The sequence below is a fragment of the Phyllostomus discolor genome, chromosome 1, assembly GCF_004126475.2.
Source record: "Phyllostomus discolor isolate MPI-MPIP mPhyDis1 chromosome 1, mPhyDis1.pri.v3, whole genome shotgun sequence".
In the NCBI taxonomy this organism is placed as follows: domain Eukaryota; kingdom Metazoa; phylum Chordata; class Mammalia; order Chiroptera; family Phyllostomidae; genus Phyllostomus; species Phyllostomus discolor.
This window is the reverse complement of record NC_040903.2, coordinates 115,300,620-115,361,567: the sequence shown is the minus strand read 5'-3', so window position 1 is coordinate 115,361,567 and position 60,948 is coordinate 115,300,620. Positions and strand designations below refer to the sequence as shown.

The 60,948-nt window shown below is 49.9% G+C and overlaps 1 protein-coding gene across 2 annotated transcripts; it reads left to right on the top strand.

The window, feature by feature from the left end:
* The first annotated feature begins 5,014 nt into the window (after nucleotides 1-5,014).
* CD276 (CD276 molecule) lies at nucleotides 5,015-36,534 on the top strand. 2 transcript variants are annotated; one of them, XM_036028160.1, is made up of 8 exons: nucleotides 5,015-5,158; nucleotides 20,028-20,148; nucleotides 26,545-26,886; nucleotides 27,064-27,360; nucleotides 30,959-31,093; nucleotides 32,141-32,182; nucleotides 33,649-33,684; nucleotides 35,160-36,534. In XM_036028160.1, the coding sequence occupies exons 2-8, from the start codon at nucleotides 20,082-20,084 to the stop codon at nucleotides 35,180-35,182; spliced, it is 942 nt and encodes a 313-aa protein (XP_035884053.1). In that variant the 5' UTR covers nucleotides 5,015-5,158; nucleotides 20,028-20,081; the 3' UTR covers nucleotides 35,183-36,534. The 2 variants fall into 2 exon arrangements, with proteins under 2 accessions (XP_035884053.1, XP_035884049.1); XM_036028156.1 differs by lacking the exon at nucleotides 5,015-5,158 and adding an exon at nucleotides 18,883-19,026.
* Nucleotides 36,535-60,948: the final 24,414 nt, after the last annotated feature.

Below are 60,948 nucleotides of genomic sequence, written 5' to 3'. Positions count from 1 at the left end.
GAGGAAACGCAGTGGCCTTACACAGTATGGGGAAGATGGATGGCTCCAATGGCAGCCTGGTGAGCCTGAAATAAGTGAGCAGGGTGGGGGTGGCCTTTGCCAAGGTATCAAGGACTTGAGGCCTGAAAACACAAACACCTCACCAAATAATATGCAGCCACCAGCCTGAGCAGAGTGAGGCCAATGCTGGGATATTGGTATCATAGGAATCCTTGAAAAGATGCCCAAATAGGGCCTTAAACCCCAGCACTGACAAAAGTCAATTTTTTTTCTTATGGAAATGAATAGATTTTGAGTATCATTCCCAGGCCAGGCACGTCAATGTCCGTGAGCTGCTTTCTGAAAGATGGGCTCCTTAGCTGCTCTAGACACTGCTCTGGGCTCTGGAGCTGTTTTCTTGATTCAGGTGTATTCAGTCACTTTCCTGGGGGATCCTTGTCCTTTGATATGTCAGAGGAGGCAAAAGAAAGTTGAATCTCACAGTGAACTCATACTGTCTTTCCTCAGGAGAGTAATGAGGCTCAGACTACCCCACACCTGCTATTCCTTTGCCAGAATAATGGTCTGATGTTCCTTACAGATAGCCTGGGAAGGACAAGACTATCAAAGATAATCGTTTTTTCCTCATTAGTCTTGAGTGAGCAATGGTAGCTTGGGGGCCAGACCAAGAGCTGAAAGCAGTTCAGAGCTGGCATGGCAGCTCTGCAATGCCTCCAGGTACCAGGCTCCTTCTGACTTTCTCCTGGCCACCCTTAGCTTTTGTCCTCTTTGTTACACGATGGCTGCTTTACTTTTGTTTGGTGTCTCCACTCTGGGCACTGAGAAAAGGGAGAGTGAAAAGCAAAAGGCAAAGACACATGCCAGTAAGCCCCTTCCTTTAAAAAATTTTTTGTGTGTTGAAATACACATAAAAATTTACCATCTTAATTTTTTCCAAGTTTTTACTTATTTAAAATATATTTTATTGATTATGCTATTACAGTTGTCCCATTCCCCCCCCCCCTCCACCCAGCTCACCCCCTCCCACCCTCATTCCCCCCTTTCAGTTCAGGTCCATGGGTCATACATGTAAGTTCTTTGGCTTCTGCGTTTCATACACTATACTTAACTTCCCCCTGTCTATTTTCTACCTACCATTTAGACTACTTATTCTCTGTACCTTTTTCCCCTCTCTCCCCCTCCCACTCCTCCACTGATAATCCTCTATGTGATCTCCATTTCTGTGGTTCTGTTACTATTCTAGTTGTTTGCTTAGTTTGTTTTTGTTTTTAGCTTCAGTTGTTAATAACTATGAGTTTGTTGTCATTTTGCTGTTCATAGTTTTGATCTTCTTTTTCTTAATAAGTCCCTTTAACATTTCATATAATAAGGGCTTGGTGACAATGAACTCCTTTAACTTGACCTTATCTGAGAAGCACTTTATCTGCCCTTCCATTCTAAATGAAAGCTTTGCTGGATAGAGCAATCTTGGATGTAGGTCCTCGCCTTTCATGACCTTGAATACTTCTAACCAGCCCCTTCTTGCCTGCAAGCTCTCTTTTAAGAAATCAGCTGACATTCTGATGGGAACTCCTTTGTAGGTAACTCTCTCCTTTTCTCTTGCTGCTCTTAAGATTCTCTCCTTATCTTTAATCTTGGGTAATGTAACGATGATGTGCCTTGGTGTGTTCCTCCTTGGGTCCAACTTCTTTGGGACTCTCTGAGCTTCCTGGACTTCCTGGAAGTCTATTTTCCTTTGCCAGATTGGGGGAGTTCTCCTTTATTATTTGTTCAAATAAGTTTTCTACTTGTTGCTCTTCCTCTTCTCCTTCTGGAACCCCTATAATTCGGATGTTGGAATGTTTAAAGATGTCCTGGAAGTTCCTAAGCCTCTCCTCATTTTTTTTTGAATTCTTGTTTTTTCATTCCATTCTGGTTGAATGTTTCTTTCTTCCTTCTGCTCCAAAACATTGATTTGAGTCCTGGTTTCCTTATCATCACTGTTGGTTTCCTGTATATTTTGCTTTATTTCACTTTGGGTAGCCTTCATTTGTTCCTTCATTTTGCAACTGAGCTCAATCAGTTTTGTGAGCTTCCTGATTACCAGTGTTTTGAACTGTGCATTTGATAGGTTGGCTATCTCTCCATTACTTAGTTGTATTTTTTCCAGAGCTTTGATCTGTTCTTTTATTTGGGCCATTTTTTTTTCTATCAGTGCCTATTGATTTATTTTTAGAGAAAGGGAAAGGGAAAGAGTGAGAGAGGGAGACAAGCATTGATGTGAGAGAGAAACATCAAAGGGTTGCCCCTCATTCACGCCATGACCATGACACTACCAGGGACCAGGCATTGAGCTGGCAACCTTTCATTTTGTGGGATGCCCAACTAACAGTCATCCCAGTCAGGTCCCATCTTAACCATTTTTAAGTGCACAGTTCAGTAGTATTAAGTGAATTCACATTGTTTTGCAATCAATTTTCAGAAGTCTTTTCATCTTGCAAAACCAACCCGCTATACCCATTAAATGACAACTCTGCATTCTGTCCTCCCCACAAACCCTCGCAGCCACCATTCTACCTTCTGTCTCAACAAAGTGACTGCTCTAGATAGCTCACTGTCTAGAGTCACAAAGTATTTTGTTTTTTTTGTGACTGGCTTATTTCACTGAGCATAATGTCCTCAAAGTTCATCCATGTTGTAGCATGTGTCAGAAATTCCTTCCTTTTTAAGGTTGAGTAATGTTCTGTTGTACGAATATATTATATTTTGTTTATCCACTTGATGTCCATCGATGGACACTTGGGTCGCGTCCACCTTTTGGCTATTGTGAATAATGCTGATATGGACATGAGTGCACAATATTTGTTTAAGACCCTGCTTTCCATTCTTTTGGGTACATACCCAGAAGTGGAATTTTTGGATCCTATGATAATTTTATTTTTAATTTTTTGAGGAAATACCCTGCTGTTTTCCATAGTGTAAGTCTTCTCCTTCAACAAGCTTTCCCCCAAACTCCAGAGAGCTTCACTTCTGTCTCATGGGCCACATTGGGTCACATGACCACTTCTGCTGCAAGCAGTCTGAGAAAGGATGCACTTTCAACTAAACATGTGACAAACATTATCTGAATTGAAGAGAGTGCTCCATGCTGAAATGGTCACTCTAGCTGTTTGTGCTTGGGGCCAGGTATCTGAGTCTCAGTAGAGCCTGTCCTGCAGACATGCTGTGTATCCCCTGCCCCGGCTGTCTGCCCTTTCTGGGGAATCAGTGCCCTCTCAGGTCACTGCTTCCAGGAATGAGAGCCAATACTCCCTTCCTTCCTGACCTGTCCTCTAAGAAACTGTATCATAGTGTCTTTTGGCTTTATCATAAGTCTCCCCCCCCAGGCCTGCTATCCGTCACGGCTGAGTCATGCCTTCCCTGCCAGGCTATAGTCCTCTGGGACAGGACTCTGTGTTACCACACAGGGCATGGAGCACAGAACCGACTTGTGGACAAAGGGAGGAAAGTAAATTCCTCTAGATTTGTTCAGGGGTTCCACTGCAGGATTCCTGGCTGTCAGCCCAGGGATGCCTCTCTCCCTGTACACTTTGCCCCAGGTTGTGTGGGGCCCAGTGGGGCTACTCTTCCTGAGACCTGCCAGGCCAGGCCCAGGCAGCACAGGGCCTGACAGGGCAGGGGGAGCTGTGTGGATTGGTGGGGAAGCTAATGACTTCCAGGGACCCTGGACTGGATGGCCTGGCCTTGATGCCCCACACCCTGCTCCCATCCTTAGGAGCAGCCAGACAGACCCAGCCACCATCAAACTTATAATCAGGAACGCCTGTGCACAGAGACTCAAACACAGAGTTTCTCTGCGTTCACAAAGACACATACCCACGCACCATGAACACACACACACATACACACCCCACAGTTAGATATGAATTCAGCACTAAGTTCAATGGAGCAAATCCTGGTTCTTCTACTTAATAGTTGGTTGTTCTGAAGCAAGTCACTTAGTCCTTGTGTCTTAATTTCCTTATTTGCAAAGATGAGGATAGTAATAGCATTTACCTCACTGAGTTGTGAACAGGAAATGAGGTACAGTGGTGAAGAGCTTTAAGTGGCTGACATGCAGACACACGTGCTCCTGCATGTTTCTCAAGCCCTCCGCCAGAGTATACCGCCACTTGCTGGTAGGCTTGGCAAAAGCAAAACAGGGATAATATTATCTACTTGATGGGCTATTGTGAGGATCCAAGAGGCCCAGCGTGGAAAGAGCCTGTCCCACAGAAGCCCGTTCCACTGGAGCTTTTGCTGTCTGTAGCTGATGAAGAACAAGTCACACAACAGGTGCAGGGAGGGATGGGCCGAGGCAGAGTCTGGCTCCATGTCTTCCCAGACTGGAGATGGGTCTTACAAGGACAGAGCCTGCGCCGAGGTGGTCAGAGTTGCAACCTCTTTGGGAGCCGAGCTGGTCTGGCCAGCGCCGGGTGTTTGGCTACAGCTGCCGATGGGGCTGGCCGCTGGGGGTGGGGGGATGGGGTTGCCGTGGGCGGAAGGAAAAGAGGAAAACCAGCTGGGTGGAAATTACCCTGTGGTTGGCTCAGGCGCCCATTACGCCGTATTTATAGAGCAGCTCTTAATTCCTCGCAGGCGCATTAACCCTTTCCAGACCACGGTACCAGCCAGGTGTCGATGGAAGCGAGCCTGCGGTCGGACAGTGGGGTGTGAGCTACCGCGCTGCCGCCAGCAGCCTGTTGAGGAGGGGGTGGGAAGTCAGGGACTGGTCCACTGTGCCCCTCGCGGAAAATAAAATAAACTTTGGATCCTGGGAGTGTGGGAATGGGGAGGAGGAGGGGCAGCGGTTAGGCCAGCACCTCCTTCCCATGCCGCTGCTTCTCCCCGCGTGGTCAGGACTGGTTCGGGGCGGGGTCCAGACCCCTCGCCCTGCCCAGCGGGCGGACTCAGGCCTTGGCCCCAAAACGCCGCCGCCCGGCCAATCCGGTCTCTGGGCTCACCCGCCGCCGCCTTTCCAGGCCCGCGGCTTCCTCCAGCCCGCCCCGCCCCTCGGACTCCCGGCCGCCCCCGACCCGCACTGGGGTCCGGCCTCACGGCAGCGGCAGCAGCGGCGGCGGCGGCGGCTCCGCAGCTCCGCCGAGTCCGGATCCCGGATCCCGGGAGCGGGCGCGGCGTGGTGAGTGCTTGCGTGGCGTGGGCGCGGGCGGCCTTTGTCTGTGGCCGGTCCCAGCTGCAAGGCCGCTAGAGCGGGCAGTGCAGCGTCCCCTCCCTCGTGGGGCACAGCCACCGGGCCTTCTCCCTGTCCGGAGCTGGCCCTTGCGCGGTGAGCAGGGAGAACCCGAGCGGCATCCCTAGCTTCGGGGCCCAGAGGCAGCTGGGGGTGGCTGGAATCCAACCCCGCCTCCGATCTGGCCACCCCCTCCCTCCAGCCCAGGGGGCTGGGGCGCGGTGCGACCTACCCTCACTGGTACGCTGCTGGAGGAGGCTGGGTGGGTGGTCGTGATTACGGAGGCCCCGGGTGTGCAGGGGGCATGTAGGCAGATCTGTCACTGTGTTGGTGATTCTGAAAAGCTTAACCGGCTGTGTGGAGCTGGGAGGGAAGCGGTCTCCCGCGCACTGTGGAGGAAAACAGCTTGAGCACGAGTTCTGAGGAGGGGGAGCTGCCCGGGAGGGGAAGGCGAGTGCTTAGGGTCCACTCTGCTTGGGTTTAAAGGATGAAGGAGTGGATGACCGGAGGAGGAGTTCTACAGGCGACAGTGGGCGTGAGTGGGGCATATTCTGAGAACAGGTAGGGGCAGCTGGCCTGGGTGAAAGGGTGACTAGGTGTTGGGGGAGGGGAAGAGACAGTAGAATGCCAAAGAACAGGAAAGCACAGGCAGGGATGGGGTGGTTTGGGCTTGGGAAGTCCCAGGGAGATAGTGGGTGAGGTGGGGTGGACATAGAAGGGAACCGGTGGAGGGAAAGTAGGGACCAGAGTGGGGGAACACGAAAGGGGAGGGGATTGAATCCCAGGTTTCAAGGCCCTCACTTACTGTTCAGCCATCAAATTGACAGCTTTGGGGGCCTAAGGCAGTGAACTACAAGAAAAAGGGTTTTATTTCCAAAGGGCGGCATGCCCTAATGAGAAATGTGTGATGAGTGACTCAGATATGGGATATGTCATTGAGAGAAAATGCCAGCAAGTAGTTAAAAAAAAAAAAAAAAAAAAAGACGGGTGGAGAGGGTTTTTTTGATTTGAGAAAAAGTTGCTTCAAATGGGATGAGACAATTGTAAATGAGTCTGATTTCATCATTCAATTAGGACTCCGGGTCCTTTTCTTACAGGCATCTTTAGCATTTAGCTTCTGTTTTAGCAAGTAATGAAGTGGTCAGTCTTTAAGAGAGTTCTTTATTTAGTTCTGCCTCCTGGCTAATTCCCTCTGGCCTCCCAGAAATTCCTAGGAAATCCGATGCTGTGCAGCCCTCCTTGTAGTTTGGGGGCCTGCACCATAGGTGGGGCCCTTCTAGAGGCTGAGGGTAATTGAAGTCTAAACTGGAAACTGAAGTTTAAAGTTGTGGGATGGGCAGGCAGGTCTCAGTGTCGGGGAAGGGCCAAGGGCTGCGGGGCTCCAAGGCTGCAGAGTCTGGGTGGTGGCTCATGTTTGGCTTATTTGGGAATGGACTGTTTTGACTGAGTGCATTTCCCTGACATCTGAAGTTTCCCAGCTTAAGCACCAACACTTCTGTTAACTGTTGAGCATGGAAGCCTTTCTCCTGTATTACGTACAGCACAGTCTGACATCAGAACACTCATTTTTCTGCATGATTTCAGGTCTGCATTGTGAGCATCAGTTTTTGCACTGAGGGGCCATAAGGCAAGGGGACTATTGGAGTGAGCTTTGCACTTAGTGGCTTCAGCGATGCTTTTATTGGTCCCATGAATGGTCTTCGGATTTCTTTTCTCTCTTCAAAGGTAGTTTGTGCTGCCTACCTGCTCTGAGCTTTCCAGTCAGACCATGCAGCTTGTTAGAGGTGAGCAGCCTGTGCTGATGCCAGCCTGAGGATGAGAAGGGTGCCCGACTTGAAGACCGCTTTCCTTCCATACCCTGGTCCTCTCCAGCTCTGCCAGGCACCTGATTGGAGCAGGCTGGCTGGATGTCTGGCATCTGGGTGCTTGAAAGTTTGTGGAGAGGACAGTAAGAGAAGTGTTGTCCTTTCTGAGGAGGCTGTGCCCTTATTCTGGTGAGGTTGATGTCTGAGTCTTCCTTGTGGGAATTCCCCCATCCTTAAACTGCACCCTTCTCCAGAGTCATATATCTTCATTCTTTGGAGCAGAATTTGGGTTTCACACTGACCTGGACAATACTGTTTGGAGTATTGTCATAGACCCAGAGGGGTCATAGAACCATCTGAGCTGGGACTCCACAGCATCTGGAGAGACTCCTAGAAAGTGTTGTAGGACAGCCATCTGACCTTTTGCTGGCTGCTTCTCAGCTAGACTTGCAGGATTTGGGCTGGGTGAAGAAAATAACCCAAATCCAAGCAGCCTCTGAGATTAGGACTCCATAGGCCATGAGCCTCTGGCCCTGAGTCATGGGGTCAGGCGAGGGAGAAGAAAGGCAGGCAGGATGATATCACTGTTCATGACCTTGGCCTCTGAGTGGGTGGCAACTTCTCATTGCTATCCCTTTCCCACACCCCCAGGACGGGGGTGACAGGTTTGTCCTCTAGCAAAAGAGGGAGAGTGTAGCCTGGACCTAGGGGAGAGGGAAGAGGGTGGACATATGTGATCCTTGAATAATTTCCTTTGGTTTTATTGGCTCAGAATGGAACAAACATCTGGAAGAGGGCCACGTGTGCTGTTATGCAACTCTCCCTCCCTTGCCACCCCCACTTCTGCCTCGCCTGCATCATGAGTTTCCAGATAAGGGCGCTGTGTTTTCAAGTTTTGGGGCTAGAGCTGTCCTGGATGCTCAATAAAATGTCATCTTATTTAATCATTATAGCAGTTCAGTGAGGTAGGGTATCATTAGCTCTATTGTATAGGTGGGGATACTGAAGCTCAGAAGGAGGAAGCCCCGCCAAAAGACGCAGGTGGCTGATGCTGGAGCTGGGATTCGGTCTGTCTCCAGGACTGGCTCTTGGGAGGCAGGCATTGGCTTCTTGTGTAGGCTGGCAAGATGTGCCGAGGGTCCCCACAGTGAGGCAGCAAGGACTCATCTGGGGTGGGCATAGCTGGGGAGTGGGCAGGCCTGATTTGGGTGTCTCCAACCAATAGTCTTGGCATCCCAGCCCGGCCCCTTGCTGAGAGTGCTTGCTCTTCTGGAGGCTGGTCCTCAGCACACCCGGGCCTCCAGGGGCCACTCCCACACCCTCTGGTTCTGACAGTGCTCTGCCTCCTCCACACCCCTCATGACTTCAGACACTTGGCCTTCTTGAGGCTTAGGGAGAGAATGTTGGAGGGAAACCTGCTGGGAGTGCAGATGAGAAGCATTTTTTGTTGGGAGCCTTGGAGCCTTGGATTCTTGGAGCCCTGGAGCAGAACAGTACCACCTCTGGAACGCAGGGCTCCCAGATCACCTTAAAGTCAGCATAGGCTCTGAGGAACTGGGACTCCACAAGGGAGACACTGGACTGTGTCCATGGGGGAGAGGCCCTATACTGGGAGATGTGGCTGCAGCAGGGGCTGGCGCCCACAATGTGTAGTGCTGTGATGTGGCTTCTGGAAGGAGGAAGGGGGAGAGGACTAACAGGGGTGAGCCAGACACAGACTGTATCAAGTAGAAAATGGAAGTAGGCTTCTACCCCCATTCCCACACCCCAGGGTTATGTTCCTTATCAGGTTTCCAGACCCTTTTCCCATGTACAAACATCCATCCGTCCATCTCTCTGTCCACCCAAACGTGTATGAGCTCATTCATTCATTAATGCATTCACTAAATGTGTGCTGAGGACTTAGCTAGAATTAAGGATACAATAGTAAACAAAGCATACACATTTCCTGCTCAGGGGAGTTCAGTGTGACAGAGAGAAAACAAAGTGGGCAATGAATAGCAGGGCCTACCTTAGAGTGGTGGACCTCTGACCCAGCTTTTCTGCCAAGGTGAATCTCAGAAAGAGTAGTGTTACCCAGCCATCCAAGAAGGAACTGTGTTTGCGAGGGAACTAGAAGGCTCACTGTTGGGGGTGGCAAGTCCAGGGAGGTGGGTGGGGCCAAACCAGGTAGGGCCATGGAGAAGTTGGGATCTTATCCCAAGTAAGAAGACAATCCCAAGATAAAATACTGAAATATTAAAAGTGATGACATGATGCAATTTGTGTTCCATAGTGGTTATTCCGGCTGCTGTATGGAGTATAGGTTATAGGCTGGTGTAACGCACTGGTTGGAGAGGAAGTTGGGAGACTGATGAACAGGCTTTTGTGGTTTACCAAGCAAGAGATCATGGTGACTTGGAAGGCCAGGAGAGAAGCAGAGGTGGAAAGAGAGAGAGTAAATATATTTCACGGGTCAGCAAACTTTTTCTGGGAAGGGCCAGAAAGTAAATCTTTGAGGCCTTGCTGCCACTCCTTCTGCTGTGGGAGTGCACACTCGGCCACAGACGGCACGCAGGTGAAGGGCGTACAGCTGTGTGCCCATGAAACTTCATTTACAGACACTGACATTTGAATTTCATGTCATTTCATTGTGTTGCAAAACGATCTTTTGATTTCCCCGAACCACGTGAACATAAAATGTAAAGCCTTTCTTAACTGGTGAGCTGAACAAACACGGGTGGCGGGGTGGATGTGGCCCTCGGGCTGCTATAGTTTGCAGACCCCTGAGATATATTTTGGGGTGGCTGGTGTTCTTGGGGTGTTCTTGGTGATGGACTGTAGAGATGAGAGAAACCCCGGTTCCTGGCTTGAGCAGAGGGTGAAGAGTGGCGCCTTTACCATGCAGTAAGCGCTGGGAGGAACAGGTTTGGGGGAGAAATTGAGAGTGAAGAGGAAGATGCCGGGAGTCACTGGAACGGAGACATTTAGGAAACAGTTGGGTTTAAGGTTGGAGCTCAGATGAAAGTTGTGGACTGGAGAAATAAATTCAGGAGTTTCCAGAATATAAATGATACTTATAGCCGTGGGAGTGGATAAAATCATCTAGGAAAAAAAGTAACAGAGTTGGAGAGCCTAGAGGACCAAGGAAGTGCTGGGGAAGGAAGGGCCTGCAGTGAAACACAGGTGATGGACAGATGAAGAGAGAGACATGGGTGACTCGACCTCAGACCATAGGGCATTTTGTTACCACAGAAATGAGGTCGTACAAACGTATCATTCACTCAACAATATGTCACAGAGATATGTCATGGAAATATGTTATTTCCATATTAGTATGCCTTCTTTTGAAAAGCTGTATGCTACCCATTATCTAGGTTGGCCATAGTTAATGCACCAGTTCCCCACTGTCTCCCGCTTTTGCTACCACCCGGGTATCTTTGAGCAGTGATGCTAGTGTTTCCCTAACCCGGATTCTGAAACAATGGCCTATGAGCCAAATATTTGCTGCTTGTTTTTAAAAAGCCCACAAGCTAAGAATGGTTTTCACATTTTGAATTATTGGAAAAAATCATGTGATTCATGAAAATGATATGCAGTTCAAATCTGAGTGTTGGAGCAGAACCCTCTCTCTGTCACACACTCTCTACAACTGCTCTCCCGTGACATCGGGTAGCTGCGGCAGATACTGGATGGCCCACAGAGCCTGAAATATTTTCTCTCTTGACCTTTGCTGACCCCTGCTTGACTCAGTCCTACATCCATGACCAGCAGTGGGTCCACACACAGGTGGAGTGAGTTGTTTTGAGCATCTCCAGGAGGGTACAGTCTCAAAAAATTCTTTAATGCCTCAAACTCCACCATCACCCCTTTCTTATTTTGAGTACACCATTGCTCTTTTACGTATCTTCCTTGAAAATTTAAATCTCCTCAGCTAAGTTAACATTACATTATTAATCAGTCGATCATTCAAGGTTCAGCCTACCTATAACAATAGTTACTTCTCGTTCTTCCTCATCACCTTCCAACAAAGTCCAAACAGAGCTCCCTGCTCTAGTCCCTGCCTTCCCCTCTTGTAGCCAGCACCGTGCAATTCGGGTCAGCCACACCGAATTGCTTGCAATTCCTGCAGCGGGCCACACTGCTTCCTACCTCCGTGCCTTCTGCCTGGAATGGCCTTTCCCAGCCTGACCATCTGGTAGCTTCAGGTCAATATTCAGGGTGCAGCTTTGGGATTACTAAGTGTTGTAGGTGCCTCCGAGTGGCCCTCGCTGCAACTTAAATAGGACAGTATGCGGGGCTGCAGTGACTCGTGTGCAGGCTCCTCGAGGACAGACACCGAGTTTCTTCATGTCTCTGTTCCCCATGTCTGCCTAACAGGTGCACAGTGAATGAATGACTAAGTTACTGAATGCGTAAATAAGGAAAAAAAAAAGACTGGCTCGAGTACCTGGGCAGTCTGCAGGAGCAGCTCACCTCAGGCACAGGAGCTTAAATGCTGTTTTCGGCACACTGTGTCTGTATTCCTCCAGCTTTCATCTTTGCCCCGTGCACTTGTTTGGGTCATTTCTTTACAGTGGTGGTAGCTGATGGACTCATTGCTAATGGCCCCGGAGCACATCCTCCTTCTTAGTAACCTCATATAGTATAGTATACGAGTATATATTTTAATTATATATTTTCTCCCAAACCCTTTTCCTATTTTTATTGTAAAAGTGACATTTCAGCCCTGGAATGTAGCATGTTGGAAGATAGCATGTTTGTAGCATGTCCCAACATGCCAGTGTTGCAGGTGCAGTCCCTGGTCAGGGCACATACAAGAATCAACCAGTGAATGCATCAGTAAGTGGAACAACAAATCAGTGTCTGCCTGTCTCTCTCTCTGTCTCTCCTTTTCTCTCTAAAGTCAGTAAATAAAATATAAAAAATAAATAAAAGTGATATTTCAGATATACCACTTAGTAGCTCTGTAACTTTGGGCCAGTTAATTACTCTGTGCCTGAATTTCCTCATCTGCGAAATGGGATAAAAATAGTGCCTAGACTTGTTGGGAAGCTTAAAGGAGTTAATGTGTGTAAAAGCACTTGGAACAGAACCTGGTAGGTAGCAAGCATTTAACACTGTTGGCTTTTATTATCATTTGCTGCAAACAAAATAATGTAGTACGATGGGCTTATGGAACTTAATGATAAGCCCAATACAACTGCAGAACAAGAACATTTATGTGTCTTGTCATGCAGTCTGTGTTGTTCCACTTACTGATGCATGCACTGGTTGATTCTTGTATGTGCCCTGACGAGGGACTGCACCTGCAACACTGGCATGTTGGGACATGCTACAAACATGCTATCTTCCAACATGCTACATTCCAGGGCTGAAATGTCACTTTTACAATAAAAATAGGAAAAGGGTTTGGGAGAAAATATATAATTAAAATATATACTCGTATACTATACTATACGAGGTTACTAAGAAGGTATGTTTGTGCGTCTGTCACTCTGTCTGTTTGTAGCACCCGGCACCGTGCCCCAAGGACACAGGTGTTGCATGAATGGAGAAATGAAGGCTGGGAGACTGGAGGTGGGCAAATAACCAGTTTTATGGGGAAGAAGGTAGATTGTGGGAACCACAGGTTGGTGAACTTGTCCTTAATCCTTGACAAAGTCCTGGAGCCAATTATCAGGCCATCTTCCTCACGTGAAGATTCTGGTTCTTCACATGATTGGTTCGTTACCAGAAGCCATGACACATCCTGAGACAGCCTAGGGTGGAGAGGAGAGGGCGGGCAGCTGGGTGGCAGCTTAAGGAGGACGGCTCACAAGCCCTAAACATTGGATGGACACTGACCCTAGTGCTGTGGGGTTTTCCCGTTCCTGCCTTCTCCCCAAGGACCTTGACACAAAGAAGGAGACAGAGTGGGGAGAGGAGAGTAACCTTTTTGGATGGCATTCATTCACTCTTTGTTCTTCGTCCACTGAAAAGTGTTGTGCACGTTCTGTGTACCAGGAACTGTCCAAACGGTACTTCAGAAGATCATGGTTACACCACATTTACATGGTTAAAATGGTAAGCTTCATGGTGTGCATATTTTGGTACAATTAAAAAGAAGATTACGACAGTTGAAGTGATGAACTCAGTTTAACCAGATGAAATGTAATAGTAAAACTGAAATCTCCTATTAAGCTCCAGCTCTTCCCCAAATCCTTCAGAAGAGTATGGAAGAGGCGTGTTCTGACATAAGAAATGCCCAAACCTGAGGAGAATTTCTATGAGTTTATTTGAACCAAACTGATGACAATTGCCAGGAAGTGAAACCTCAATGGACTAAGAAACTGCTCTAGAGAAACTGTTCCAGCCATTGTGCAGCTTATTTTGTGCCTTAGAATTAAAGAGGAGATGTAAGGAGGGCGACACAAAATCCACTGGTGGTAGATTGGGGAGGCGAAAGAACAAAAAGCAGGGAGATCTCTGGGACTGATTAAAGAGTAAAACAAAGATGGGTATCTATCTATTCTTGTGCATCAGTGGGTACAGGATAGTTACTGTTGACAGCACATAGAGCACAGAGAGGTTGCATGTGGGCAACAAACAGCAACTCAGAATTCTGGGGTCTGGTGCCCTTGTTTGGCCAGGCTGTGTCCTGAGGGGTCTGGGAAGCAGAGTACGCTGACGTTTCAAAGGTATGTTATCCTAGATGCAAGAAGACAATGGACAGGCTCACTTGCTAGAAACATTGACTTCTGTCAAGGAAGCTACAGGCCTGGGATGTGACTCCCCACCACGACCCACTTTCAGTCAGGCATTTTTACCTTCAGACCATCCACGGGGCTACTTTGGTCTCTGAGTTTGTAAGGCCCACTGTGTGGGCCTCTCCTGAGCTTGTCAAGTTTAGTGTGTGGCCCCTTTTTTGTCCACACATGGATCAGCAGCAATCCATGAAAACAACGGATGGTCATTTGATAGTCTATCGTTTTGGGTCATTTGGTGAACAGTATGACATGGATGCCCATTGGTGACCTCAAGAGAGAGGAAGATTGAATATTACAAGGTAGGGGCAGGCTTGTTCTGCATGGTCCAAGGGGTCGAATGAGCACTGACATGGGCTGTATGAGAGAGAGATTTTGGCTTGATACAAGGTGGAGCTTTCCACCGATGGGAGCTGCCCCAAAAGCCAGGACACTGACTTGGGAGGCGGTGGGTGTCTGTCAGGGGAGGGGGCAGACAGAGGTTTTGACGGTGGCCAGAGAGGGGTTCCCTGTTCTGATACCTGACCATTAATTTCCACAGTTTCTCCGGAATTTGTGGGGGACCTCTTCTCGCTCCATGGTCTCCCTCCGTGATCTCGGCTTTGGCTTTCACTACCACCAGTGCACAGATGGCTCCCTTGCCTCTGTCTGTTCTAGTCCAGCTCTGTGTGTCCGAGGCGACCACCAGGCATTTTGGCGGGGATGATCCATAACTCAAGCCCATAGGAACCATACTTCCCCCTAAACATGCGTCACTTCCAGCGTCCCCTTCTTATTGTGCGTGCCCACTTGCTCCCGTTTGTTCAAGCCTTCAGTGCAGCCTTGACTCTCTCAGCCCCTCCCTCCCACGCAGTCCCCAAGCGCATCACGTCTACCTTTGAAATAAATCTGGGCCAGGCATCACTGAGTGACTCTGATGAGATAGTGTCCAGTTTTTCTTTTGGGATATTTATTTTAGATGTGGGGTGTTTTTTTCTCCTCTGAGTCGTGGCAATTTTCATGGGGTGAGCAGAGTGGGGAGAGAAGGAGGGAAAGGAAGGGAGGAATGGCTCCCCGAATTAGTCATAACAGGGGCTGTAAGAAAGACAGCTAGAATAGATGTGTATTTCTTACCCACGTGACCGTCTGGGTATGTTCAGGGCTGATACTGTAGCTCCTCAGGGCCTTCTGTCTTGCTGCCCTGCAGTCCTCAGGGTGTGGCCTTTGGCAGCACGGCCCCAGGTGGCTCCCCACATCTGTGTTTCAGCCAGTGCCAACAGGGAAGAGCAAAGAGAGGGTATATGCACTCTGTTTAAAGGCATGACCCAGAAGTTGTGCACATCAGTTGTTCTCACCTGCTGTTTGCTGTTGAAAATGGTCATGTGACCACACACAGCTGCAAGGCAGGCTGGGATCTGTAGTCTTTAGCTGAGTAACCACATACCTAACTAAAAATGCTACAGTAGAAGAGGAGATATTAGGCATAAGAGGAAAACTAGTTATTTCTGTAACAGTGGTTCTCACGTTTCAGTAAGATCTGCATGGCAGCTAATTGGCTAGACCTTAGGGATATAGGACTTGAAGGCTGAACACACTAATGAAGTTGTAACAACAACCAGCAAAGCTTTTTTAGGGAAGGAAACATTGAGCTTAGAGAGGGGAAGTCAGCTGTTAAGACTGCACAGTAAAGTGTCAGAGTGAAGACTAGAACCTCAAATTTGGGCTCACTTTCTACCTCTTCAAAGAGATCTGCCTGAGAGGCAGATAGGCAGTACCGGGAGGGTTGGGACTAGGGAGGGGCCACCTTTCACAGTCTGTCTACCTGGGAAGTGCTAATCAGTTTTCAGGATTCAGAGCTGTCAGGTCTCTGAGGGGCCTCTCAGTGGGCCTCCCTGTATCTTAAGCCATACACTGTACTGAGCTGCAATAATTTGTGTGCGTGCACACCTTCCCTGTTGGAATGTAGAGTCATTTTTCTATCCCCAGTACCTTCCTAATCATCAAATGCATTACTGAATACATGGATAAATGTATATTCAAGTACTTCTTCAATTGCCAGCTATAGAAACTTAGCTCAAACTGGCTTAAGGCGGGGTTGGGGGGCAAGGAAAAGACTGGCTGGAGTGCTTGGGCAGTCTAGATGTGCAGCTTGCCTCAGGTATAGCTGTATCCAGGGGCTTAACCGCCATTTTTAGAAGTGGTGCTTCTATGCTATGCAGGTTAGCATAGATTAACACTGCTTATGTGCCTTGACACTTCTTGCCTTCTTTGTGGGAAGCGTTGCCCAAGCAGTCCATCCAGGGATTGGGAGAAGGCAGGAGAATGTGGGCTGCTGCTGGTAGTCATGGTGAGGGCAAGGAGTCCCTCCAGGACACCCCCAATTCCGGGCACCTTGGTATAGAACCCAGCCTTAGCCCTTGGGGTCACATCTTGCATCCTTTCTCAGGAGCTTCCCTGTGGCTCCACCTCTGTTGGAGGCGGACTGTGCCTGCTGCACTCTCAGGCTAAAGGTGGCCTGGGCCCCTCACTCCTGCTTCTTTTGGAGGTCCCTCCTGGCAGAGCTCCTTGGAGTTCCCACATTCGGCCAGGACTGGGGCAGTAGAGGGGGGATGGGAAAGGAGGAGAAGGAATTGCTGGCTGGTGACTGATTCATGGGAGGGGCAGCACGCGCTTCCCGCAGGGCTGGTCTGCCTGGGGGTGAGAATTCCCGTGTGTGGAGAGAAGGGGAAGGGCGGTGCCCGTGCCTGCAGTCCTCGGTCTAGGCTCTGTGCTCTGGGCGGGTGGCTCATCCGTTGCCAGGGGCGGTGATTGGTTTTCTGTTCCCAGTCAGGCTCCTATTCACCGAGCAGCACCTTACCTGCCAGGTGTGTTTTTCCTTTCCGCCCTCTGCTCTTGGGTGCCTGGCTGTTGTGGTGGAGCCACTGGGTGCTGCGGAATTCTGAGGTCTCCTCAGTGCGGGGCTGTCAGGGTAAGCCACGAAGGTGGGAATTCTCCTGGGTCCAGCGTCTAGGAAAGGAAAAAGGGAGCAAACCCAACACTCACCCCTGGGGCCTCCCTCGTTCTTCCATTGGAGGGAAGGAGAGCTTAGCCCTTGGGGAGCCCTGATTGGTCTGGTCAGGAGAGAGTGCTCCCCCACCCCCCACATTCACAGAGGTGGCAGGCGTTCCCAAGAGACCTCGGGGAGTAAAACCCCAGTTTCAGAAATTACCTTGATGTTTGGAGGTGACAGCCATTAAGAAAGGTCTTGAGTACCGGGCAAGGGGCTGTATACTTTCGTAGTAAATGGGGAGCCGTGGGAGGCCCTTGAGCAGGGGCTAGGCCCTGAGAGGAAGCACTGCAGAGAATGGATGGGGGTATCTGTGGGGACAGAGTGGAGGGGGTCGGGAGGGTCGGGAGGGTCGGGATGGGAGGCGGAAGGCATGAGCAGCAGGGAGAGAGTGTGGGGCCCATGGCTTTTCTGGGGATGGAAGTGAGGAAGGGAGACTCGGAATCTGGCAGTTTCTTAACCCTTAGTCCTGGGTGCTTCCTTGGGGGCCAGGCAGGCATGGCAGGCCACTGGCTTTTCCTGTGGGCCACGGCAGCCCTATGGCAGGATGTAGTGCTTGCCAAGGATGCTTTATGAATGGAGCAGGAGGCTGCTGACTCAGCCTTTGGTGAGACTCTGGGTCACCAGGTTTGGGCCGGAAGCATCTGGGACGGAAGTGGCTGCTCAGGGCTTCCCCACTGCGGACGGCTGGGAGGGGCTGGCAGGAAGCACTGGGTGAGGGTGAGGGACTCTCTCAGCCCAGCTTCTAGGTGTGTGGGGGCTGGCGGGTGCTTGGTTGGGGTTAGAAGGGCTGAGGCCCATGCCTGAGACTGGAACTGGTGTTAATGGCTGTGGAGTTTTGCCCCTCAGAAGGGCAGAAAGATGTGGTTGGGAACTCAAATACTTATCAGCTGTGCCAACTGGCGAATCGCAGCACATTGTGTTGCCACTTCACTTGTCAGGGCTTTAAGTTTGTTTTTTTCTCTTACGAAATGGGATCAAGTAGTTCAGCCCATCTCCCCCTGGGGTTATGAGAATGTGAAACCATTTCCAGGCTTGCCCGCAGGTGTCAGACAGCGGCTGTGTGGCCCTGCTCGAGCAGGCAGGCAGGCAGCAGCGGCGGGCACGGGCAGGGGCTCCGGCAGCCTGCCCGAGTCAGACGCTATGGGCGTCGGGTGGCGTCGGGTGTTGGACGGTGGAAGCAGAGCAGAGCTTGGTTTAAAAACCTGGATAATTGAGTTCTGACTAAGAGAGAATTCAGAGACAAGACTGAAACTATACAAGTTTGTTTAGGAAGTCACAGAGGTGGAGGAAGTGAGCTGTAGAAGGAATGGGCTCAGAAAACAAATTACACAGGCAGGAGAAGGGAATGCAGGAGAGAAATGTAGAGGCGGCATGCCTGGTGGGGGCCAGAGGAGGGGCAAGGGAAGGGCACAGGTGTGCTTTCACTGGGGCCTCTGTCCGAGGGGATTTTAGGGGAGGCCGCAGGGGAGGACCCCAGCAGAATAGTCATCAGCTTTCCAGGTGTGTCCTTTCAGGGTCCTGGTCTCCACAGATTGGCTGGCGTCAGGATAGGGGGGTCATTAGTCATCGCAGCTGGTCCTGAGGCAGCCATGGCGTCACTTGTCTTGTTTTGCTGCTCTTCTGGGCCTGGGGCTGAAACATCGGAGGCCTGGATGTCATCCCCGGGGGTCAGTGCTTAAGGAAGTGGTCGTGCAAGGGCACCAATGGGAGTCGCATGAGACCACGCTTCGGCCCCTTGTGGCCTCCTCCAAGGGGGTCTACTGCGTGACTAGTGACAAGCCAGGGGAGGAGAGGTCAAGGGAGGGTATGAGCCACATGGCCAGTGATATTCCAGGGAGGGAAATCACCCTGGGGGACAGGTCCTTGGTTTTTCAGTTTTGCCAGTTGCTAGACCCCTGGGGCTCTCCGCTGTGCTGACCTGTCCCTGGCCCAACTCCTTGCTCTGCTCTTGTCTGTCTAACCACCTATCAGAGATCCCAGGAGGTCTGGGCCCCCTGCTGAGGTCTGACCTGCAGCCACAGACCTATCTTTCAGTCAGTCCTCACTGCAGCTGTGGGGGTCAGCCCCAGTCCTGGCCCCTTCCATTTCTGATCCATCTTGTTAACTCAATCTAGTGTATGAAACCAGCAAATGTTCTCTCCCTCTGGGCCCCACACTTGTGCACCTAGCTGCCTCCTAGAACTCACCCCTGGAAGTCACTACGCAGACTGCACTAACTTTCCATGCCCTGTGCCGAACCGTTCCGCATTCTCTGTCTCAGTGAGTACCCCACCTGGTCACTGGGCACAAAACTGTGGACCCCTGACTGCTCCCTTTCTGTCCCCGCATTCTCCAGTCCTGGCCCTTTCACCCAGACCTGCTCCCTCTCTTCTGCCTGGCTTGTCTCACTTATCCTGTGGCACGACCAGCGCGGCTAGATCAGTCAGGTCCCGAGGGAAGGCGGTGGGGGATTGAGAAATAAAGACACAGAGTCAAAGCGGGGTCCGATGGAGTCCCTTCTCTGGGATGCAGAGGAGGAAACTGTTTATTGGTGAAGGCAGGCTGTATATATTGAGCCAGCTTTGAAGCAGAGTGTGAGAAAGACAAACTGCAAGGCTAGGTACATTTTATTTTTTAAGAACATTTGCTGCTCCTTTTTGGTACGGTGATATAGCAAGCAGCCAAGTCATTCTTCCCTTACAACAATCTATCAGGCAGTCGTCCGTGGCCTGGGGCAGCTGTGCTGAAGCGGAGGCCTGCTTCTCACTCCCTTGGCATGTGTTACCCTGCTTGGCTCTCCACATCCTGCAGGTGTTTGCAGAGTAATCGTTATGAAGCACAGCTCAGACCATATCCTTCCCCCAATTCCAGAGTCTTTGGTAGTTCCCACCTGCCTTCAGGGTAAAGACCAGACCTCTTAGTTTATGTCTAAGTCTGGCTCCAGCCTTTGCTCCTCCTCTCCCTGAACCCAAAGGAGCACATCCTTGCCCTGACCTGGCCTGTCTTGCCTCTACTTGCCTCCTTCAGCTTATATTTGCATCCTGGTTCTGAAAGGCTGGGTTGCAGCTACCTGTCCTGGTTTAGCCTCCCCAGCAATTCAATTCCTTCCTACCAGAATCTCTCAAAAATTGCCTGAGCAGGGAGAAGCCCTGTGGGTGTGTGGGAGGAAGGTCATCCCAGCTGGCAGTTGCAACCTGGCCCCAAGCTGGTCCAGGGGAGATGAGTGGGCTGTGCCTGGAGAGGACCTTTTGAGACAAAGTCTCACTTCCTCTTCCTTACAGGCAGGGGCAGCCTTCCGCCACCGAGAGCCCAGCTGTCAGTTGCCTCAGAGGAAGATGGACAGTCCTGGCACAGGTGTGCATGTGGCCACTGCCCTAGGAGTGCTGTGGTTCTGCCTCACAGGTGAGGGGCGCAGGGCGAGGGGTGGGGTGCTGGTGCTGGGCTGGAGGTAGGGGAGGGGATCACACTCCCACCTTGGGTCCTGTGGAGCCTCTGTTTAGAGGGGATTGGGGATCAGAAGGGTTTGGCAAACCTCTTCCCAGTCTCTCCTGTACTTGTCTACGCTCATTTCCACTTCCAGGATCCAATAGGTAACTCTCACTTTACATTTCTTAGCCTCCATTTCTTCTTCTATAAAATGGCATTGTGAGCACTAATATGTCCAGTGTCACCTCCTCAGCCAGGCTTTCCTGGCTACCCTGTATAAAATAACACATCCCTCCCCACCCCCAACCTTACTTCACACTGCTTCCAGCATTTGTCTCCACTTGACATACTGTGTTTCTTTTCTTGTTGCTTTCTCTGCTCAGAGAACAGGATCGGTGCCAGCCCCATAACAGGTGCTCAGTCCCCATGTTGAATAAATGCTGTAAATCTTCCTGCACAGTGCTTGGTACAGAGTTGGCACTCGACAATAGCAACTACTTTCATCATAATATTCTCACCTTATGTTTCAAAGCTTAATCTGTTACCTTCATCCTCCATGGGGAAAGGCAAAGCTGAGTCTCTGGTGCCATCTAGTGTTCACAAAGAGGAAGCCTCTCTATCCACTGCTGCTCCTACTTCTCTAGGTGTCCAACCTTTTGACATCTCTGTGCCACACTGGAAGAAGAGTTGTTTTGGGCCACACATTAAATACACAAACACTAATGAAAACTGATGAGCAAAGAAAAGGTTTTAAGTAAATTTACAATTTTGTGTTGGGCCACATTCATAGCCATCCTGGGCTACATGCTTCCTGTGGGCCAGGGATTGGACACCCCTGCTAGAGAAAGGAATTTGTTTGGGTGACTCCTCAGGTTTCATTCCCCAAATGCCCCAAAAGAGGCACCTTGGTGCAGCTGATCTCCAGCTGCAGAGCCAGCCTGGAGCACCTGGGGTTGCAGGGAGGGATTCAGGGCCAGTGTAAGACCTTCAGAGAGCTCAGTGCACTGCAAAGATTAGGAAAGCTCCTGCCCTGTGTGCAGTTCATGATAAAACGTCATTTTTCTAAGTTCAAGAAATCTTTATGAGTTGTGTACTCAGTAAATTTTGTGTTAAGACTGATTTTCACACTTTTTGAGTGTGCTTGCTTTGCTGGTGTCCAAAGCACACACTTAATCTAGTACCCAAGAATGGCAATGCCAGGGTAGGGGCACATCTCCTCAAAAGAAAGATCCCGGGGGACCCCTCCCTGACTTTCCAGGGCTCTAAAAGAAAAGCTGGATTGGAGGCAGAATTGATAGAGTGGGGAGGCTACAGGGTAAAGCCACAGGATGGGGGGCGGGGGGAGTGGGGTTTGTCTCTGGCTGTTCCCTGGCCCTGCCCCTGGGTAGGGAGTGGGCCTGGGCTGCTGGGATCTGTGCTCCCCTCACATTGAATCCCTTAGCAAGCCCTGTTCATTCTGCCTCCTAAATAAACCTCCCGTCTGTCCGTTCTGTCCATCGCCACTGCCACCCTCTAGAGCTAAACCACCGTCACTTCTTATAGGCACCACTGAAGTGGCCGCCAAATCCGTCCTCCACAGAGGAGATTATGCCTGAATAATCCCCCAAATGACTTCCCATTACACATAGAAAGCCCTAAATTCCTCACCAGCTCACCAAGCTCTCCCACCCAGATGATTTGGCCACACTGCCAGCTTCCTGACACTGTCATGTAGCAGGGTGGGTCTTGACTCGGGGCCTTTCCACCTGCTGGTGCCTCTGTGTGCAGCTCTTACCCTGGGTCTTTGTATGCCAGGTTCTTTTTTTTTTAATTTTGGTTTTTTAAATGTTTTTTTCTTTTTCAACTGTAGTTGACATGTTATATTAGCTTCAGGTGTGCAACATAGTGATTAGACATGAAACTTATGAAGTGATCACCCCAATGGTGTTTATGGTGTTAGTACCTTTGTAACACCATAAAAACATTACAATATTATTGGCTACATTCCCTATGCTGTACTTGACATCGCCATGACTGCTTTGTAACTGCCAATTTGTGCTTCTCAGTTCCTTCACCTTTTATTCCCAGCCCCCCGGAGCACCCTACCATCTGGGAACCATCAAAATGTTTCTGTATGTGTCTCTGTTTGTATTTTGTTTTATTCATTTATTTTGCTTTTCAGATTCCACATATAAGTGAAATCACTATTTCACTTAAGTGAAATAACACAAATACACAAATACCCTCTAGGTCCATCCATGCTGTTGCAAATGGTAAAATTTCATTCCTTTTTATGGCTATCATATTCCACTATATACATGTCCCACTTCTTTATCCATTCATCTATTGATAGACACTTACATTGCTTCCATATCTGGGCTATCATAAATGATGCTGCCGTGAACATAAGGGGCATATATCTTTTCAAATTAGTGTTTTGGATTTCTTTGGAGAAATACCCTAAAGTGGGATGGCTGGGTCCTTGTTTGTCTCTTGATACAGCCTTTGTTTTAAAGTCTATTTTGTCTGGTATAAATATCACTATCCCAGCTTTTTAATTTCATTTCCATTTTTATGAAATATTTTTTTCCATCCCTTTCAGTCTGTGGGTGTCTTCGATCTGAAGTGGGTCTCTCATAGGCAGCATTTGTAAGGGTCTTGTTCTGTTGTCCATTTAACCACCCTGTGCTTTTTCATCGGAGTGTTGAATCCATTTATATCTAAAGTAGTTGTTTTTTTTTAATATATTTTATTGATTATGCTATTACAGTTGTCCCATTTCCCCCCTTCTCTCCCCTCCACCCTGTACCCCCCTCCCACCCACATTTCCCCCTTTAGTTCATGTCCATGTGTCATACTTATGAGTTCTTTAGTTTCTACATTTCCCGTACTATTCTTGCCCTCCCCCTATCTATTTTCAACCTACATTCTATGCTACTTATTCTCTATACCTTTTCCCCCTCTCTCCTCCTCCCACCCCCCTGCTGCTAACCCTCCATGTGCCCTCCATTTCTGTGGTTCTGTTCCTGTTCTAATTGTTTACTTAGTTTCTTTTGGTTTTGCTTTAGGTGTGGTTTTTAATATTTGTGAGTTTGCTGTCCTTTTACTATACATGTCTTTTCTTTATCTTCTTTTCTTAGATAAGTCCCTTTAGCATTTCATAAAATAAGGGCTTGGTGATGATGAACTCCTTTAACTTGACCTTATCTGAGAAGCCCTTTATCTGCCCTTCCATTCTAAATGAGAGCTTTGCTGGATAGAGCAATCTGGGATGTAGGTCCTTGTCTTTCATGACTTGGAATATTTCTTTCCAGCCCCTTCTTGCCTGTAAGGTCTCTTTGGAGAAATCAGCTGACAGTCTGATGGGAACTCCTTTGTAGGTGACTGTCCCCTTATCTCTTGCTGCTTCTAGGATTCGCTCCTTCGTTTTTACCTTGGCTAATGTAATTATGATGTGCCTTGGTGTGTTTCTTCTTGGGTCCAACTTCTTTGGGGCTCTCTGCGCTCCTTGGATTTCTTGGAAGACTGTTCCCTTTGCCAGTTTGGGGAAGTTCTCCTTTATTATTTGTTCAAATACGTGCTCAACCTGTTGCTTTTCCCCTTCCGATTCTGGTACCCCTATAATTTGGATATTGGAACGTTTAAAGGTGTCTTGGATGCTCTTAATCTTTTCCTCAATTTTTTGAATTCTTATTTCATCATGCTTTCCTGCTTGGTTGATTCTATCTTCCTTCTGGTCCACTGTATTGTTTTGAGACTCATATTCCTTCCTTTCACTATTGGCTCTCCTTCGTGTATCTTCCTGCATCTCTTTTATGATAACCTGCATCCTTTCATCTAAATTGCGTCCAAAATCAATCAATTCCGTGAGCTTTCTGATCACCAGTGTTTTGAACTGCGCATCTGATAGATTGGCTATTTCTTCGTCGCTCAAAAGGATGAGTCCTAGGGGACTGATCTGCTCTGTTGAAAACATGTTTTTCCCCGTCTCTCCTTTTTTTTTTTTTTTCCCGGTCTGGTTGCTCTAGTTATGGTGGGGGGGCGGAGCCTTAGGTGCTCACCGGGGCTGGGCACCCCAGTCGCTAGATTGTGACGTTATATGTGGGGGCGGGGCGGGAGCAGGAGCGGGGCGGGAGAAAACAATGGTGGTAGTTCCGTTCTCCTGGACTCAGACCCTTGTCTGGGCTTCCGGGCCGCAAGTTCTGCCCTGGTCCACAATCGCTGCCCCTCTGGGTCTGCCAGCCGCAGCTTGCGTACTCAGGGATCACCACTGCGTTCTTGCGCGCCAGATGGCTTTTGCTCCGAGTTCGCGCCAAACCTTCCCCCGACCTCCGTGCGCCACTGACCTGAGCCAGCCCCGCGCCCGCCGGCTCGTCTTCTCCTACCAGTCCGGATGAACGCGTCTACTTCAATTTCTTGGCTGCCCGACTTCCATTCAGATAAATCCTCTGCTGGATCTAGGTGTTATTCTGACTGTAAATTATTGTTGTTCTAATCTTGGTTGTGAGAGGAGGTATGGTGCATCCACCTATTCTTCCATCTTGCCAGAAGTCTAAAGTACTTGTTGATAGACATGTAGTTATTGCCATGTTATTATTCATATTTTTTATATTCTCCTTTTTCTTAAAGAAGACCCTTTAACATTTTATGTAATGCTGGTTTGGTGTGAGGAACTCCTTGAGTTTTACCTTGTCTGGGAAGCTCTTTATCTGCTGTTCATTCTAAATGATAGCTCTGCTGGATAGAGCCATCTTGGCTGTAGGTCCTTGCTTTTCATCACATTGATATTTTGTGCCAGCCCCTTCTGGCCTGCAAAGTCTCTGTTGAAAAATCAGCTGACAGTCTCATGGGAGCTCCCTTGTAGTCAACTAAATGCTTTTCTCTTACTGCTTTTAAGATTCTCTTTGTCTTCAACCTTTCACATTTTAATTATGATGTGTCTTGGTGTGGCCTCTCTGGGTTCATCTTGTTTGGGGCTCTCTGTGCTCCCTGGGCTTGTGTGCCCGTCTCCTTCACCAGGTTAGGGATGTTTCCGTTGTTATTCTTCAAATAGGCTTTCAATTCCTGCTCCCTCTCTCTCTTCTCCTTATGCTGTAGATGTTGATACGCTTGATGTTTTTCCAGATACCCCTTAAAGCATCCTCCTTTATTTGGATTCTTTTTTCTTTTTGCTGTTCTGATTGGGTGTTTTCTGCTACCTTATATTCCAAATCGTCAATTTGATCCTCTGCTTCATCCACTCCCTTGTTGATTCCCTTTTATGTATTCTTCATTTCAGTTATTGTATTCTTCATTTCTAACTGGTTCTGTTTTGTTTTCTATTTCCATTTTTATATTTTCCATCTCTTTGTTGAAGTTCTCACTGAGATCATTGAGCATCCTTATAACCGGTGTTTTAAATTTTGCATCTGCTTGTGTCCATTTTGTTTAGCTCTTTTTCTGGAGTTTTTTGGGCGTGTTCCTTTGTCTCCTCGTTTTGGCAGCCTCCCTGTGTGTGTTTCTGTGCATTAGGTGGGGCTGCTCTGACTCCCCGTCTTGGTAGAGTGGCCTCACAGTAGGTGTCTTGTGGGGCCCAGTGGTGTGCTCTCTGTGTCCACCTGAGCCAGGAGCTCCAGGTGTGGTTGTGTGCGCCCTCCTGTCAAAGTTGAGCCCCGATTGCTGTTGGCCTGGCACTGGGAGGGTTGACCCTCAGGCTGTGACTCCAGTGGGGGAGCTGCCGTGCTGCGGTCACCCGGTGGGACCGGTCGCCCTCGTGGGGCTCTGGCACGTCAGGCTCCTGTTCATTCCCTTTACGTATCAGCTTAGTAGCTCTAAGAATGAGTCTTGCAAAAGTATTAAAGGTATGGGTATACTTTCTTCCTTGTATGAAAACTAACCATGTTTATATAAGAAAAGAAAAAAGAAAAAGCACTGTGATCCTTTCTTATTCACAGAAGTACACTATTAACATTTCAGCACATGCTTTTTTTAGACTTCACTTTCCGATTTATAAAGATAATATATACTTACGGGAAAGGGAAGCCAGCAGAGACAGTTGTTAAATACCTGCCAGGTGCTTGAACATCTACCAGCTTACTTTCTAATCCACTCAGGAATGTTCTCTTCCTTTCTGTCCCTAATCACATGCTAATAAGAACGTGTGTGCTGGTGTGTCCCTCTCTTCCATTAAAATGTCAGCTCTGTAGAGGTGTGACTTTGGTCCTATTGTCTTGCATTCCTAACTCTTACACTTGGCAAATGGTAGGTGCTTATGAAGCCAATAAACTTATTTTAGGTCTCAGGCCTCAAAGGGCAGGTGTGTGGGGTTGGAGTTAGACCAGGAGAAGGAGACCAGGGAGGCCCAGAGTGCCCCTGCCCCTTCTGACTGCCCCACCCCGTTGACTCTGCCCCCAGGCACCGCCTTGGAGGTCCAGGTCCCCGAAAACCCCGTGGTGGCCCTGGTGGGCGCAGACACCACCCTGAACTGCTCCTTCTCGCCTGAGCCTGGCTTCAGCCTGGCTCAGCTCAACCTCATCTGGCAGCTGACAGACACCAAACAGCTGGTGCACAGCTTCACGCAGGGGCAGGACCAGGGCAGCGCTTATGCCAACCGCACCGCTCTCTTCCCTGACCTGCTGGCACAGGGCAACGCCTCCCTGAGGCTCCAGCGCGTGCGTGTGGCTGACGAGGGCAGCTTCACCTGCTTCGTGAGCGTCCGGGACTTTGGTAGTGCTGCGGTCAGCCTGCAGGTGGCAGGTGAGCACCCGAAGGGGGCGCCCTACCCCTTGGCACACCCCTCTCACTCCCTAGCCTTACCCCCTTGTCCGCCTCCCCATGCTGACCCCTGTCCTCACAGCGCCAGGTGCCCTGTCCCTTCACTGTGCCCCCTTGGCCCTCACCTTACCTTGTCCTTTACCCTTTGTCCCCCTCCAGCTCCCTACTCAAAGCCCAGCATGACCCTGGAGCCCAACAAGGACCTTCGGCCTGGGGACACGGTGACTATCACGTGCGCCAGCTCCCGGGGCTACCCTGAGGCGGAGGTGTTCTGGCAGGACGGGCAGGGTGTGCCTCTGGCAGGCAACGTGACCACGTCACAGATGGCCAATGAGCAGGGTTTGTTTGATGTGCGCAGCGTCCTGAGGGTGGCGCTGGGCGCTAATGGCACCTACAGCTGTCTGGTGCGCAACCCCGTGCTGCAGCAGGACGCTCACGGCTCTGTCGCTGTCACAGGTAAGGGCCAGACGAACAGCTGGGGAGGATGGGGGGAGCCACCCTCTTTTTTTTTGGACCCTGGGCTGGAATTTAGGTAGGTTTGGGTGTTCAGAAGACTTGAACAATCATATTCACATGTTTCAGGTGTCTCAAACTCTCCCCAAAGGAGTCCTTAAGGGGCTTGCCTGAAAGAGCTGACAAGAGGCATTTGTAGTATTTGCTCTCCTAGGAGCACCTTAGGTGGCACGTGTGCTTCTTATACCAAGTACCTGCCTGGAATCTGAGATGTGGGCGGGAGTTCTGTGTCAGCCCCGGGGCATGGCCCCAGGACCTGGTGAGGGAGGGTTTTCCTGTGGGAACTTCTCTGGGTGATGGGAAGCCTTTGCTGCGTCCGTGGGCACCATCTGATTCCGAGGCCCTGAGAGACAGCTGGGCCCCTGCACGTGGGCAGTCCCCAGCAGCACATCACTCTCAGCTGCAGTGGCCAGGGCTCTCTCTGCTGCTCCCGTGTGCTCAGATACTAGATGGATACCATAGTCCCTGGTTTGGGGATCCTGAGCCAGACATTGTTTCCCTTCCTGAGTGCCCACCTCAGTGGGCTTTCCTTGCGCCTGGAGATAAGTGGGCTCAGGCCAGTGCTCAGGCAAAGGGAGGCCGTCTCCATCTGTGTTTGGATCCCATCCTGGCTCCTCAGTCCCTTCCCTTGGGCCACCTGGCCTTTCCCAAGGGCCTCCCCATGTACCCTGGGGTCAGGACAGCAGGTTCTGTCCTGTCTTCTCTTCCCATGACGTCCATCCAACCCCCCGGCCCACCCACGCCCCAGTCTGCACCTGGCCACCAGATTGTGCACAAGCCTCAGGCTTCATTGACTTATTCCTGATTTTCTTCTCCTCCCAAGTGTGCCTGGACCTTCCGAGGCCTTCGCTTATCGTCTAGGTGTTAAGATTCATTCCTTCTTCTCCTTCAGGTGTTTCCTTCTGGCAAGGCTGTGTTCCCTCTGCCCACAGCCTTGTGGGAGACCCCATTCCCAAGACTGACCCCACCCTACTCCTGCAGAGCCCCCAGGCTCTGTGCTCTTTGTGGGGAAGTCACTGCCCCAGGGGCCTGTTGGGTGTTCTGAGGGGTCTCCTTGACCTTTTAAAGAACAGCATGTTGTCTAGTGTGTGTTCAGGGGAGAATAAGAGCTGTCAGGAGTGACAGTGGCTGGAGTGGTCAAGAGAATTCTGCAGGGACAGGTGGGAGTCGATGGGACCTTGAAGGATCCTGCTAATTTGCACACCTGGCTGGACAGAAAGGGCTCGTCAGTATAAATGTAATTGCAGGGAGAACGTTTACCCCACCAAAGACAAAAATCTTTACTTTAAACTTTGGTAACTAACATTTAAAGCACCTTCATTTCTCCAGGGAGGAAACCGAAGCCCTGAGGGAAGAGCGAGCTTGCCCCAGGCCGCAGGCTGGCTTGGCGGCTTTGGCTGGGGGGCAGGAGGGCGCCCCCCCCCCCCCCCCCCCCGCCGCAGGCAGCTCTTTGAACATGGGATGAATGATAAATGCTGTAGTTTGCATTTCAATTTTGAGGGTGCATGGCCTCTCTAAACTCACGCATGGGGTCTGTGGACCTGGGTTCCTGCATCCCGCAGTGAGCAGATGAACCATGACCAGAATTGAACTCAGCCTCTCAGTCTAATTTTTCTCCCCCCCACCACCCAGCCTCCTGTTTCATTAGAGCAGGTCTGGCCTACTTTGGAGCCTTTGGCCTGTATTTTGCTTCAGGGAGCTTTGTGCCTCGCACAACATTCTCAGAGGCAGACTTTCAGTCCTGCAGCCTGGCCTCTCCCCACCATGCCTGCTGGGGGTCAGTGAAGTCACATGTGCTGTGTGGAGGCGGCTTTGTGGAGCAGGCACTGGGTGTGGGGCCTGAGGATGCAGCTCTGAGCCCTGCTCTGGCCTTGACTGGTGGAACGAGGGCAAGTCTGACCTGTGTTCCAAGCACCAGCCTTGGGGTGAACACAGAGTCTGTCTCCCTGTGGGTATTCCCGTGGCTCTGCTGTGTCACTGCTACAGGAGCTGCACCCTGGGGTCTCCAGGAGTTTCTCCCATGTGCTTCACGGACTGCCCTCCTGACCTCTCGTATCAGCTGCTCTCCTCCTCTCCTGCTTATTGGGGTGATGGGCCCCTTTGCTTCCAGTGTCCACAATGGCAGCTTTGCCAGTCATGACAGCTGAAGGTGACACCTGCTACAAATGCCTGTGTCTGTGCTAGGGCCTCCGCTGCCGAAGGGCTCAGGGCACTGCACACGGCACTGTCGGTGCTTTCTGCTGCCGCCGATGCCCGGGGTGCCTGTGGTCTCCAAAGAGGGCAGGACAGCAGTGCTGTCTTTGGTTAGATTTGTTGTCCCTAAGGCCTCTTCCCAGGACCCAGCAGGGGTCCAGAAACTAGGCTAGATGGCCTGCTCAGAACAGCTTTGGCCCTGACCCAGGTGTGGGTGCTCAGCTCCTTCCGTCTGCCATGACACAGTTCACAGAAGGGCCCTCGGCGTTTCACGGAAACACGCCCCTGGCACGTCTCCTCACTCTGGCGCCCTCGCCGCCCACCCTCATCGATATGCGGGGTCTGCAGACGCTTTCTGTGAAGGGCTGGACAGTAAACATCTTAGGCTTTGTGAGGCATACACCGTCTCTTGCTGCTGCTGCTTTTTCATCTCCTTGTGTTCCTCCTTTTCCATTTTTTTTTTACCTTCACCTGAGGACGTGCTTATTGATTTTAGAGAGGGAGAAAGAGAGGGAGAGAAACATCCATGTGAGAGAGGAACATTGATTGGTTGCTTTCTGTATGCACCCTGACCGGGGAACGAACCTGCAACAGAGGCATGTGCCCTGACCAGGAATTGAACCCACAACTGAAACACCCAACCAACTGAGCCGCACCCACCAGGGCTCTCCTTTTCCATTTTTTGGTAACACTTTACAAATGGAAGAATCACTGTTAGCTCACAAGCTGTACAAACACAGGCTGCAGGCCAGATTTAGCTGACAGGCCTTAGTTTGCTGACTCCTTATGAGTAGGGTAGGGACCGTCACCAGGTAGGGCTGGGATAGTCAGGGCTGCGGAGGTGGACTTCAGCTAGGTGCAGATCTTGGGGGCAGTTTTTGGTGGAGTAAACTGACAGCAATGTGTGGAGGTTGGGGGGGTGCCTGTTGTCTTCTCAGAGAATGGCCGTGACACCAGTTTGGCTGGATGAGAGGTTCCTATAGCAGAATAAGATACAAAGGCTCAGGGAGGTTAAGCAGCAGCTACATTATTGAGGTTCTTGAATCATCCTGAAATGGTTGTAGCATTATTTCCATGTCAGCAGGGAGCCATAGAAGGTTCTTGGGCATCATCAACTGCAGACTCTTCAGCCTTGCTGGGCTAAAGCATGTCTTCTCCAGCTACGGCTGTGTCAGGCTTTGGAGGGTGTGTGAATGCGCAGCAAAGGGGCATGTGAACTCTGTGTAGTGCTGGCGCTCAGAAAGGGTGGGGGCCCCCATTCACACCTTGGAGCCAGAGGGTGCTGTTCTCGTGGCCGTGGGGGCCAGAGATGATGGTTCCTCCCCGTTCTCTCCCCTGCCTCTCCCAGGACAGCCTGTGTCATTCCCCCCTGAGGCCCTGTGGGTGACTGTGGGACTCTCAATCTGCCTTGTCGTGCTGCTGGTGGCCCTGGCCTTCGTGTGCTGGAGAAAGATCAAACAGAGCTGTGAAGAGGAGAATGCAGGTGAGGGGGGGGGCGAGTGGGTGTGCACATGTGCCTGGGTGTACTGGGGCCTCCGGGACATCCATCTGAGTGTTACTGTCTGGTAACAGAGTGAGTTTGCCAATGGGGCTAGATTGTGTGTGTTATCTCCAGGCTGAGTGTCTTGTGTGTGTAAAGAAGTGTGCGCCTATCTGTGAGTGTGCAAATATGCAGGATGAGTGTGACTGGAAATGAGTAGTGGATGTATAAGGCTGAAGTGTGCAGAGGTGTGACTATGTCTGTGCAAACAAGTATGACTATGAGAGTGTGAGTCCCATGGGTGTGTCTGTGAGTGAGAGTGCAGGCTTAGAACCAGGAAATTTAGCAAAGTGTGGGTGCTTCGTGGGCCTGGGGTCACTGTGTGAAGGCATGACTGTTGTCTGCTGGGCTGCGGTCAGTATGCGTTGCCTTTGGTGACAGGCAGGCAGGTGGTGAGCTGATATCGCTAGACGGGTGACTTGACCTTGGTGGGTGAGTGAGCTGACTCTAGTGAGCGGTGGGTGAGGGAGTGGACATTGGTCCGTGGGCCAGTTGCCCAGTGGGTGGTGCATGGGTTAAACCTCCCAGTGGGAGGTTTTCTTGAATAAACATGAAAGTTGGTGGTGAGAGCGGGGAGATGACCTGGAGTCTGTCACAGTGAATATGTGAATGGGGAGGAGTCTGGTTGGTCGACAGGTGACACCTGTGCAGTGTGGCTGGCCAGGCTGGTGGCAGGGTGAGTGGGCTGATAGGTGGGGGTTGTCCACGTTGGAGGGTGGCAGTTGACTGGATCGGTGAGAGGGTGGATGGGTGGGTGGGTGGGGGAGGCGAGGAGCTGGTCCTTGGTTGGGCGCATGGTGGACTCTAGGCTGACAGCCCTTTCATCCGGCCCCCGGGCTCTGTTCTGTGCTCATTGCTCTCAAGGTCCAACTCTGTGTCCAACACTTGACCACAGGCCATGCCTGCTTCCCATGTACCGGCTTCCCGCACCCCAGGCAGGAAAGTGTGGTGATGAAAATGGAGCTGAGGAAGGTTTTGTTTGTCTTCCAGGAGCTGAGGACCAGGATGGAGATGGAGAAGGCTCTAAGACGGGTAAGTCTAAGCTTGGAGCTGGCCTTCCTTATTGGCTGAGAGGAGGACAGCGGACAGGGCAGAGGTGTCCAGGACCTGGGGGAGCCACATTTGTGTGCGGTTGAATGCAGTATGTCTGGTGGGCGGAGGCCTCCCTATCGGGGTGACTCTCGTCTCTGCTCAGCATTAGGCCTGCAGGCGGAGCTCCCCGATTCCTTCCCAGGGGCTGCTTCGCTTCTTCTGCCCACCTTTGCCCATCTGCCAGCTGGCTGCACCCCTAGGAACCCAGCACTGTGGAGTCTGGTGGCTTCCTAGGGGAGTGGGAAGGGCTCAGGAGGTAGGGCAACCTGGGTTTCAGTTCCAGATCCTGCTCATGTAAGCTGGGCAGTCTGGAGCTAGTCACTTTGCTTCTCTGGGCCTCAGCTTCCTTGTCTCTGAGTCCCAGTTTCCTCATAGTAACTGCCTGTCTTCATTGGCTGAGTGGGTTAAATTAGATGAAGTAAGGGTTATAACGGCCTAGTGTCCTACCTGGTGCCCAGTAAATACCTTGGAGTCCTGTCACCAGGCAGATAGTTTAAGATAGTCCCATTCTGGCTAGAGCTTAGGTAGCCCTGGTCAAAGTGCTTTGCTTTGCTCTTCCAGGCTTCAGTTCTCCATCTGGAAAATGTCACCCTGCCCCTGCGCCAGCGGCTCCAGGGGCTGGTTTCAAGTTCTCTGGAGTAACTGGACAGGACAGGGGTTTGCAAAGGTCATGATGCTGAGGAGACACAAACTGGGAGCCCAGCGGGGGTGGGTGCTGAAGCACTGGTGTCCTGTGGCCACAGTGGCCTCACTGTCTTCCCTTCTGGCTTCTGGGCTGGGAGAGGCAGGTTCCTGCTGGGCCATTCTGGATGGTGCCAGTTTCGCTGGTTCCCTCCCACAGGTGCCCTCCCCACAGCTGCAGGAGGAAGGGCAGGAGATTGACCCCTGGGACTGCTGTGAATTATGCCCGTGAATTCTCTGCCTTTGGTGTGCAAGGTGCAGATACCTGTGGGATCGGGCCTCCTGTTTTCGTGCCCAGAGGCAGATGTAGTTGACAGAAGGGAGGGAGTGCAGAGGAGCAGGGGCTTAGAGATTTGGTCAGTGTCAGTTCCCCATGATCCCCAGGGCCATCTGGGGACATTGGGAGCCCCTTTAGCTTCTCACTTCACTGTGTTTTGGGAACAGACCCAGTGCACCTCCACATCACTAGCTTGCCGGAGGGCAGGGGGGTTGTTCTCAGGTAGATGCAGAAAACTGAGCCCCAGAGAAGGGGCAACAAGCCACAGCGTGGAGCTGGGACTGGGGACAGCAGCCTGGGGTGCCTTCCCTGGTGCTGTGATGTTGTCCCCACTCACCTGCCTCCTCCTGCTCCCCCAGTCCTGGCCCTCCCTTCCTCAGCTCCTCTCTCTCTGCCCTACCACTTTCCACAGTTCCCTCCTCACCATGTGCTCCTTCCTTTTTTACAGTCCTGCGGCCTCTTAAACACTCTGAAAACAAAGAAGGTAATGACATGTGGTGCTTGAGACTGTGTGTGCGTGCACCTGTGTGTAGGAGGCAGGGAGGGCTATGGGAAGTAATTATCACCCTTCACTGGTGACCTGCTCCCCACTCGAGCAGCCTGCACTCCTCCCTGGTGAGGTGGCCAAGGGCAGAGTAACCAAGGTCCCAGCTGCACTGCTAGGACACAGACATGACAGACAGGCTTAACCAGGACAAGAGCTCATTTCTCTCCTGTAGAAGTCTAAGCATAGCGGATCTTAAGGCCACTCATGTCCTGAAGCCAGCTTCCATCTTCCCAGTTTCTGCCCCTTCAGCATGAAGCTTCTGTCCCCAAGTCCAACGGGGCTGCTCCAGGTCCTGCACCCCCACACCTGAAGCAGGGGGAGGGAAGCAAGGGAAGTGCAGTTTTTTCTAGGGCTTGACTAGAAATAGCTCAGGGCACTCCTGTTTACATCCCATTGGTCAGAACCTATCACATGACTCCTAACTCTAGCGAGACCAGGAAATGTCTCACAAGGGCAGCCAGCTGGTACTTAGGTAGTTAGTAAATGTTAACAATTATTAGTGCTCATATTATTGTAGCAAGCAGTTACAGTAGGAAATGGTTGCAGGTTAGTTTGAGATTCTTTCGAAAGTAACCAACAGGCACCTCTATATATGTATGTTTGTGTGTAAATATTGTATTTCTGTGTGTGTTTCTGTGTGTATTTTGAACAAAATATTTCATGATGTAAAATATTGCCACTAGATCTGAGTGGCTTCCACCTAGAAAATCAAGGCTGTTCACCAAAGATTATGGAACCTTAAGTATTTTTCAAGTCGCCTCTGAGAGGAATTTCTAGATGCTCTTGCCTGTGTTTGGCTTTCCTCTGGGCCCCAGGCTCTGGACTTTCTGGACCAGCACACGGGCAGTCCCCAGGAGGGAGAGCGGCTTTCCCAACGGGCAGGCAGACCCCGAAAGAATGGCAGAGGGAAGAGCGAGGTCATGCATCTCCATCCAGGCCAGGGAGAGGCTGTGAGGTCAGGGCTGTGAATCCGCAGCGTACCCTTACGTGGACGCAAAGCCAGGGCGAGGAGGCTCCCTACAACATGGCTGCTGGGGAAATCAGTGTGGGATAGGGAAGTTGGAGAGGGTTTCCTGCTAGAGCAGGGAAGTAGGCCAGGCAGAGGGGCCGGTGGCGGGGAGTGTTTTGGGTGAGTAGACCCGTGGGGAGGGAGCAGGGCTGGCGATCACTGGGCCGTCTCCCGCAGGGGCCCTTGCGGTCTGCTGACTCCCAGGTCCTGTGTTTATGTCCTTTGGGTCTCAGGGCAGGGCTTAGTGCTGGAGACTGCTAGTCGGACTTTTGTGCTCACTCTCACACTCACCCCCCACCCTGAAGCATACAACCATGTGCCCGGGGTTCTGACATACTCCCAACAGTAGAGCTCCTGCACTTAATGCTTTTCCCTCCTTTTTTCTTCCGATCATGAAATGCAGGTGATGGACAAGAAATAGCCTGACTACGAGGACCAGCGAGCTGCTGCCCCTGCCCTGAGCTCCCACCTCTGGCTGCACTGGGACCTCAGTGTGAGCCCCTGGCTGGGGCTTCCCTGCGCCCAACAGATGGCCCCACCCCAGTGACTTGACTCATTCTGCAAAGGATGTGACTCACAGACCACCCACAGCCTCATTTCTCCAATGGACATGGCTCCCAAGTCATTCTGCTGCCTTATTTCTCACGGACACAAGACACAGATGACCCACACCACCTTATTTCTCCAGTGGATATGCCACGTGGGCCCCCTGGCTGCCTTTTTCCTCCGGAGGACACAGTATGCAGACTGACCCTCTGCCTTACTTCTCCAAAGACACGATACACAGTTAGCCTGCCGTGTTTCTCCAGGGGCCCTGGTACACTAGTTATCACCTCCACCTTCCCCGTCCGAGCTGCCTGTAGTCCTGGGTCCTCAGACGGGGCACTGCAGCCTCAGCATCTCCTTCAGTCCAGCGGTGTTTCCTCCTGCCTTCTCCTGCACTGTTCCCAGTGCTGGCCTTTCCCTTCCCTTCTAAGTGCAGACAGGCGCCCTCCCCAGCCATGCAGAGAGACACAGAGGCATGTGCCAGAACTCATTCAGACCTCCCCTGTCCGATCTCTTCCACAGTGCACCAGGTGTGCCCTGTGAGCCCCCTCTGCCCACTGTTTCCATGAGAAGCAGGTGCCGGTCACACTGGGTCTCTGAGGGTCAGCTTCTGCCCCTCTGCTTTTTCCACCCTTGTTCATCTGCCCAAATGGTGCTCACTGAGCACTTGCATTCCCCAGAGATGGTTTGTGGAACCATCTTTGAAAACACAAGCCATTCCCTCAAGGATCTTGCCCTTTAGCCAGGAACTGGTGAGGAAATAGCGGTTCATGCGAGAGGCTCCTGCCTTGTCCCTACTGTGCTGCTCTTATGTGCCCCTAGCTCCTGGGTGCCTCACCCCATCCATCCCTAGTTCTTACCTGGAGAGAAGCTGATGGTCCCCAAAGAGTCTTTCCAGGGTGAGCAGGTGAGCAGGCAGCTGAGGCCCAACAGACTCTGAGAACCCAGCATAGGGGAAGCCTGGGACCTCTGGGGGTAGGGGTAGAGCGCCCCCCCCCCACCCCACCATGGTGCTGTTCTGGGGCTGGGCAGACAGCTCGGGCTTCTCTGGCCGGCCCTGCCTCCAGTTGAGTAAACTTCTGAAGTTCTGGTGTCTTCCCACTAACGTCTCCCTTCGCCGGCAATGGAAGATGTGGGTATTTCTAATTTAAATGTGGGACTCTGAAGAATTCTGTTAACTGGGTGGGTGGGTGGGGAGTTTGGGGAAAAATAAATGCCTTTGTAGAAAGCTTTTTCTCTGCAAAGTGTGTGGAAACAAGAATGGGTCTCAGGGCTCAGCAGGAGCTGAGCCCTCCTGGTCATCAAAGCCAAGTCTCCCTGCTCTCACCTTCCCCACAGCACTGGCCTCGGAGGCCTGTGGCCCTGTCCCTGGCCTCAGGCCACCGTGGGGCTCCACCCACTCCTTACCACATCCTTTCAGTCCCTCGTCCTGGGAGACTCCCTGGGACCTTCATCTAGGCTTCATCTAGGTTTGCTTAGGGCCCCACACACGCTGCTTTTTACGGATGGGGAAGCTGACGCCAGGCCTGAGTCAGAGGCCCAGGACCTCGTTCTGGCCTGTGACCCCGAGCAGGGCCTGTAGCCTCCCTGGCCTTACTTGTACGTAAAGTGGGCCTGAGGTTCTCACCACTGCCCACCTCCAAAGACTGAGAGGAAGGGATGGACAGTGCAGGCACACAGGTGTTGGGAGGACCGGGTTCTGGACTTGGGGGCCTGCAGAGTGCGCTACACTTTTGCCCCCGGGGGTCTGAGTCTCCGCCCCAGCCATTTGGCCCCAGAGCTCCACAGGCCCTGGGGTGGCAGGAGGAGCCTAGGGCTGCCGGTCAGGACGCTCAACTTTTGTCCCTGGCTCCACTACTAACTTGTGAGGAAGTCCTTCATACCTCTGAACCTTAGTTTTCTTATCCATTAAGTAGGGGTGACGAGTCCTCTTCTGAGAAGTCTGTGATGTTCTCTACGAACTGGACCACTTGTTATAAAGTAGATGGCCTCGGGAGTGAGGCGGGCGCCTGGCTTGAAGTCCCACCGCTGGTTTTAGAATCAAAAGGTCCGTGAGAGTCTGCCTTTGCTTTCCACCCCACCGGGGATTTGCTCGCCGCACTGGGCATGAACCCGCCTGTAGGGTGGGGGGTAGTTGGTTCCATGGGGCGGTGGTGAGGGCTGGACAAGCAGCCATGAGAAGACCCTGCAAACTGTGAAGCAAGCGCTGGGACGCAGGACGGCCTCTCCTCCCGCCCTGCCGCCGAGGCTGCACACTCGCTTCCTCCGCGATTTTGTAGCTGGCGCTCCGCTGCCCAGAACAAGCTGTCCGAGCCAGTTTGCTCATCTGTGAGACAGGTACGATTACCAGGGCTTTTTTCCTCCTGGCAGGGCCAGGTTAAGGCTTAGAGGTGACGGTGTATCAAGTACTTGGGCCAGCGACCCAGCAGATAAGGGGCTTGCCCAGGGTGCTGAGAGAGGAGGAAGGTGGCTACTACGTCCCTGGTGACAAGTGCCTCAGAGTGCAGTGTTTTTAGCTGCCTTTCTGGGCAAATGTCCAACTCCTGCGTTTTAGTGGAGAAGTACTTCTCAGGTTGTGGCAAACTGCAGCCTGCAGGTGTCAGGGTTCGTGTGCCCGGCTCAGGGTGTGACTGGAGCTCACCTCCAGGACTGTTTGTAACCAAGGCTGTGACGACCATGAGTGTACCTGACCACTCGGAGCAGACTGGGTGGGAGTGGAAACAGCGTGGCCAGGGCCCCAAGCCGCCCTGCCCTCCTCTGCCTGCTCATTCCCTCCCTCGGAGCGAGGGCCCTGCTGCTCACAGGGGTGAGAGGTGCCTCCCCTGTCCGTTCAGGGGAGGTGCCTGACCTTGCTCGCCCCAGGAGGCGGTTCTTGAGTGAGGTGCTGGTCCTTAAGAGCAGAGAGCCGGGCTGACCAGAGCTGGGCAAGGGCTGTGTATTCCTCTGGAGAGCCCAGGTCTCACACTGCGATGTGGAGCCAGAGTTTGCCCCACGTAGCCAAAGCCTGGGCCTCCAGGGGCCAGAAACCCGAAGAGAAGAGGAGGCTGACAGCATGGGTGGGGGTGGGGGCAGCAGATTCAAACAGTACGAGTGCAAACAGTAGAGAGACGTGTGAAGTGCGTGTCCTCACCTCCAGGCCCCTACTTGGAGGGAAGCACGGCTAGGGGGTTGCGGTCCTTCCAGGCCTCCCCCCATCACACATTCACAAAAATGAAGTCACGCATGTCATTCTGCAACTTCTTTCTCTTTGCCATTTCCCCAAGTCAGTTCTTCTGTTTTTTTTTTTTAATTGAGGTGTAACATACATCTAGCATTTAAAAGACATCTGCCCTCAGTGTGTAGTTCCATGAATTCTCACACAAGTTATCTCTACCCATGTAACCATTACCCAGATCAAGATATGAGTCGCTTTCCAAATCCAGAAAGTTCCCCTGTGACCCTTCTCAATCAATAGCAACCGCCCCCCCCCCCCCCATACTATTCTGGCTGCTTTCGCCTGCCATGGATTTGTTTTGCTTGTAAGTGGAATCCTATAGCATACACTATGTCTAGCTTCATCCAGAGACCTCCCTCATTCTATTTAAGTGGCTACATAGTATCTCACAGTATTAATACTACTGTTCTAGAATTCTACTACTAAAATTCTATGTTCTGGAATTAATACTACTGTTCTAATGTTTTGCCAGTTCCTATGTGTACTTTGCATATAAATCATGCAGACTTGTGCCAGGGTTTCTACAGGATGGAGCCCAAGAAGTGGGGTCTTGGGATCACAGGCCTGCTGCACACTTTAAGTGTTGGCAGAGTTGACAATTGTTTGGGCTGCCTTCTTTAGCCAGCCTCTGTGAGCAAGAATGTGCAAGTGAAGAACACTCGGGGCCACGAGCAAAACCGATTCTGCACAGGGCAGGAAGGGCTCTGGGAACTGCCACCCCACCTGGTCGGGGACCTGGGGGCCTGATTCAGTGTATGGGCCTGTGGTCATCTCTCCCTCTCGCCCACTCTGGACCACTGCTCCCTTCAGCAGCTGCCTCAGTTCCTGGGGAGCTATCTTCATGTTTCTGGGATCCCAGTCCTGAGGGTGAGTGTGTCTGCCTCCAGCTGGATGGGGTGGTCTGAGTGTGTGCTGGGGCTGGGCTAAGCCCTGTATCCCGTACCTGGGACACCTGACCCGAATGCATGGGGGCAGTTCATCCGCACCTTGCTGGGTACAGGTGCCTCAGGGCAAGTTCAGTCTTCTGCACTTGTGTCTGAGGATGTTCCTAACCTGCTATGTGGCTCCCTTAGCTCCAGGTAATTATGGTGACAGTAGTTCACCACGAATAAAGTGGTGCTTGTTAAAGCACTAGAAACCTGGGTCTCATGGGGCAAAAGAGTGCTTGTGGCCTTTGTCCCCAGGCTTTCCCCAGCATCTGAGCTGCAAAAAAGCCCCATCCCTGCACCCTCCTTCAGCTACATGACTTCTCCGCCCCTGTCGCCATTCTCTGGACAGGTTCCGTCATTGTCTTTTTAAGTGAGGCCCTGGCACGGACTGTAATATTGCAGCTCATAATAAATCAGCCTCTCACCTCTCTGATCCTGAGTGCCATGCTCCTAGTGATACAGCTCCAGATCCCATTAATCTAGTGGTTTTTAACCCTGGCTGCACATTAGAATCACTTAGGAGATTTTTTTAAATGATAGAAGTACCTGGTATCCATCCCTAGAAGTTCTGGTGCAGTTGGTTGAGATAATCGTTAAATATTTCATGTGCACACCCAGGGGCTCTAGCTAGCCGAAGAAGCCAATGCAAAATAGAATTCAGAGGACAACCCCGAGCAGAGGTCTCCAAGACCAGGCACTTGAGATACGTTTGTTTTCACATTAAAGGATGCACAGAACATACAGATGCAAGGAATATCAAAGGGCACAATCACGGTTAGTGTGGAAAAGGGAGGGGCCCGCTCTGGGTGTTGTGGGGCCCCGGAGGCCTGAGCACCTGCCCTAAGTCAGACCAGGCACCCACGCTCTGGAGGAGTGGGGAAGGATGGGGTGCCATGGACAGTGGCTCGGGCCCTCTCAGGTCAGTCTAGGAAATGAGAGGCCCTCCCCCGTTTCCCCCTGCATCTCCCTTCCTTTCCACCCCCAGGCCTCCAGATGTGCATAGTCACGCGGCTGGTTCAACTCTGTATCTCCAGCACTGTATTCTTCATGAGGCCAGGACCATCTGTCCTGCTCTGGCAGCCCGTCACTCTGTGCGTGTGTGCCAGGCTCAAGAAAGCAGCCTTCACTTCACGTTCTCTCTGCTTTCTTCCTTCCCTGTCTCAGATTTGCTCCCGCCCCCAAGATATCCTGGGGCCTCTACTGTTCTGCAGCCCTGCGGTTCCCAGAGTGCCTAGAGCAGAGGCTCCCTACTCCACACCTGCCCCTACCGCCCTCCTGCAAGGTCTCTGGCCTCTAGTCCTTCCTCAGGCTCAAATGTTATACAGCTGGGGTTTACCTACCTAGTCCCATATTTCACAAGCCCTCAGGCTCCCTTCCTGCCTTCTGTGTTTCAATATTCTCCCCTAAACAGTTTCTGCAGATTGTGACTCACTGTCTTGGGGTGCTGGGAGCAAGGACCAACATGCGTCTCTGCCAACCACTGAACGGACATTTTGTATTATTTGCTAGGACAGTTTCGTGTAATCTGCTGCTAATAAATGAACACATTGCTTCTTGTTCCTCTAGTTTTCATAACTGCTTTAAAGTCTATATATTCATCATGGTGACTTGAGCATAGATTTTATCTATTTATTTTTTAGGGAGAGGGAGAGAAACATCAGTGTGTGGTTGTCTCTTGTGCACCCCTATCTGGGGACCTGGCCCACAACCCAGGAATGTGTTCTGACTGGGAATCGAACCAGCAACCCTTTAGCTCTCAGGCCAGTGCTCAATCCACTGAGCCACACCAACCAAGGCGACTTGAGCATACATTATGGGCACCTGAAGCTGGCAAGTTGCAGAGGGGGCTCAGGCTCTCTGTGTGGCCACGCTAAGGGCCTTGGTGACCCAGGAAGCCTGGCTATGGTGCCGATTGCCTTGGTGTCTCTCTCCATGCTGTCCTTCTGAGTGTCCCCCTGCCCACTGCAGCCAGACAAATCTGGGTCAGCCCCAAAAGAGAATATGCTGGCAGCAAGGGAATCTGGACCCCCGATGTTTGTGGAATAGGGTCTGCAGTACTGGGAGAGGGGTGCATTCTACTCTGTTGGGAGGATGGGTGATGAGGGAGGAGGTGGAGGTGACCTATGAAGGGCAGAAGTTGCATGGATCACATTCAGTCTTGGTCATAAGTCTTGCTCAAGCTCTTCCCCTCAAGGACCTGCCCTCTGTCTCCTCTGCCCGTGCAAGTCCTGCACATGCCCTCCTGTGTATCACTTGGTCTCCAACTGCACCTGGTGTTTCACAGCCAGACAAGGCACTGGCTCCTTCACTGTTCTCCGGGAGTTCACCTCCCCAGAGCAGGTCTGCATTTGCCCCCCGCCAGCCCAGTGCAAGCACGTAAGTACCGTTCATCCAGTCTCTGAAGGAAAAGGACCAGGATGAAGTTTGCTTCTGCAGTGCCCCTTGAAAACTTGATTCCCCAGCAAATGAATAATGGAAACGAGGCCGCCAAGTGTGCTTAACCTATTGTTATGCAAAGAGCCGAGGCCCCAAAAGACTTCAGCATATTGCTTGCATGCCAAAGAAATAACCCGGAGGACTGGCTATGAAAGACATGAGTTTATCCGGACTTCTGTGGGCACCAGGGGGAGCCTGCTGGTGAAGTCTCCGCAGCACAGGCTTTCCAGGGCAGGGTTACACGGAGTACAGAAGACAAAGCAACCAGGTATGCAAGTGGATGTGCTTGCATGCAAGCTGTGTGAGATCAAAGTGCCAGCTATTTACAATCTGGGCTTGCAGGAAGAACAGTTTCTTTTTGGCCATTCCTCCAGGCTCCCAATGCCCCACAGCACACTTACAGATGGGCTTCATCATGTTCCCACAGGGTGGGAGGGGGAATCGGAGCTTGGAAAGGGGCCCATGTTCTCACACGCCACACATTTATTTAAAGCAATAATCTATTTTTAAAATCTCTTAGAAACCCCTATTTGCCCATAAACGATTGATATAGTAATGGCAAGTCATTCTCTATGTATACAATATTTACCAGAGAAGGTTCCCTAAACTCTGTGGAGGATACACTACCTGCTACCACTTGGGGAGCTAAATGTTCTGAGACCTTACAGGCGGCAGCTGTGAAATGGGGTCAAGAGTCGTGTCCACTTCCCCGGCTGACTGAGATGGAAAGAGATCATCCAGAGGACAGAGGCTCCATGGTGCTGCCCACTTGCACTTCCGACACCAACACTGTGTGAATACATAGTTCTAAGCATTTGGCATCTGGCTCAGTCCAGACAAAGTGAGGAGATTTGCCCTGAGACCAACAGGGAGGGGACAGGCAGTGAGACAGGGTGTCTGGGGCAGTGGGGTGGGTGAGAGAGAGATGGGGGTGGGAGGAGGGTTCAGTGCTCGGAGGATGATGGCAACAGAGGAGCTCAGGGACGCAAGAAAGCAGCCGTGGCCCCTGGGTGCCAGCAGAGTAGATCGATGTCATCCCTTAGCCTGCAGATTGATTCTGTTTTCTCCGGGTTTAATTGGCTTGTTGGCTCTGGCTTGAGGCAGAGAAACAGGCTCTTTCCCAAGGAGAGAAGCTGTGTCTGAGGCAGCCATGGTGCCCCCCTCCCGGTCTCACCCTATTAGAGGAAAGATGGGGCAGCAGACAGCCGCCATTCTTTCTTTTTTTCTTTTTTTAGTCCTCACCTGAAGATATATTTTAATTTATTTTAGAGCAAGAGAAGAGGGGACAGAGAAAGAGACATTGATGTGAGAGAGAAACATTGACCAGCCACCTCCCTTCTGTGCCCTGATAGAGGATCGAACATGCAATCTAGGTATGTGTCCTGACTGGGAATCGAACCCACAACCTTTTGGTGTATGGGAGGATGCCCCAACAAACTGAGCCATCCGGCCAGGGCCAGATGCCATTCTTACCCCTCCCCAGCCCCCAAGCCCTGCTCTCCCTGCCGGCTGGACTGGGGTGAGGCAGGCCAAGATGCTCCTGCAAGTGTTTGTCTTGCTCTGTGTACCCACTCAGGCTCTGCTGCTCCTGGTCTGACTGACAAGGCCCTGGATGGTTGTGAGCCCAGGAGGGAGAGTAGAAGAGGGAGTGGGAGAGGAAAGCAAAAGACAGAATCCACAAATCTAGAAACATCACCCAGGAAGGGACCCCGAGCCTCTTCGCCGCTGTATCATGAGCTCAGGAACTGCCCAGCAATTGGGAGCAAAGCTGAGAGGAGGACCCAGAAAGCCCCTGCCCTGGCTCGGTGCCATGTCCATAGGACTCTGTTATACAGCCCTACGCAGTTCAGTCTAAGGACAGGGACACGTGCATCTCTCAGCCTCCTCCTGCAAGGGTGGTGCAGCCCCCACAGCGTCAGCCCCCCTGAGGGAGTGAAGGTTTTATGGGCGGCAGTGGCAGCAGCAGTGGAGACCTCACAGGACACCTCTCCTCCCGCCTCAGCAGCCTCCTCTCCACTCCTGTGGTTTTCCTAATAAACACCTTTAAAATATTTATGAAGGCAACTTCAATGAGGTAGCATAACATTGCTTTAAAATGATTTTCTTCTAATAAGTTAACTTTGGCATGAGCTCTGCTTCCCAAGTTCCACAGGGCAGGCCTGCAGGGTGGGCACTCAGGGCTCTCCCTGTATGAGCTAGGCATGGGGGATTCCTTCCCTCCTGGGGCAGGGGGCAGGTGAGGAGGTATGACACAGCTGGCGAGGCTCAAAGGCTGGGTTCTCAAAGAATGGGTCAAGGGAGTGAGGGGACTGGCTGAGGCTCTAGAGGAACTGACCGGGGAGGGGCCTGAAAACTGCAAGGTTCTCTAGAACCATGGACAGCACTTCCAATCTCTGCCCCTGGGCTACTGAGAAGCCCAGGAGCTGGGAGCTAGGACTCCTGGGTCAGTGTCCATCTTGCTGATAGGAATGGGGAAGGGCTGTCCTCTAGGAGGGAGTGGTGGGTGTCGTGGGTTAGCGGGCAGGAGCTGGGGTGTGTTGACCACTGAGCAGTTGGTGGCCAAGCTCAGCTCCTCCCCAGCAGCCCTCAGAGGAAAGGCTCTGATAGCAACGCCTTGTATGCACATGTTGGGGGTGGGATTTGAGGTCTGCAGCTGGGCCCCAGATTGGTCTGTCTGCCCTTCGAAACTCCACGGAGCCCTGCCAGGCCTTCTCGCACAAATCCTGGTGCCGTCCTCGAGTGTCAGCTGGAACAGCACTCTGTCTGACCTTCTGTGCAGTGAGGGAACAGATGCTGCTGCCCACCCCTCGCCCCTTCCCGGGCCAGAGGGAGGGCCCTGCCCCAGCTGCCTGGAGTGCCAATGGGGGGAGGGCCTGTTGGAGAAATTGGGGGAGGAGGTTCTATTCTCATCCCACTGGTCCTCAGAAAATTCCTTTCTAACAAGAACTGTTTTCATCACTGTTGCCTGAAGCCTAGAGCTGCTCTAATTATGGGTCAGGCTGGAACCTGACAGGAAGCATTTTAATTATTAATTTGAAGTGTGCTGAGTGTTGAGATGGGGGAGGGCCGGTCCCTTAAGCTCGCTCATGCCCAGCCCTGTCGGTTGAAAGCTCGTCGGTGACAGCTCCCCAGCCAGAGCGCCTTTGCCCCTGTGGCCCATCCTGATCTGCCTCTCTCACTCCTCCCCCTTCCTAACCCCAGCCTTGCACTGCTCTGTCTTGTTTTCCATCTTCCCATGAGCCCGTTAGTGCACAGCCTATTATTCCAACTACGCAGATGGAGAAGAGGGAGGCCCGAGTGGGCATGGTGTCTGCCCAGTGTCACAGCAACAGCCACAGGCAGGGCAGAACCTTCCGGTTTTCCCATGCAGGGCTCCTTCTCTCTCGCCTGGCAGCAGAGGCGGCCGTCCGCAGAGCTGTCTGCCCCTGTTGTGCCCCTCTTCACAGGCATGTTGTCTGAAGTGGCTCGCAAAGTCTTCTTTCATTTGTTGCAGGCATCTGACACTTTCAAGGAACAGTTTCCTTGCCCTGCTCACGCCCAGACATGGACACGGCCTTCTGGGTTCCGAGGCTGGGCCTCTGGGCCTGTCCCAGGGGAAGTGGGTCAGGGCCTGCCCTGGGTGGGGCCCCGTTTGGTCCGTTGCTTCTTCTGCTTCCAGTCAAGAGAGACCTACCCTCTGCTCATTGGTTATTTTCCAGATTTGACCCTCCATGCTCCCCTGTATGGGGGCCCATCTGCTCCCTCAGTCACAGGTTCCTGTTTCTGCGTTCTGCATTCAGGGCCAAAAAGCCCCAGATTGGGCAACAGCCCTGGAGATGATGAATGTATTGTACTATTTTATACTCTGCTTTTCCTCTGGGCCTGGGTGATTTGTGAGGTTGAAATGACATCCTATGCCACGCTTCTCCAGGTAGACAGACTCCTTCTGTTTGGTAACAAGGGTTTGAACCCAGCTTTTCTCGACTTGAAAGCCCCAGCTTCTAAACACTACCTGACACTGAGGAGAAGCAGGGTTAGTCCTGTGGGGGGCATGGCCTTGAAGAAGAACATTGGGTGTGAGGAGCCAGGCGCTTCAGAGACCGTGAGCAGCTCTTCGGCCTGGCTGAGAGGGGCAGGGATGGGGCTGCGCAGGCAGAGAGCAGCGCAGACCAGCCTGTGTCCTGTTTTGTAGCCACAAAGGCCACGGAGAAGCACTGGAGCTAGTTAGTTTGTTTTGTTTCATAGAAGGCTTTACGGCAGGGAAGGGACAAGTGTTTTGCATTTTGTGTGTGAAGAATGGTTTAAACTAGAGGTCAGGGAGCCAGGTCAGGGAGAGCAGACTGAGCTCTGACCCAGTCGCAGGCTGAGCCCTGTCTACCCTTGGCCCCTCTCTGAGCCCTAACTCTGATGGAGACCCAGCCCGCATCTCGCCCAGCTGCCCTGGGAATGCCTCGGATCGCTGCGCGACCAGTGAGAGAGCGACTTACTCAATGAAGCCCTGCTTTCTGGCTCAGTCCAGGGCCCAGAGCACACATCTTAAAAAAGCAGAGAAGTGTCAGCTTACTGGGGAAGGGTGCCCGGACAATGCTTGCTTTACAGGAATTAAAGAGGAACAGTAGGAAGAGGAGGCGGGGGGGGGGGGGGGGGGGGGGGGGGGGGAGTATGTTCCTAAAATATGAAGCTCCCTTTGCCACCATAAAGGAGGCTCCCTTTACAGACCTGGAGCTCCCTGACAACCAGCTGGCGGTGTGATCACAACCCTGAGCTAGGTGCACTCTCTGGGCCTCCAGGAGAGAGATCAGACCCAGGGCTCTCCCACCCACGTCCCCAGGGGTCTTATTTAGTGGGGAGAGAGCTGAGGAGCCCTGGTCAGCAGGGCACCCACCGTGAGGCCCAGGCAGCACTGGATGGAGGCAGCGGGGGAGTCGCTCCTGGGGCGGGGCCCTGGGGCAACAGCCCATTTGTCTGGTGCAAGGCCCTAGCATTATAGGGAGTGTCCTGAGGCCTTCAGAATGAGGTGAATCTGTCCTCTGCATCCCACTTTTCCCACTTTCACACTGTTTCCACTTTCCCACTTTTCCCTTCTAGCTCCATTTGGGCCATGCCTTCATGTCCCGCTCCCCCGCCTCAACAATGTAGGTTTCCTGTTTTGATTCCAGTCTGGCAGGCCTCTGTCCTGTCTCTAAAAGTCCAGGGGACAAGGGAGGTTTCTGCCTGCTATCAGGTGTGGTCATCTGTGAGGTGGAGGAGATAAACCTTCCCTAATGGACAGCTTGTTAAAAACCCAGGATATGACCTGGCTGGCATAGCTCAGTGGATTGAGCATGGGCTGCAAACCAGGCCTCGCAGGTTCAATTCCCAGTCAGGGCACATGTGTGGGTTGCAGGCCATGGCCCCCAGCAACCACACATTGATGTTTCTCTCTCTCTCTCTCTCTCTCTTTCTCCCTTTCTCCTTCCCTTCCCTCTCTAAAAATAAATAAATAAAATCTTAAAACAAACAAACAAACAAACAAACCCAGGATACCACCAGCTCTGGTGGACCTGCTTCCAGCAAAGCCAGGGATGCTTTGCTCCTGGCCACCTTCCAGCACTACCTGTGTGATGACATGAGGGGCAGACACCAGACCTGAGGACCTGAGAAACTGATCCCAGGAGCAGTGACAGGAATGTTCTATTGGAACCTTGCTCCTGAGCTCAGGACGTTTCCCAGGGCCTGTGTGACAGGGAGGCAGAGAACCTGAGAGGGACGAAAACACACACTGTGGGTGCACATTGTGCCAGGCCCTGGCCCCAGACAGGGGTGTTCCATGTTTGTTGTCACTGAGCCTTCACAGCAGAGCCGATGGGTGGGTCTAATTTTCCTCAATAAGGTGAAGCTCAAAAACATGCAGCAACTCCTACAAAGTCACATGCAAGTAGAAGATGGAGCCCAAATTCAGATCCAGGTCTCTTTGTCTCTAAAGCCCATGACTTCATGCTGTGTCACTTGGAGGACAGCTTCCTCTGGGCTGGCCCTGGCCACCATTTGGTCCAGGATGCAGGCAGCTTATGAATCTGGTCATGGTGTCAATGAATTGAGCTTCAAGACAATGGATGGTGCTCTGCTGAGGCTGGGCTGCCACAGGTATTCTTTTCTGCCCTCTGAAATTTGAGGATGGGTTCTCCACCAGGGGTGGAAGTTATGGTCCTCGTGGGATCAGTCTGGAGCCAGGGCAGGGACCCTGTCACTAGCCACATCCTGCCCCCTGCTCTAGTCCACATCAGAACCTCTCTGAACCACTGTGTGTGAGGTGAGGGTGCCTCGGGGGCAGCTAAAGCTCAAAAGCATGAGGTATGAGGACATTTTGAATCTAGGGTCTAAAAAAACCCAGGTAGCCTCAGCTCAGAGTCTGGGCCTATGTCTTTGTGGTCCTGTGCAGATGCCAAAACCACCACATTGTACAACTCTAAGGGACATAATTCCCCTAAGGGATGTATTCTTGGGAGCTGTGCTGAGGGGCCATTCCACATGGGATATGATCTAATGGTGTCTCTGGAGATGTGCAGTGGTCCTGGCAGGTGCCCTCAGCAGACTCCAGTGAAGGAAGTTGTGACAGGGCTAGGGCAGGGGCAGAAGGAGCTAAGGTCACAGGCATGGCCAGCAGGGTGTGCAGAGGGGCTTCTGAGACAGGCTCCCAAGGTTACCAGCAGTGGGGAGCTGGGGGATGCAGGTGCTGATGTATTTAAGTAGACCGGCTTGTCTGAACTTCACTGGGCCTTAGAATGTACAGACTTATGGGGCAAAGGCACTTGATTAAGCAAAAATTCACTTAACTGACATCTCTTGATGGAACACTTGAACAATGGAATTACTTGGTAAATGAGTTATTGCTGTGGCTGGTGTTCCAGTGGACAGATGGAAGAGCTACAAGGCTATTTGACTTGAAATTTCCTTTATTAAAAAGTATGAAACCACCTCTCTGAATTGGAAAACAAACAAAGCAAAACAAAACAGGGTGAGTGTTTGGGCACTTCCAATAGAGGTCAGCACCTCAAAGAGCACGAGGGTCAGGTCCTTTCACTCCCAGGATGACACCCCGCTTTTGGGAAAGACTTTGCTCTCCTGAGGGCAAAGGAGGGCTATTGAGGGTGAGAGGCATGTTAATTAACTCTATGCGCAATGAGTGCCTGCTGTGTGCCAACCCTGGGCCACCACTGGAAGCACGTTGACTATTCCCACCCTCAGCGGGCTTACAATTCACTCGAGTAGAGAGACAGCTGTGCCAGGAAAATAGGTCTTGATGCAGTGATGAAAGTGGAGGGAAGGTACATTTAAGACACAGCAGGGGCAGAAAGGAAGGGATGACACCGTGAGAGACCACCTGGGGGCAGGAGAGGACACTGACTTCCACGACTCGCCGTGGGAGCCACCTTGAACAAGTGAGGCCCCAGGGATTCCAGCCCACTGTTATCAGGTCTACTGATTTTTTTGGGGGGGGGGAGAGAGGGGGCTTGTAATTTTTTATATTTTCACTTTTTCATCATCATTTATCCCCTCTGCACTCTCTTCCACCTCTCTCCCTGCCCCCGCCCCAATCACCACACTGTTGTCTGTGTCCAGGAGTTCTTTTCTGTTCTTTTTTGCTGGATCCCTCCACCCTCCCACACCCTCCTCAGCAAGAGTGATTTTTTATGCCAAATTTTTAAGAGCAAAAGTGAAAAGATTTTCCCCAAGAAACCTGAAATATGTATTTGTATGTATATGTCTTTTTTCACTTCACTTTTGTATGTTTATTTGTTTGCCAAATGCATTATCAAAATCTTTTTTTATTTCTTAAGAAATAAAGGATGTTTTATCTCCCAGTGAGTGGGAAGGCTTTCAGTCAGAGTAAAATGATGCGACCCCACTCCCAGCCCTGCCTCCTGCCCGAAAGCACAGCCAGCAGCCTGGCGTGGTCCCTGGGGTCTGGGGGAACCTTGTCTGGGCCGCTTCAGCCCCTGGACAGGTATTAAGACCCAGATCTGAGGAACGGAGGCTCTGGGAATTCCACAGGGCTTCCAGGTCCCAGCATGCACTGGGCTGTGTGACAGCCGCCACCATTGCTCATGATGCTCACACCCATCCTCCATACAAGCTCAGGGGTCCCCTCCTGTGAGCAAGGCGGTCTTCATGGGTATGTGATCTGCACAGACACACAGGGCCCCAGCTGGGGGTAGGGGAGAAGGGCCCGGTGCTTGCTTCAGTGCTCTACTACTTCCTCCTGCCGTCTGGAAATCTGAACAAGGGGCCTGCATTTCATTTTGCACTGGGCCATATACATTATGTAGCCAATCCTGCCTCCATGACATCCTTCTGCTGTCCCTGTCACTCTAAGCTGAGTCTGATACCTCCCCCAGGCTCACGCTGCCCCTACACTCACTCCCCTCCCGTTGCTCTACACTGAGGGCCTCATTCCGCACTCACCTGTCTCCCCACTAGATCCTGAACCCCTGAGGGCTGGGTCAGAGTATATGTGTGCCCTGCCTCATACTTAGCACGCAGGAGGGGCATTGAAATGAGTAGCCCAGTGGGTGAAAGCCTGGCCCAGCTCCCTACCTCGTTCTGGCCAGAGCTGGGCTTCAACCCATTTCTCTCTTAAAAAAAATTAAAGTAAATTTCAATTACAGTTGACATTCAATGTTACATTAGTTTCAGGGGTACAGCATAATGATTAGACATTTATATAAATTACAGAGTGATCCCCCCTCGATAAGTCTAGTACCCACCTGGCACCATACATAGTTATTACAATATAATTGACTATATTCAACTATATTTCTATGGTGTGCTTTATATCACTGATAATACTATAACTACCAATTTGTACTTCTAAATCCCTCCCCCTTTTCCACCCATCTTCCTAACCCCCCTCCCATCTGGCAACTGTCAAAATGTTCTCTGTATCTGAGTCTGTTTCTGTTCTCCTTGTTCATTTATTTTGTTTCTAAAATTCCACATATAAGTGAAATCATTCGGTATTTGTCTTTCTCTTTCTGACTTATTTCACTCAGCACAATGCCCTCTAGGTCCATCCATGTTGTTGCAGAGGGCAAGATTCCATCATTTTAAGGCTAAATCATATTTCACTGTATATATGCATCAATTTTCTTTACCTATTCATCTATTGGTGGACACTGAGAATGATTCCGTGCCTTGGCTATTGCAAACACTACTGCACTGACTGTATAGATGCATGTGTCTTTTCTCTTCAGTGTTTTGGGTTTTTTCAGATAAATACCCAGAAGTGGAGTTGCCGGGTCCTTCTTTGTCTCTTGCTATGGCCTTTGTTTCAAGTCTATTTTGTCAGATATAACTAGTTTTTTTGTCATTGTTTCTATTTTCATGAAATACCCCTTTCCATTCCTTTACTTTCAATCTGTGTGTGTCTTTCTCTCTGAAGTGAGTTTCCTGTAGGCAGCATATGTAGGGGTCTAGTTTGGTTACCCATTCTGCCACCATATGTCTTTTGATTGGGGCATTTAATCTATTTGCGTTTAAATTAATTATTGAGAGAAATGTATTTAGTGCTATTTGTTATTCATATGTTTTATTTCTTCTTCTTCTTAAAGAAGACCCTCTAACCTTTCTTGTAATACTTGTTTAACGGCGATGAACTTCTTTAGCTTTTTCTTGCCTGGGTAGCTATTTAGCTCTCCTTCAATTCTAAATGAAAACTTTGCCAGGTAGAGTAATATTGGTTGTAGGCCCTTGCTTTTCTTCACTTTGAATATTTCATGCCAGTCCCTTCTGGCCTGCAAAGTTTCCATTGAGAAATTAGCTGACAGATTTATGGGAACTCTCTTATAGGAAACTAACTGCTTTTCTCTTGCTGCTTTTAATGTTCTCTCTTTGTCTTTAATCTTTGGCATTTTAATTACGATGTGTCTTACTGTGGGCCTCTTCGGATTTATCTTGTTTGGGGCTCTCTGTCCCGAGGCTTGGTCTATTTCCTTCACAGGTTAGGGAAGTTTTCCATCATTATTTCTTCAAATAGTTTTTCAATTCTTTGCTCTCTCTCTCCTTCTGGCACTCCCATAATGCAAATGTTGGTATGCTTGAAGTTGTCCCAGAAGCTCCTAACACTATCCTTACCTTCTTTTGTGGGGGGAGGAACCTTTTTTCTTTTTGCTCTTCTGATTGGATGTTTTCTGCGTCCCTGTCTTCTAAATCACTGATTTGATCTGCTTTACCTACTCTACTGTTAATTCCCTTTAATGTATCATCCATCTTAGTGTATTCTTCATTTCAGACTGGTTCTTTTTTATGGTTTCCATGTCTGTTTTTATGCTGTTGAAGTTCTCACTAAGTTTCTTGAGCATCCTTAGACCCACTGCTTGCCTCCATTTTATTTAGTTCTTTTTCTGAAGGTTTCTCCTGTTCTTTCATATTGGACTTATTCCTTTGCCTCCTCATTTTGGCTGCTTTTCTGTGTTTGTTTCTATATATTAAGTAGAGCTGCTATGTCTCCCTGTCTTGGTGGAGTGGTCATATGTAGTTTGGTGTCCTGTAGTTTGGGTTGTAATCGGGTGTGGTCTGAAGCTGTCCATTGGGTGCACTAGCTCTGGGGCCTCCCAGGAGATGCAGGCCAAGGACAGCTACTGCCTGTGCCCCACCTAGGGCCACCTGGCATGAGCTACAGAGCAATCTACCGGTGGCTGCTATCTGATCTGGGCTCGAAGGTGCATGGGAGACCCAAGATGAGAACTGAGGCTGGCTGCCACTACTGCCAGGCGTGGGGCCACTTAGAAAGAGCTACAGCTGTGCAGAGAGCAGATGCTGCTTGTTGGAAGATTTTAGGAAAGTCCAAAGCATGAGCTAAGAGAAGCCATTTGTTTGGAGAAGCCACTGGAAATGGCTTTGGTGGACCTTCAAGTTGGGTGGAGTGGGGTCTCATGAAATAACCGGGGTAGGGCAAACAGTGTTAGCCAGGTTGATGGAGACTCAGATATGGCACCCACCTGCTAGCTCTGTGGGGCAAGAGCTCAGCAAAAAACAAAAAACAAAAAACAAAACTCAAAAAACAATGCCCTCTGCCAGCACTTTTGTTTGGGAGAAAGCTGCCCCTCAAGCCCTGGTCTTGATGCAGACAATTTAGTTTCTCTCCATACATCCCTGGTACCTTGCAAGCTGCTGTCCCAATGCTGGGGCTCAGACTGAGTGAGTCTGAGTAAGTCAGTGTGCAAGCCCTTTAACAGAAACACCTGGGACCCCAGAAGCCTCCATCTTACTCCACCACAATCTCCGCTGATTTTTAAAGCCAGAAGTTATGGGACTTCTCTTCCTGGCCCTCACACCCTGGGCTAGGAGATCTGGGCTGGAACCCCTGCTTCTCATGAGGAATCTCCATTGCTGATATATCTGTCCTGAATTTTAACCACCACCCACGAGTGTGAAACTGACTGATTCTGCATCTCTGCCCCTCCTACCAGTCTCAGTATGGCTTCTTCTTAATATCCTTAGAATTTCTGTTCAGATAGATTTCAGGCAGCTCTGAATGATGATTGTTCTCTACACTAGTTGTAATTTTGATGTAGTTGTGGGAGGTTCTGAGCACCACGTTCACTTACACAGCCATCATAAGCGTAATCTGCCTTCAGCATTTTTTAAAATCGGGTTGGGAGTTTTTTGGTGTTAAGTCGTGTGAGTTCTTTATATATTTTGGGTAGTAACCCCTTATTTGATGTCGCATTGACAAATAATCTTCTCCCATTTAGTAGATTATGTTTTAATTTTGTTGCTGGTTTCTTTTGCTGTGCAAAACTTCTTATTTTTTCATTTTTTTGCCTTGCTCTAGGAGACATATCCAAAAAATTATGAAGAGCCACATCATAGAGTTTACTGCTTATGTTTCCTTCTTGGAGTGTTATGACTTCAGGTCTTACATTTAAGCCTTTAATTCATTTTAGTTTATTCTTGTATATGGTGTAAAAAAATGGCCTTGTTTCATTGTTTGCATGCATCTGTCCAGTTTTCCCAACACCATTTATTGAAGGACTGTCTTCACTCCAGTGTATATTGTTATCTCCTTTATCATAAATTAGTTGACCGTGTAAGTGAGGGTTTATTTCTGGGCTCTCTACTCTGTTTCATTGAGCTTTTTGTCTGTTTTTGTAAGAGTACCATACTGTTTGATTATTACAGCCTTGTACTATAGTTTGAGATCAGCAAGTGTGACATTTCTAAACTTGTTCGGTTTCTCAAGATTGCTTTGGCTATTCAGGGTCCTTTGTAGTTTCATATAAATTTAGGATTATTTGCTCTAGTTCTGTGAAAAATACCATTGATATTTTATAGGGATTACATTAAATCTATAGATTGCTTTGGGTAGTAAGAACATTTTAACAATGTTAATGCTTCTTACTCATTAGCATGGTCTATGCTTCTACTTACTTGTAGCTCTTTAATATTTTTCTTCAATGTCTTATAATATCGTAAAACAGGTCTTTAGCCTCCTCAGTTACATTTATTCTTAAATATTTTATTTATTTTGATGTAGTTGTAAATGGGATTACTTTCTTAATTTCACTTTCTGATAGTTTGTTATTGGTATAGAAAATACAATTGATTTCTGAATATTAATTTTGTATCCTGCTGCTTTACTGAATTCATTTATCTGTTCATAGTTCTGTTGTAGAATGTTTAGGGTTCTCTCTATATTACAAGATGTCATCTACAAATAATGACAGTTTTGCTTCTTCCGTTCCATTTTGGATGCCTTTTATTTCATTTTCTTCTCTGATTGCTGTGATCAGGACTTTTAATACTATGTTGAATAAAGGTGGTAAAAGTGGACATCCTTGTCTTGTGCCTGATCTTAAGGAAAATGCTTTTAGCTTTTCAGCATTGAGTATGATGTTAGCTGTGTGTTTGTCATATATGATTTTTATATATTGGAGAAATATTCCCTCTATTCCTACTTTGTTGAGAGTTTGTGTCATAAGTGGGTGCTGGATTTTGTCTAATGCTTTTTCTGCCTCTATTGATATGATTACATGAACTTTATTCTTCATTTTTTAAGTGATATATAACATCAAATAATGTGTGGATATTAAATCAACTTTGCGTCCCAGAAATAAAACCCATTTGATCATGCTGTATGATATTTTTAATGTATTGCTGAATTTGGTTTGCTAACACTTTGTTGAAGATTTTTACATCTATGTTTATCAGAAATATTGGCCTATCCTTTCCTTCCTTCCTTCCTTCCTTCCTTCCTTCCTTCCTTCCTTCCTTCCTCCCTTCCTTCCTTTTGTAGTGTTTTTGTCTAGTTTTGGAATTAAGGTAATGCTGGCCTTGTAAAATGAGCTTGGGTATATTCCCTCCTTTTGAATTTTTTGGAATAGTTTGAAAAGGATAGTTTTTATTCAAATATTTTATTTATTTATTTTAGACAGAGGAGAAGGGAAGGAGAAAAAGAGGGAGAGAAAATCAATGTGTGGTTGCCTCTTGCATGCCCCCTGCTGGGGACCTGGCCTGCCACCGAGGTATGTGCCCTAGACTGGGAATCGAACTGGCGACCCTGTGGTTCACAGGCCAGTGCTCAGTCCACTGACTCACACCAGCATAGACAGGTGTTAATTCTTTCTTGAATACTTAGTTAAATTTACCTGTGAAGCGATCCTGTCCAGGACTTTTGTTTGTTAGAAGATTTTTGATGCTTCGATTTTAATACTTGTAATTGGTCTGTTCAGATTTTCTGTTTCTTCTTAATTTGGTTTTGGAAGATTGTATGTTTCTATAATTCTTCCAGATTGTCCGACTTGTTGGCATGTAGTTCATCATACTTTTTTATAATCATTGATATTTCTTTGGTGCCAGTTGTTAGTTCTCCTCTTTCATGGTTTTATTTGAGTCCTTGTTTTTTCTTAATGAGTCTGGTTAAAGTTTTATCAATCTTGCTTATCTTTTCAAAGAACCAGCTCTTGAATTATTGCTCTTTTGTGTTTTTTAGACTCTATCACTTATTTCCTCTCTGATTTTTATAATATCCTTCCTTCTACTCACTTTGAACTTTGTTGTTCTTTTTCTACCTCATTTAGGTGTATGGTTAGAGTATTTATTTCAAATATTTCTTGTTTCTTGAGGTAGCCCTGTATTGCTATGAATTTCTCTCTTAGGACTGCTTTGACTCTACCCCATAGGTTTTTGGGTCATTGCGTTTTCATTTTCATTTGTCTCAAGGTAACTTTTGAGTTATTCCTTGAAATCGTTGTTAACCCATTCACTGTTTAGTAGCATGTTATTTGGCTTCCATGTGTTTGTGTGTTTTTCTTATTATAATTGATTTCTAGTTTCATATCATTGTAATCATATATGATTTCAATTTTTTTGAACTTATTAAGATTTGTTTTCTGTCCTAACGTGTGGTCTATCCTGGAAAATGTTGTCTGTGCCCATGAAAAGAATATGTAATTGGCTACTTTGGGTAAAATGTTGTAAAAATGTCAACCAAATCTATCTGCTGTAATGTGTCATTTAAGGTCACTCTTTCCTTGTTGATTTTTTCCCTGATGGTGTGTCCTTTGATGTCAATGGGATGTGAAAGTTCCCTATTATTACTGTATTACTGTTTATCTCTCCCTTTATGTCTATCAATATTTGCTTTATATATTTAGGATATCCTACATTGGGTACATAAATTTTTACAAGGGTTATATCTTCTTGTTAGATTATTCCTTTATCATTATGAAATGTCCTATTTTGTTTCTTGTTATTGCCTTTCAGTCTGTGTGTGTCTTTTGATTTGAAGTCAGCCTCTTATAAGTAGCATATGTATGGGTTCTGTTTTTTTCTTCTCCATTCAGCCACCCTATGTCTTTTGAGTGGAGCATTTAATCCATTTACATTTGAAGTAATTATTGATAGGTATGTAGGTATTTTCATGTTATTATGCATACTTTGATTTTTTTCTCTTTTAAAAAAACTCCATTTAATATTTTTTGTAATACTGGTTTGGTGGTGATAAATTCCTTTAGCCTTTTCTTGTATGAGAAGGTCTTTGTCACTCCTTTGATTCTAAATGATAGCTTTGCTGGGTAGACTAATCTTGACTTTATGTTCTTGCTTTTCATCACTTTGAATGTTTCATGCCGAAGTTTCTGTTGAGAAATTAGCTGACAGACAGTCTTATGGGAGCTCCTTTGTAGATAACTAACTGCTTTTTTCCTTGCTGCTTTTAAGATTCTTTGTCTTTAATCTTTGGCATTTTAATTATGATGTATATTGGTGTGGGTTTCTTTGGGTCTGACTTGTTTGGGACTCTGCATTTGCTGGACTTGTATGTCTATTTCTTTCACCAGGTTAGAAATGTTTCAGTCATTATTTTTTCAAATAAGTTCTCAATCTCTTGCTCTCTCTCCCCTCCTACTGGTAACCCTATGATACAGATGTTGATACACTCGATGTTGTCCCAGAGGTCCCTTAAGCTATCATTTTTGGATTCTTTTTTCTTTTTCTCTTCTGATTGGGTTTTTTCTACTACCTTGTCTTCCAAATTGCTGTTTGGGCCTCTGCTTCATCTAATCCGTTCTTGATTTCCTATAATATATTCTTTATTTCTGTTAATGAATTCTTCATTCTGACTTTTTTATGGTTTCTATCTCTTCGTGTAAATTCTCACTGAGTTCATTTATTTCATAATTCCATTGAGTATCCTTATAACCAGTGTTTTGAACTCTGTAGGTGGTAGATTGTTTGCCTCTATTTTGTTTAGGTTATTTTTTTTCCTGGTGTTTTCATCCTGTTCTTCATTTGGGACAGCATTTATACTTACTCCGCAATCTTGATCAGAAGTCATTTTGGCTGACTCTCTGTTTTTGTTTCCATGTATTAGGTAGAGTTGCTACATCTAGTCTTGGCAAGGTAGCCTTATGTAGTAGTTGTCTTGTGGGGCCCAGTGGCATAATCTCCCTGATCACATGAGCTGAATGCTCTAGGGGTGTCCCTTGGGTTGGTTGTGTGTATCCTCCCATTGTTGTTGAAACTTGATTTCTGTTGGCACATCAGTGGGAGGAACTGACCCTCAGCCTGACTGGCTATGAAGATGGACTATGTCTATATCATAGGAGCTGTTGTGCCAGGGCTGACCCTACAGAGCAGGATTCACTTTAGTGGGGCTCTGGTGCCTTCCAATTCCACCTTTATTATTTGTAGGTCTAATTGGGTGGTGCTCTAATGTGATCTGAAACAAAACACTGGGCATTTTGGTTCTGGGTCTTCTTGTGAGAGGCTCCAGTGCAGGTCAAGTTCGACCTCTGCCTTGCCTGACCCATGGCAACCTGGTAGGAGATACAAAGTAATCTGCAGTTGGTAGCTTCCTGTGTTAGGCTTGGAGGCACCTGTGAGAGGCTGTTTTGTGAACCAAGGCCAGCTGCCAATGGTGCCAGGCTTGGGGCCACTCAGCAAGAGATACAGGGCATACCAAGGCCAGCTGCTGATTGTTTTGGGTTTGTGTACTTCTGAGAGATTTTAGGAATATCCATAGTGTGAGCCTAGGTGTGCTACTTTGGAGAAACAGCCACTGAAAGAGGTTCAGGTTGGTGCTTAGTTGGGTGGGGCAGGGTCTCAGGGAATCCCAAGGGTGGGCAGAGTAGGGTTAGTCAGGTTGATGGCAATCAAATTTGGCACCCACTTGAGCCTGCTGGCTGGGTGGAAGGAGAGCTCAGCAAAGAGACAATGGCTTCTGCTAGCATTTATTTCCAGGGAGCTGCCCCTCCTGCTCTTACCCTGAAGCCAGACAATGTATTTCCTCTCCATATGTCCCTGGTGCTTTTTGAGCTGCTGTACCTTTGCTGGAGCTTAAGATGAGTGTTTGTGAGTGTGTGAGTCTATGCTCTGACCCTTTAAGAGGACACCTGTGTCTACAGCAGTCCTTTTTGGAATCCCCACTGGTTTCTACTGTCAGCTATTATAGGGACTCCTCTTCTGGCACTGGTGCTCCAGGTTGGGGGGTGGATGTGGGGCTGGGACCCCTCACTCTCCAGCAGGAACCTCCATAGCCAGAATATTCTTCCTAATCCTTAACGATTGCTTGTGGGTATGGGATCAGCCCCTTCTGCTTCTCTGCCCCTTCTACTGGTCTGGATGATGTGGCCTCCTCTTTATATTCTTAGTTATAGGAGTTTTGTTAAGCTAGGTGGTTCACCAGGGTGGTTTTTCTATAATTTGGTTGTAATTTTGATGTGGTCATGAAAGGAGGTGAGCACAGCGTTTGTATCTACTCTGCAATCTTGACCAGAAGTCTCTTTAAAGTAAAACAAATCTAGGTGTGGGAGGCAAATGGGTGTGTAGGACACCAATTTGCACCCTCTGGTTGAGAAGAGAAATTCTCAGGGAATTGGAGGGTGAGTAGGGTCAGTGGTGGGGGATATCTCTGGTCAAGAGAAGTTTGGAGTGCTCACTGGGCTTCCCTGACTTGTCCCTCCACACCTCTACACCTGGGTCACCAGTGAACTTCTTCCCTTCCCCACCTCACCAAAGTGGGTGTAGCCATCACTACCTTTTTGGGGCCCTTCCCACAAACAGTCTATTTCTCGGTTCTGGTAAAAATTCTCTATCCTTACAGAGATCTTCTGGGAAGACCCCACCACTGGCCATACAGAAAGGCCTCCCATAGCTTCTGTGCAGGCTGTCCCCTCTAGTGACCCCCACCCTGTACTTCCTTCTTGGGGATAGAGCACCAGAGGAATACAGTGTCTTGGCAGGTGAGCTGGCACCTGGAGGCTGGTTTTCTGTGGTGCTTTTAAGAGGGCTGTGGGGAGGACACCCTGCTGGGCAACAATGTGTGATACAGACCCAGCAGGGGCAGGAGAGGGAGAGGCCTAAACAGGGAACTGAGAGTGGCAGGCAGGAGTGTGAGCTTGAGCGTTTCTGGCAGGGAGTCAGATCTGATCAAGCACAGTGGACAGCATGGGCCTGGGGTCACCCACCTTGGTCTCCTTGGTTAGTATGGCTGGGGACAGGTACAGTGGGAGAGTCAGGTGGTGACGGTGGCTGGGTCTGTAGTCAGGATTCAGGGCAGGCCGATGGTCACAGTCAGGGCTCATCAGGACCTCAGCTAGCTTACCTGGAGCAGGAGAAGGACAGTGCAACCCCAGTCTCCTCATCCGCTCTGGGGAAAGAGAAGTCCAGTGAGTATGCACTGCAGGAGGAACGTTGGACCTACGTGGAAGGTACGATGAGTTTCAAGGGCTTTAGCACATCTATTTTACTTACCAATGTGTGATTTTGTGCTGTTCTTATCTATTCATTACAGTGGGTCCCTATTTACTGAGTTATCTAAAATCTGATCTCTCAGCCTCAGACTACACAGGAAACCCCCATTCCTTTTCCCACAGTCAGGAGGATGGAGTGGCTCTGGGGGTGCTATGGGGCTCTGCTTCTTACGCAGCACTCACATCTTTCCCGTCTTGCACCTTCTGCTTTACCAAGGCCTGTCTCTAGTCCTTGCGTGGCCACCCCAGCCATTTTTGGCTCAAATTGCCCTTAGTTCTCATTTCCAGGTGCCCAAGTTTCTACTCCATTGCAAATAAATTCCATTTCAGTTCCCTTCTCCTCTCAGAAGCCTTTCCTAGATACCCCAGCCCCACACTAGAGCCAGTTTAGTCTAGACCAGAAATGGGCTGAGGGCAGCCTAATCTTCCAGGTTCTGCCACAGGTTGAGAAGGGGAAATGACACTGGACTTACAGCTGTTTAGGCTGGTTGCCTACTGAGTGCCGAGACCCACAGGGAACCAGGGGTGGGTTCTAGGAGCCTGGGCTAATGCTCCCGGGGGAGCATTAGTGCTGCATTGAGGGAAGTACAGCCTGACCCCTGGTGAGCACTGCTCAGTGGTGCCAACTGCAAATCTGGGCTCTGACAACATCTCTGCTTGCAGGGACTCTAGGTCCCCTGGAGCTAGAAGTGTGGCAAGCAGGGGGAAGTCTAGATTCAGGTCCTGTTTCTGCACAGATGCTGGTTATTTTGGATAAGACACTGCACCTTGCTGAGTCTCCGTTTTCTCATGTGCAGAAGGGTAATCATCTCAGTTATTTGGAGAGCTGTTGTAAAATAGGTAAGATAATTTATG

Excerpts from the sequence above, each read along its gene's own strand:
- CD276 (XM_036028156.1), top strand. The coding sequence starts at position 18,898 with ATGTTCTCTCCCTCTGGGCCCCACACTTGTGCACCTAGCTGCCTCCTA. Across the intron at positions 19,027-20,027 it reads GTTCCGCATTCTCTGTCTCA|GCAGGGGCAGCCTTCCGCCA; the intron begins GTGAGTACCCCA and ends TCTTCCTTACAG. Across the intron at positions 20,149-26,544 it reads GCTGTGGTTCTGCCTCACAG|GCACCGCCTTGGAGGTCCAG; the intron begins GTGAGGGGCGCA and ends CTCTGCCCCCAG.